Here is a 65,712-nt window from a genome sequence, read left to right on the forward strand (position 1 = left end):
CTTCTTTTTGGGCAAATAGTTGGCTATTCGGTTAAGTATCATTTTTGAATTGTAATAAGCTGTTAGTTTCTCTCTCTTTCGGGTATTTGTTTTCCTATGGGTCATCGATCCTTTTCTTGGTGCTCTTTTTTTGTGGTTAACTACTCTATCAATTTGGCGGTTTTAGGTGGATTGTTAATGATCTTGGTTAAAAGAAATTAGATCTGTGGTTGACTTGACCAATCCCATGACACCAATCCTGATACTGAAGTACCAATCAAGCACCTCTGAGGTTATTTATAATTTATTTCTTGACTGTTTTCCTCTAGCACTCAGTTTTCTTGGTGGGGTTGGGGAACGGGAGGAAACAGGATTCTGAACCATTAACTGATATATAACTGCATCGATTTCTCTATCAAAGCAATGTGTTATTCAGAAAAGGACAAAATTATACAGAGAATTCAGTAATAAAGAATAGTGACGACCACACAAAAATGTTTAGTATCTTGTCTTTTCAATTGGCGCTAGATCAATTTTGAGGGTTCAACTTGAAATTGATCACCTGTTTTCATGCAAACTACTGGTAATGGAGCTCAGAGGCGTGGATAATTGGTCCTAGTTTTCGTCAAAGTATAATCTATTATCGTGAAGTGTCTAACGCCTGAATTAGCACTTATTCAGAGAACGTACCATATACTTGCTTGTCACACCCGAATTTCTGCAGCACGTCATTTTAAATTTTGTGGGATGTGTGTCAATAAAATTACCATCAGTTTTAACTTCTCAATGAACTGAGTAAATTATTGGTTTATCATCAGTTCTTTTTAAAACATTTTTCCTTTCACTTTCTTCAGAATCTAAATGTATCTCTTTTCTTGCTTGCATTTTAAGTTGGCATGTTGTTCCAAGCTTTAGCTCTGCATATAATCAAAATTAGTATCATGTCAATGTATTCATGCTTTCACTCTGGCAGAATTTGGCTGGTGCTCTTTTCAACTTTTCATTTTAGTTTTAGAAGGATCCTTGCCTTCATTCTTGAGCGGATCATTTCATGCTTTAAATCTAATTATTGACTTCATGTCATTTCTTTCTAATTAGATAAGTATAAGGTTATGAAACAGAACTGAAGAAATAACTAATTCTGACCTAAACATTTTCGGTACTTTCATTGATGTCTGCATTCCTATTAGGAGTTAATTGTACACAAAAGAAGATAAGTAGCAACCAGGTGACTCAAGTCCGATTGTCATATCATGTCAAAAAATCGAATCCCTCTCATTTTACTACATGAAATTGTTATTAAGAACATAGCACGCGCGTAATGTGTAATAAGACGATATTTGAGTAAGTCAAAAACTTATACTTTAACAGGTCAAACGCTATCATCTGTCATCCTTGGTCTCTCTCAGTATACATATGTTGCCTTTGTCAACGTTTCTTTACCATGAGTTTTCACTTTCATTTCAATTTTGGAAAGGTTTCATCCATGCTATCTTCTCTTATGCATTTGACATGTTTCCGGCAATTTCTTTTTTGTTAGTCTTTCTTTCTAAATTTTCTTCTTGTCACCTCTTCTCATTTGGCAATGGTTTTTCCTCTGCCCCCCCCCCCCCCCCACCACAAACAAAACACAAACTCTGTAATTCAGTTGTTACAGTTCTGTTACTTTATTTACCGCCCTTAGTAGTCTTTGTCTCGTTGATATCTGTTCATCTATTTATCAATTTTCCAAGGAACATATTTTTCTGCTTTCCGTGTACTGTTATTTTACTAGTAGCATCCTCAATACTTGTGATTCTGAGGCCAACATAAGTATTGTATCAAAAATAATATTGACAACGTATACATGATGACAAACAATGATGTTGCTTAGCACTGAAGCATACATTAGATTGAAGTATCTATCTATCTGCTCTGTAGGAGCATTTATTAGTTTTTTTTTCCAAATTGGCATTTGTTACATCTATCTATTTTGAGAATATGGTTATGCATCTCTCGTAAATGATCTTTTCTTACCTTTTATTTTCTTTTTTCATGGATAGGCACGAGTCTAAATGCATCCATGAAATTGTTGAATATGTTGTGGCTAAATTGGAGAGAGTTGTCGCAATTGAAGCAAAAAACCAAGTTGGTATTGATTCTCGAGTTCATAAAGTAAATGCATTGCTGAATTTGGGGTCCGATGAGGTTCACTTCATAGGGGTTTGGGGAATGAGTGGAATTGGTAAAACAACCTTAGCAAGGGCTGTTTTTGACCGAATATCCATTCATTTTGAAGGTGCCATCTTTCTCCATGAAGTTAGAGAACAATCAAAATGTCTGGAAATTTTGCAAGAGAAGATTCTTTCAAAAATTCTTTGCTTAAAAGATTTGAGGATCAGCAGTGTTTTTGAAGGGTCAAATATGATTAGGAGAAGACTATGCTATAAAAAAGTCCTTATTGTTCTTGATGATGTTGACCACCTAGATCAATTAGAAGCTTTAGCTGGAAAACATCATTGGTTCGGTGCTGGTAGTAGAATTATCATAACCACAAAAAATAAGCATTTGCTTGTTACACATGAAGTAGATAGAATGTACAAGGTGGAGTTATTGAATGAATATGAAGCTATTCAGCTGTTTAGTTGGTATGCTTTCAAGAAGGACTATCCTGCAGAAGATTATGAGGAGCTTTCAATTGAAATAGTGCATTATGCTGGTTGCCTTCCCTTAGGTCTAAAAGTTTTAGGTAGTTTTCTGTATGGCAGAGACATGGCTGAATGGAGAAGTGAAGTGGAGAGATTAAAAAGAATTCCAGAAGATGAAATTATGGAAAAGCTCAAAGTAAGTTTTAATGGACTCAGAGAAGTTGAAAAAGAAATTTTCTTGGACATTGCATGTTTCTTTAAAGGGAAGAAGAAAGAATACATAAGAAGAGTCCTTGATAGTTTCAATTTCTATCCTGATATAGGCATAAAGGTTCTCATTGAGAAATCTCTGGTAACTGTTTCTGGAGGAAGGATTCTGATGCATTGTTTAATACAAGAAATGGGTTGGCATATTGTTCGCCAAAAGGCTCCAGATGAGCCAGGAAAACACAGCAGGCTCTGGGTAGCAGAGGAAATTTGTGATGTTTTGGCTAGAGACAAGGTAAGCGATCTTCCACTTCTAAGTTAATTTCATTCCACCTAGAAAAATATTCCAATTGTATATTTCTCGAATATTTTGTTCATGCAATTTCTCCTCTTCTCCTCCTCCTTTTATCCCATTTCCTGGCAGGTGACAGAAAATGTTGTAGGCATGTGGTTGGATCTGTGTACCCCAAAGGATGTACTAATTAATAATGAAGCCTTTGAAAAGATGAAGCAGCTAAGGCTACTCAAAATCAATAATGCTTGTGTTTCTCGTTGCCCAAATTGCATACCAAATGAGATACGGTGGCTTAACTGGCATGGATACCCTTCAAAATCCCTTCCAGAGAGTTTCCAACCTGAAAAACTCGTAGGACTCAAGCTGCAATATAGCCGCATCGTACAACTATGGAAGGGGATAAAGGTACCACCTTGAACTCTGATTTATTGTTGTTTCCTGATGAATCTTTCTTGAACCTATATGATGTCCCCCCCCCCCCTCCTCTCTCCCTCTGTGTCATTTTCTTCATTTTGCCAAAAACCTTTGACAGTTGCTGGACAAATTGAAATACATCAACCTTAGCTATTCCCAGAAGTTAATAAGGACCCCAGATTTCACAGGGATACCTAATCTTGAGAGATTGATCCTTGAAGATTGTTCAAGTCTTACTGAGATACATCCGTCAGCTGGCTATCTGAAAAGGCTCCAACTATTCAATCTGAGGAACTGCACAAGTCTTAGGAGCCTTCCAAAACAAATTATCTTAGAAAGTCTCGAAGTAATGATTCTCTCAGGATGTTCAAAAGTTGGGGAATTTCCAAAAATCTTAGGTGCTATGGATCATTTAAAAGCTGTGTATTTGGAAGCTACTGCCATAAAAGAACTACCACCATCAATTGAACACCTTACAAGCCTTGTTTTGTTGAATCTAAGCTACTGTAAAAGTCTCGCAAGTCTGCCAAGTAGCCTTTGCAGATTGAAATGTCTTAAAGTTCTTATTCTTTCTGGCTGCTCAAATCTTGACGAGTTACCAGAAGAGCTAGGACATGTTCTAAGCTTAGAAGAGCTTTATGTTGATGAAACTGCCATCTCCAAGCCACCATCCTCTGTCGTACTTTTGAAAAACCTAAAAACTTTATCTTTCAGAGGATGTAAAGCAATGGCATGTCGTACATGGAGAGCATTCTCGTCTTCTTGGTTGCTAGGTCAAAAAAGTCGAGATTCAACGGGCTTGGTTCTTCCATCTGTTTCAGGATTAAATTGCCTAGCAAAACTAGATCTTAGTGATTGCAATCTGTTAGATGGAGGATTCCCTTGTGATTTGGGGAGCTTATCCTCCCTGGTAGAATTAAATCTTGGCAAAAACAACTTTACTAGTATCTCTGCCGCAAGTATTAAGAACCTCAGTCGCCTTCAAACCCTTGAATTAGTTGGATGCAAGAGACTTGAGATACTTCCAGAGCTTCCACCGAGTATAGAGGTATTGTACGCAGATAATTGTACATCATTGCAGAGTGCAACTGATTTATTGACAAAGTATGGGAAGTTATACAGGGTTTCATTCAGCAATTGTTTCCAGCTGCTTCAGGATGAACAAACTTCCAGCATGATAGACGCAACCTGGAACCATATGCTAAAGGTATCCTTTTCACAATATACTCCTTGCATCCAAAACTGAAAACTAAAACTGTTTGAGACGAAGTGACTACTAACTTAGATGTGCTTCACAAGCTAAAACTTTTCGCTATTTTGCTGAGAAAGACCTAACTTCTTGTGATGTAGGAACTTTTACTCGTAGATGATAACTTTAGCATCTGTCTTCCTGGAGGGAGAATTCCATCCTGGTTCACCTACCAGAACTGGGGGCCTTCAATTAGAATTAAGCTTCCTTCAAATTGGTACAGTGACGAGTTCATGGGATTTGCAGTTTGTGCTGTTTCTGATTTGATAACGACCACTTTAGAGTGGCGGGATTTGCTACAGAAAATTCCCAGTGTTCGTATCCAGTTTAATCTGATAGATCAGGAGGAGAGGATCTGCAACCGCATGTTCACCATAGGTTGCGGAGGAAGTGAAAAAATAATCAACTCGGAACATACTTGTCTAGCATATCTTTCATTTCATGAGATTTGGCTTCTGTGTTTTGATAAAGTATGCAGCCCAAATGACTGGTCTTGCATTGAGGTGTATGCTGATGTTTATAGCAAGAAATATATGGTTTTCAAAGCATGGGGAATCAGTCTTGTATACAAGGATGATGTTAGGCAGAATACTGAACTTTCGATGATCCCACAAAGCTCTGAGTTGGGAGAAAGGGGATTGTCGTCCAGTGTGCTTGCCAACGGATTGAAATCCATCAGAAAGAAAAGACGAGGTCGTGAAGGTTTATCCAGGATTCCACCAAAATAAGTCCCATCATACTAGGAACAAGAGCTCAGAAGGTCGAGGAAGGATGTAGCTTGGGTACATAGTTGTCAAGCTGCTGATTTACCAGTCATTTCTACTATCATAATTTAGTAGAAACAGTTGAATCTTGCTGAAGCAGGGAATAATGAGTCAGGACAGAAGAGATCAAAGTTGGAATTCCTTCAAATGTCACGTCTCCAGAAATGGGAAAAATGTGTTATTTGTGAACCGAATTACGTAGTTTATTATGTGCATCCAAAATATGATCTCCTTCTCTTGCTATTGAAAATTGTTTTTCATACCATCACATGATATTGCATCAAAACCAAGTTTCCTCTGTATTTAGCAAAATTGACGTCAGTACTAAATTTTGAGAGTACTATTATCTTCTACGGTACAAGTGAAATGGCTCGAATTCGGGATTTATCATTTACACTCCTTTATTCAAACCACTAGATAGTGGTTGATTGCAATTTCCAAATATTCAGTTAGTTCCTTCTCTTCTGGAACCTGATTTACGCTTAAGCGTTTCTACGGTATGCTTTCAATGATTGAGAAACAACTGGAAAATCTCTGCAAGAGAAAACAGACAACTGAGTCATTCTATAGTTATTAATAAATTCTAAGTTGACAACATTTATTTGTTGCATGATGATTTAATCTTAACCAATAGTCAGATGCTGTTTACATAAGGATCTTGTCTACTTTTTGGTTCAATCTTGCTCTTGGGCCTCTAACATGTTATTCAAAATGCAAATCAAACTAAGCCTAAAAGTAATAAGAAGGTTACAGAACAGTGCTGAAATCTAAAAACCAGCACTGGTTTGAAGACAACGCCTACATGCATCATGATTTTTACGTCGGAGCCCTATTTCCAGATGTTGTCCAAAACTGCAATAATAGATCAAGTCCAAAACATTGTTGAATTGAAACTTCTTATAGGAGAAAAGTTGCAATGCTTCTTTGGAAATATGGATGAGTTTAGTGTTCCATTAATTCTTTTGATAAGTGGGAATCGCCAAAACCAATACATTATTGAGCACACAAGCAATAAAATTGTAAGGAGCCTAAATCATCTATGTATGTCCCTGATAAAATTGTTTAATGTAGTTGATAAATCTCGCATCGGTGTCAGGCCAACTATTTGAAATATGCAAAAGTCAACATATTTAATAATAAAAAAAAAGAACTAGCATGAATAGTGAGCTAAACACAAGATTTAACGTGTTCGATTTAATAACTAAACCTACATTCACAAAAAGAAAACTCAATCTTTATTATGAGAGAAAAACATTATAAGAATACAACTTGAATACCAAATCCAACCATTGTATAGTCTCACCCTCCCCTCCCCCAAAGAACTCTCTCAACCCTTTTGTTTTATATCAAGAATGTCAATCTACCTATTTATAAAAAATATTATTTTGGCTAAAAACCAAATAACAATATGAAATAACTCTTAATTCCTAAACTCATATAGGATAAGAAATAATTTCTAATTGTTAAACTTAAACAAACTAAGAAACTTGTCTAAAAAAAACTAAACCAATTTCCTAACGGATCAATCATTCACGATAAGGACGTAATCATAATTTTCAAATTCTAACTTTTAATGTAGTGTGTTTAGCCAAGTTGGTAATCAAAATAGCTTTCACCACTATCATAATGTATTATTGATATGCTCTCAGCATTTCTGGAGAAAAAACTTTAAAATGTTGCGAGTTTTACTAGTCAAGTGTAGTAACTTGATCCGAAGCTATAATTAACTATGACATAAAGGATGAAGGGATTATGTAGCTAAAGCAAGTAACAGAGAGTTGTACTATATCGGGCAATTAAATCATTTTCCTTACGGAAAAAAGAATGCGTATATCGAGTACAAGTACTAAACTGAGTTACTTTTTCAATACAGATAGTTTGAGATTCGAATAGCACTGGATAAAGTCAGATTTATAGATTTATTCTTAGTAATTACAAATTGATGTTGAAGAAAATTCGAGGCCAAAAGAAAATTCAAGATAAAATTCATCGAAAATGAATCGTGAGATATTATTGATTCCATTGCCAATATCTGGTGATCAATATAAGTGCTGAAGTCAATTGGATTATCATTATTCCAAAGCATAAGAAAAAAAAAATCTAGAATAATAACAGAAGAAAAGTAAACAAAAAATGTGCCATCTAATTTATACAAGTGACCTCTCTCCCTGGTTTATTTCTTCTCTGGTACGGCCTTGATTAAATGCACTACACCCCCCTGAAATGTACATCGAGTTGTAGTTTACCCCTTACAACTTCTTTTATAGACACTGTGCTTGCCCTGATAATATACTTGGGCAAAACTAACCTTGCCATATTAATTTTTTTATTTTGCTACTCTTTTCCATTTTTTTCTTTTTTCTCCCTTTTCTTTTTCCTTTTATTTTCTTCTTTTTTTGGTGTTCTATTGTGTCAATAGGCAATTCTTTCCTTCCATTAGTAAACTACTTAAATTTAGACCCTGTTTGATAACTCAATTTAGCACTTAAATTTAATGACTTTATATCTTAACATATTCAAACGTATTTGAAAACAAAAAATAGAACATCTAAATTAATTAAGTGGCACTAAATTTTTTAGACAAAACTTGCTCAAAAAAATAAATAATAAGCTATTCACTTATTAGTTAAATGTGATATATATTCAAATATATTACATTTAGTACTTAACAATTTATTAATTTGACGGATTTAGACCCCAAATTTCAAATTTCAAACTTCAAATTTTAGTTTTCATATTTCAATTTTATCAAATGCACACTTAATCTTTTAATTTTCTTTAACCCTTTTTTGTAATTTATTTATTTGCTAAGTTCACTCTTCATAATATGTCATAAACCTATACTACTAGAAACAATATATACCTTACATTGTAAAGATTTTTTTTAATATATAAATTCAATGAAAACTAATTAAGCTTCAAATTACTCAATTGTTTACATAAACGGTATCACATTCACATTGAATAATTCTTTATTTAATCTTTCTATTTTATTCATATATATCTAAACAATTCAACTTTTTAGATGAAATAGACTTCATAATGTAGAAAACATACATCTTGTTATGATAGGAAAGTACCATCAATCCTTTTTTTTTTTTTAAATAGGAGGTTTTGAATTTAGGATCTCTTATTTATAATTCCTCCCGCTGTACCACTCATCCCAACCCTCCCCCGATACCATCAATCTATTATGCCGAGTTAAACAAAATTAAAAATATTATTCCACACATACAAATAATCATAGCATGGGAGATAAAGAAAGAAAAAAGAAAAGAAAAATAAGTAACTAAAAAAATTGATAAGCAAAAAAGAAAAAGAAAAATAATTAAGATGGAATGGGTAGTTTCATCCAAGGATATCATGCATGAAGCAGGGCAAAGTAGCTACAAAGAAGTTGGGGGGAGGTGGGGGGTGTTGTAAACTTCAACTTAACCTTAAAGAAAAATTGAATTGAGGTCCGGTAACTAAGATAATTAGAGATTCACTAGCATATTCAATTAATCAGTGTACAAAGAAGGGTTGTTGTGTATCTTTCTTTGTCAATGTTTTTAATTTAAAGGAAAAGCACCAAAGCCACAAACGAGAAAGAAATGGTGGAAGTCATAATTGAAAAGTCAAAATTTTTTATTAATGCCAATTTAATTTTAATTGTTAACTATTATGATTATTCATTGATTATATTAAATTTGTCTAAAATCAGAAACTTTTGGGACTCTATTCGTTTTGATCAAAATATTATGAACCAGCTTGGCTTATAGGCCAAATATCAAGGACCAATATCACGTTTCTCCAAATAAGTAAACTTTTTTTTTTGGCAGTTGAGGTTTTTAACCCAAGACCTCATATTTACAATTTCTTCCACCTTACCACCCAACCCAGCTTTCCCCTTCTAAATAAGTAAACTTGAATCTTATTACAGTTGCACTTTTTATATTTGAACTTTTACTTTCTATCCTAAATGATAAAAATATTGTCGATCAAATTAGAATTTTTCTAATTGATTCCCAATAAACATTCGTTGGTACACTTAAATTATATCTAAGTTATCATGGGAATGTGTACGTCACAAATATTGCACCCTTTTATTAGACATTTCCCAAATTAACTTTCACTTTTGCCAAAAAAAATATATATTTATGACCACATTAAAAAGTGTCTACGAGGCACTTGCTGGTCAAATCCTTGAATTAAATACAAGGACTCGAATCAAGTCGAGCCGAGCTCGAGCTCGAAAAAAAATACAAAATAAATATTTTATTTAAAAATAAATAAATAAAATAATATTTTTTTCTTAATAAATAATAAAATATTAAGGACATATATGTAATTTTACTATGAAAATAAAAAATAAAAAATATATATATATATACGTAATTTTATTATTAAATAAAAATAAAAATAAAAAAAATATATATATACCCAAGCTCGCAAGCCGGCTCGCGAGCTAACGAGCTTAATATTCTGAGCTCGAGCTCGAGCTCGAGTTTGACTCAAGCCGGCTCGAGCTTGACTCGAGCCGCTCGCGAGCGGCTCGATTCGTTTGCAGCCCTACTTCCAACCTAAAGTCTCGATGTCTTCAACAAAGACGACCTAAAGTGAAGGACGTCCTCAAGCGAACTCTCCACTCCACGCGCGAGACGCTGTGAAAGAGCCCCTGTTATGTCTGCCCACCACTCCCGTCCCAAGATACCTGAATTCCTAAAGCACTACTCAGTCAAAAATTAAATTCCAGTCAATCAAAACTTGGAAACTATCAAGTTGGGATTTCCTCTGTCAATTGCAACTTGTTTAGTTAATGTCATTCAATCAGTTGAAAATCCCGGTGGTCATTATCAATTTCTCCAACATCTTTCTGGTACACTAGTCGGACACCCCATGCTTTGAATTCCATGAATCGTGGAGTATACGAGGATAGCTCAATGCAGGTCCAATCATTAGACCTCCAATTTTGCGGGATCTGGCTAAGCTTCCTACAAGGTAGGTATGCAAGACAAGTATGTTCTGAATCAACATTTGTTTCAATTGCAATAGCGCCTACAGAAATCACTGCCGGGGGGGACAACTTATCTCGGCCCTTGTACCTATATTGGACAGGAATGACTGCAGTATTCTCTCGGTTAACACTTCTAACTACCATAACGGGCGTTTTCAAGCCAAAAACAATACAAATTGCCATCCCCATGAACTCGTTGCAGTACCAATTTGGAGGAAGCTGAACTGAAATCGAATGCCCTGTATCCTGGTAGGTGAACCAGGCTGGAATATTTTGTCCAGGACTGCAGATACTGAACTCAGTATGTAGGACTGGTAATTCCTGTCACACAAAAGTTAGGCCTCTATGATCAGTAAGATTTCAAAAAGGTTTGGATTGTGCAAGCATGTATGAATCATACAAGTTAATAAGATACCTTTAGCATGTTCTTCCATGTTGCATATACCATTTTGGAAGTTTGAAGACCCTGAAGCATTTGAAAACAATTGGTGAATGAAACCGTGTTTAATTTTTGAGATTTTGTCAACAGATTAGTTTCACCCTGCAATATTGTACAATCATCTGCGTACACTTGCTCTATACTCCGTGGAAGCTCTGGAAGTATCTGAAGTCTCTTGCATCCAATCAATTCGAGGATTCTAAGGCGGCTGAGGTTTCTGATACTTGAAGCGGAGATACTGGAGAAGTTGTTTCTACCAAGATTTAACTCCTGTAGAGAGGATAAGCTCCCCAGATCACAAGGCAATCCTTCATCTAACATACTGCAGTCACTAAGATCTAGAATTGCTAATGAATTTAATCCTGACACAGATGGAAAAACAAAACCCCTTGAATCTTGACCTCTTGCATGTAGCACCAAAGAAGATAACCGTGCTCTCCATGAAAGAGCCATTGCTTGACATCCTCTGAAAGATAAAGTTCTGAGGTTCTTTAGCAATATGATAGAGGATGGTGGCTGTGAGATGGCAGTTTCATCACCATAAATTTCTTCCAAGCTCTCTATGTACCCCAGCTCTTCCGGTAATCTGCCAAGCTTTGAGCAGCCAGAAAGAATAAGTGCCTTAAGGCATTTTAGTTTAGAGATACTACTTGGCAAACTTGCAAGACTTTTACAGTAGCTTAGATTCAATACAACAAGAGCTGTTAGGTTTTCAATTGAAGGTGGTAGTTCTTTTACTGCAGTAGCTTCCCAATATACAGCTCTTAAATAATTCATGGGACCCAAGATTTCTGGGAACTCATCAACTTTTGAACAGCCAGAAAGAATAATTACCTCCAGACTTTCCAAGAGAATTTGCTTAGGAAGCCTCCTTAGACTTGTGCAGTTCCGCAGATTGAGTAATTTAAGACTTTTGAGATATCCTGCTGAAGAGTGGATCTCAATTAGACTTGAACAATTTTCAAGAACCAATCTCTCAAGAGAGGGGATCCCTGTGAAATCTGGAGTCCTTATTAACTTCTGGGAATGGCTAAGGTTGATGAATTTCAGTTTGTTCAGAAACTGTCAAAAGTCAGAAGATTGTAAGACAAAAATAAGAAAGACAATATTGTATGATCAAACAAGCTTTATTAGGTAATAATATTAAAATGTGATTTAAGATGGCACCTTTATTCCCTTCCACAGCTCAATGATTCGGCTATTTTGTAACTTGATTCCTACAAGTTTTTCAGCTTGAAAACTATCGGGAAGGGATTTTGAAGGGTAACCATGCCAGTTTAGCCACCTTATCTCATTCGGCAAGTGATTAGGGCCTCGAGAAACATAAGCATTGTGGATTTTGAGTAACCTTAGTTTAATCATTTTTTCAAAGGCTTCATTTTTAATTGCTACATATTTCGGCGTAGACAAGTGCAACCACAAGCCTTCAACATTTTCTGTAACCTGCCATGAAATGAGGCAGATTAGAAAGAAGCCAGCCCAAAAAAAGAAATCATAAACTGGATAGGCCTTAGAATTTGTAGATCACTTACCCTGTCTCTAGCCAAAACGTCACAAATATCCTCATCAACCCATAGCCTGCTGTGTTTACCTGGCTCTTCTGGAGCCTTTTCACGAACAATTTGCCAACCCATTTCTTGTATTAAAGGATGCATCAGAATCCTTCCTTTGGAAACAGTTATCAGAGATTTCTCAATGAGAACCTTGATGCCTATATGAGGGTAGAAATTGAAACTATCCAGTACTCTTGCTATGTTTTCTTTCTTCTTCCCTTTAAAGAAACATGCAATGTCTAAGAAAATTTCTTTTTCAATTCTTTTAAGGCCATCGAAACTTACCGTGAGTTTTTTCATAATATCATCTTCTGGAATTTTTTTAGTCTCTCCACTTCACTTCTCCATTCAGTCATGTCTCTGCCATACAGAAAGCTACCCAAAATCTTTAGAGCCAAGGGAAGGCCACCAGCATAATGCACTATTTGTAATGAAAGCTCCTCATAGTCTTTTGCTGGACAGTTCTTCTTAAAAGCATTCCAACTAAACAGCTGCACAGCTTCATACTTATCCAACACTTCCACCTTGTACATTCTGTCTGTGTCATGTTTAACAAGCAAATGCTTATCTTTCGTTGTTATGATAATTCTGCTACCTTTACCGAACCAATCATGCTTTCCAGCTAAAGCTTCTAACTGATCGAGATGGTCAATATCATCAAGAACAATGAGGACTTTTTTGTAGCATAGTCTTTTCTTTATCATATTTGATCCTTCAAAAACATTGTTGATCCTCAATTCTTTTAGGCGCAGAATTTCAGAAAGAATCTTCTCTTGCAAATTTTCCAGACCACATCTTTTAGAATGTTCTCTGACTTCATGAAGAAAGATAGAACCTTCAAAATGAGTGAAAATTCTGTCAAAAACAGCCCTTGCTAACGTCGTCTTACCTATTCCACTCATTCCCCAAATACCTACAGAGCGAACCTCATCAGCCACCAAATTTAGAAATGCATTTATTTTCTGCACTCGAGAATGAATACCAATGTGGTTTTCTTCATCATCTTCTACAAAATTTTTCAATTTACCCATGACATCTTCAACAATTTGCTGGATGCATTTAGACTCGTGCCTATAGAAGAAAGGAAAAACACATAGCAAGAAACTAGGTAAGAAAAAATCATGCAGGAGTTGCAGTTGTCAACAATATTCTCAAGATAGAGAGAGCTAATATACCTATGCTAAAGAACACTCTTAAGAAACCATGATTGAATTTAAAATGCTATGCGGAGAATGCTGTCTGTTCTCTATTAACTGTAGTTCTCATGAAAGTTTGATCATGAATTTCAAGTTGAAGCCCATTAACTACTGAATTTCCCATAAAATTGTTCTTTCTCTTACTGGGGATGAAGTTCCGTCGACCCACTAAGTTCATGATAGCTAAATGCTTGTAAATCTTTTTTCCTCATTTTTTTGAATTCGGGCCTAAATTCTCAATTTTCCCATTAGTCTTCTTAAAAAAAGAATAGTTAGAAAAATAAACAAGTTAAAGACATCAGTTCCCATTCTGTTTCTTCGAAATTAAGGCTAGAATGATTACGTGGGCAGAACTATATATATTGTGAAATTGAAATTAGCAACTTAGATCTAGAACTACTGCAAATAACACGGCCTAATTTAGACCACCAACTGACAACGGTTATCATTCAAGGCCTGCCTGGCCCCAGAGCTGGCACTTCAACATTAGGATTGGAAATATGTGATATGTCTATCCATTCCTAAGATCAAATTTCTTGGTCAAAATCATAAAAGTTTTCTTTGCGAATCAGAAATTAGTACTTTTGGGAAAGGATGATGGGTCTTATTACAATTGAATATGCATACGTCAAGAAGATCAATATAACAGAAAGCAAAGTTTATGCATGTTAAAAAGGAAAGGCAAGTTCAATTGTCGAAAGACCAAGGTAGCGAACCCATCAGCAGTGCTGGGAACATCCCAGCCAGAGATAGAAGCAGCTTCAGCAAGAGCTGCCCTCCACCTTCGAATCCTTTCCTTGTCCTCTATTTCATCTTCATGTTTGACAAAAGCTTGACCAAAGCTGCCTTTCTGTTTCCGGACCACAGATGGATCCACATAATAAAAAACCGGCAGAATAGTTTGTCCCAACGCTTGGTTGCAGTAAATGATCTCTGCAAGCTCATCCAAACACCATGAAGAAGCAGCATAGTTTTCTGAGAATATGATAACTGCAATTCTTGACTCTTTAATAGCTTGGCGTAATGCCGATGAAATGGATCTTCCTCTTTCGAGCTTTTCATCGTCTTTGAAGGTGTAAATTCCCTTTTGTTGCAGAGAACTACAGAGGAAGTCGACAAAGTTCTTCCGAACATCCTCACCCCTAAAGCTCAAGAAAACATCGTAAGTCCATTTAGGAGTGGAAGAAAAAGAACAAGATAAAGAAGAAGAGGCAATGTTTCTCATTTCTTGCTCAAGAAAACTTCACAAGTCCATTTAGGAGTGGAAGTGAAAGGTGGAGGAGAAGAAGAGGAAGCAGTACAAAATGGACTGTAGATGTGGGGTGGAAAGCTCAATGAAATGAACCAGAAGTCAATTCTGCTTGCAATTCTGCTTTTCTTTGTTATGAGCAGCCAAAAAGTAAGGTTTCACATGTAGTGCAAATCTGACTCATCTGTACATGGTGGGAAGAACAAATGAAATTTGGACAACACCATCATCATGGAGCCGAGTAAGATGTAGCTATTAAATGAGCTACTCAAATAAATAGTACATGATAAATTAAATAAATAGGATACTTGATATAAATATAGAAGTGGTATTAAATTATCATTGAAAAAATGACACTGAGGATCCTGTGTGCTGCTAGTGCTAGAGTACCGCATAGCAGCGTTTGCATTTGATAATGAGGGTCCCATTATATTTTCAGGAGAAATAAAATGCAAGTCTCTCAACAACTCATGGGCACTTGTTTGCACCCAAAAATTGGTATCAATTGGGGAGTAACTCCCCAGGCCAATGACAAAATTTGAAGGACAATTTTGGTAAGTTTAAAGCCCATAAATTGGCGAATAGAAAAAATTGGTCAGATGCAATAATCCATGGGGATATGCAGAATGAAGCCATGTGTACTTCAATCTTAAGTTGTAAATGCTTTCGTGACAAAAGAGTTATGACGGTTTAAATTTAATTATTAGTTGACGTAGGTGAGTAATTGTATACATATTAATTAAAAGGAATTAATTTTATATAAATTTTATTTTTCACAAAAATACATTTATTAAAATTTTATTTAAGAATCTTAGTTTATAAGGTTATAATAATTGGTAATTACAATACTTAGGGTCATTATGAGTAGTTATATTGACAAAATGTGATTAAGTAATTAGAGCAAAAATTGGTTTTCCTCTAAGGATAAAATTGAAAGTTTAGAAAACGTCATTAAAAAATTTACATTAACTGTGACCCCTCTAACTTTATATATTATATAGATAGTGCCTTTCTAACTAGAATCAAAATTATCGATGAACAACAAGAAACATAATTAATATAGTACTAGTGCTTCCAGAAACCAGAATCATGACATAATTGATGTAGTAAATTTAAATTTAAATTTAGAAATTGTAGATAAGTAATCTTATACATGGCATAGTGACTTTCAAATTGGTATTGAATTTGTAGATGAGTAATCATAAACATAATTAACATAGTACTCCAAGAAACTAGAATTGAGATTGTAGATAAAATAATCATAAACATAAATGACATAATACAAATGTTTCAAAGATTGAATGTTTCAATTATTGAAATAATTATATGTTTATCAACTTAAGTCACAACTCCGCAATTAGTTGTACTGGACATGATAGATCACGGATTTGACTAGTAAAGTTATGTCAAAATTTGAGGCTTTTTAACTATTAGCATTATGTAATGATAAGGATAACCAAATTATAGTGTATAAATCAAAATTTACTCTTAAAAGTAAGCGCTAAATTTATAAAGATTTCGATGTGATACGGATATTGATATGGATTATCTAATAATTGTAAATCCATTAAAACGAGGAAGTAACAATATCTAGATAAATGAATTACAATCAAGTAACTAAATGGTTATCAACTTAAGTCCTAATTTTGCAACTAGTTGTATTGGACATGACAGACTATAGATCACAAATATGACTAGTAAAGTAGTATCAATGTGATGCCTGAAAGAAGAAAAGAAGGAAAAATTCTGGTAAATAGTGATTTTTGGTGAATCCGGCAGCATATCAGATCAGTTCTTGGCCGGATTGCTGGCCGGATTGTGTTGGCCGTTTGAAAAACAAATTTGATCAGCTACTGCCTTGAATCCGGTCAGATCTTGACCGGATTGTGACGTGGCACCTTCGGCAGCCAAGTTTGACCGGCTGTTTTCCAACGTTCTTATCTTGCTTTTAGTTGATATTTCCCTCATTTCTTTTCTTGGCTTGACCGAACCTTTTGAGAGGAAGAACAAGAGAGAAAAACTCCATTTTGTTTCCTTTGATTTCCTTCACCAAAACTTGAGATTTCAACGTTAGTTTTGCAATCTATTCCATACAAGTGCTCACTAAGGAGGTTTAAAGCTATTGGTGGAGTTGTTTTGGAGAAGGAAGCACTAAGCTACCCATTTTTTTGAGGTTTGAAGGTATCTTGCTAAGAACTTCCTTTTACCTCAATAAATTGTGTATTAGTGGATTGGAGAGGTTAAATATGTTGTTTTGTGGATAAGTTTATGGTTTGAGATAGTATTATGGAATTTTTGATTTTATTGGCGATTTTTCTGCCTTCATGTGATGAGTAATGATTGGCCATGTTTGATAGCTTTGGTATGAGATATATTGAAGTTTTATAGACTAGTTTAACTTGCCTAAGGAAATTTTAGCTTGTGTGTTCAAATTCCAGCTTAGGGTTAGTAATCTACCCTATTTTTGCACTGAATGTTCGACCTTGAGAGAGACTGAATCAGCCCTTACTCAAAACATGAAAGTTGTAGATATATGAGTTAGCTATCTACCTACAAAATTTCAGATCGATTGGAATACTGTAGCATGTGAAATAACCAAAATACCCTTAACTGCCCATAAGCCCTGTTTCACGGACATTTTGCCATTTTCTCTAAGATTTCGATTTTTGACCATGAATATGTATGATTTGGCTTTGGAGGCCTTTATAAGAAATGTTGGTATATGTCTTAGCTTTGTAATGCCATAAGATTCGTTTCAATCCGATAAGTATAGCTTTAGTTGTGATTAAAATGCCAAAAGGTGATAGGAACTCGATGATTTTAGAATTTCCTTGACTTGACATGATATTTGTGATCTAGGGCTTGGACTTGAGCAAGACAATGATTTATGATGGATGAGGTACATGAGATGTGATTGGTGAGTGATCCCTCAACCATTTCCAATGTTACTTTTGAACTAATTCTTGCATTGGTTATTCGATTGCATATCATTTGTGTTTGTGTGTGTGTCATGACATGATTTGACTCCAATGAGTTCTTGGAAAATCTTGTGCTTAGAATCAACGTCTTCACCACTATATATTTGGAGCACGAATGGCTCCCTTGTACTATTTGACTGTTACTGGATCTGTTTGAGCGTTGGAGTTCTAAGTACGGTGATTTCACCGGCTCAAAAGAGCAATAAATGCACATTTGATCATTAATTCATGTTACCATCTACATGCATTATGGTGAAACTGGTTGATTACTGATTTCACTGGATACTTGCTGAGTTTCTAACTCACCCCAAAATAATTTTCTCCCCACAGGGCTCGAGGCAAAAGGAAGCGCTTGTGTTAAGTTCTTCGTGTGACTAGATGGATTATCTCATGTACAGTTTGATTTTTAGATTCACCTTGTGTAATTTTGGGCTTGTATGGATGTTTGGAATTGAAACGGATGTTTGTGTACGTACCATATTTGGAAATTAGTTTCCGCTTCGCTTATGATATGTAATTCTTGGAGAATTGAATATAATTTTGAGTTGTATCTTGTAATTTATTTGAGAACTGTAGTGAGCGAGTGAGTCCCGACGAGAGTTGAGCAGGCAGTCCGCCAAACCCGTTGGTTCACCTTAGGGGGAGATGGGGCTATCACAATCAATATTTGAGAATTTTTAAATATTAACATTATCTAATGATAGGAAAACCAAATTATAGTAAAAATCGACATTTACTCTTAAAAGTGAGTCCTAAATTTAAAGATTTTGTTGTTCAAATTACTCTTAAAAGTAAGTCCTAAATTTACTCGTCTACAATTGTAGTTCAATTTAGTCAATTTCGATTCCAATTTGGACATTGCAACATAGCAATTCTCGATTTCAATTTTAATTAGAACAATTTAAGATTTTAATTACATATTTGTATTACACATCTATTGGCATAACTTGCCTACAATAGTAGGTCCGCTATGAAAGCAACTTTTTGAATTTTGTTTACGATTACACAATTTAATTTACTATGGAAGGATACGATATACATAATATATTACTAATTAAGTGTATTCAAACTGTTTTATTTATTATTGTCAAGACATGTAATATTCAATCAAAGGGTATAGGGAATTGTAGTTGGCGCGTGGTCAATGAAAATTTGAAAATCTGTCCATTGAATTGAAAATTTGACGGTGAAAAAGATGGCGCCGTCAGATTAAAATTTGAATTTTAGGCTGTTGGTGCCTTTAATTTGGCTTCCACCCAATCATCATTGCATAGGCATGTGTATGTATATAATACGCAGCTTTCAATTAACATTTTTTGTATATTCCATGCAATAGGCTCTTTAAAACAAAGAGGGTTGCATTTGCCTTGTACTTTCTTATATAGTTCTTGCACACGCCATTTTTACTGTTAATGGTGTTTCCATTCCCTTCCCCTAAACTAATTGCAGTCGCTTCTTTGTCCCTATCTCTTTCTAAAATATTTTTATCTCACTAACTATTGCATCTTGCATTGCCTTCAAGGACTGTTCCATGTTGCAAATTGAATCCTGAATTTCTTTGTATTCCTCTTTCAACTCCCTCATAGAATCTTCAACTTTGTTCATCCATTTTCCAAACCTACAGTTTTGACTTTCTTCAACAGTGTACCAAATAGAATCATCTGCAATTACTTCAACCTATAATGAATTTATATAATTATCATTCATTTTTTGGTGACAAAATGAAATAAAGGAAAAAATCCAACCACTGAAATTTTGTGCAAACAAAAAAAAAATCAGATTACCTCTACTCCATCCATGACGCCAAGCTGTTTTAGTCTACTGATCCTTCTTTGCAGTCTATCATTTTCCCGGAATTGTACCCTAGATTCCACATAGATATGTAATAGGATATATGCGTCGCCATGAATTGAGAAGTGCTCCATGTAGAATTGCTGCATTTATTTAACAAGATAAACATAAAACCAAAGTTAATTTTACAATTGCAATTTAAGTGACTCCTTACCACCAAAAAGATAACACAGCCGTCCACTTACTCATCTTTCTTGATTTGGGTATTTCTAATTCCAATTACCAATTCATCAAGAATGAACTTAGCCCAATTCATTTGCTAAGTCATCCTCCAAAGCCATTGCTATGTTTTTCTCTTCATTGCGATTGGGGCCTGCAGTGCTTGTGTGGTAAAAAATTTTTTATCCCACCTTTTGTTTCCTCGGCCTCTGATGATAACAAATTCACAAAGGAAAAACTCGTCCTTTCAAGACTCATTCTTATACATTTTTCCCTTTGTTCAAATCACTCTAGACTTTTCCATTCTAACAGGATTTCTTTTCCCATCCTAATTCATTGAGACGGCATTGCATATTCGGTTATTCACTGAAACCCTACAATCTCCTGGTATTTATAGGGTCTTTTGCTCTTATTGTTATTCCAGTATAGCATCTATAGTTTCACTAATTCATTTAACGACCCAACCCAATTTATATTGGTATTTGCTCTTAACTCCTTCAGATGATAAAAGGCTTTATTGATCACATTTTCTCAACTGAGCCTTGAAAACATGGATAAAGATGGTTGTGCTTCTAACACTCTTTTTGCCTACAGTGAGAAGTTCATCCCACTTTCCACCGTAGAAGCAACCAGTAATGTCTCTTAATTTCTCTTTTCTACTTTTGATCCTTAGATGTCTTTCTCAATGGGAGTGACTAAAGTGACCTGTCAACTTTTGCAAGTAAATACACAAATATACCTCTCCTTTCCCATGAAGTGTAGTTCATACTAGATATCCTCTCATTTTCTTTTCTTTTATTTATATATTTATTTATTTTGGTTATGGGAGACATTCAGGACTTGTAGTAAATTTTACGAAAAATCACGAAAACCCCATAAGTTTTGTGGCATTTTTCACTTTACCCCTCAATATTAACTTTTTAACAATTTATCCCCTCTAACAACCTAGCTCAACAAAGAATACGTTGAAATGCTTCAGTAGACTAAAATGACCCCAATTAAAACGTTAAAATTTTCTAACGAAAATTCCCCCATCTGTTGTATATAAAGAGAAATCTTACTTCAAGAACAAATTTTTTTTTGTTATCATTTTATCATTCATCAATTTTCAAACTTCTCAATCCTATATTTGCAACAAAAAAAAAGGAATAAATGTCCCAAACTTCTTAAGATTCATTTCGTTGCTCTTAGTCGAGATGCTGTTCATCACAACATGTATAAGAACCAAGCCAAAAAACTTGAAATTAGCATCCTTAAGAAAGCCATGGACATTGAAAATCCCAAAAGGAGATGTCTTGGATGCTCAAATTATAAGGTATGATTATACGATAAATTAATTTTTTGTTAACTTTTAGAAAAAATAATTTGAGAAAAATTTTATTTTTCGTATTTTTCTAGAATCGTTAAGCATGTGATTATTTTAAGTGGGTAGACCCCTAGTTTTGCAACAAAGAAAGGGAAATTTACACTATATTACAATCAAGAATTGTGGAGAAAACAGAGAAGTTAAAATATTTACAAATAGAACATGAAGAATTGGAAGTGAAACATTCAAGACTGAAGCAAAAGTATGAAGTCGTACAAATTGAAAATGATATTTTGCAAGTTAAGAAACAAGATCTGTAGTAACAGTTGACCAATATCCAAGCCAGCCAGTCTTCTCGAAAGCCTACATGGAGAAAAGCACTAGTTCTTATGCTTTTAGTAGCTTTCACTACCTACATTTGCTCCAGTTGGCCTAAAAAAAGGATGAATAGGAACAAATTATATCTACCATAGCCTATTGTAGGGAAATGAAACCTAATATAATCGAAAATGTTCTTGAGCATTCTTGGATTAATGAGTTCTAGAACCAAGTTAACATTATCATTGTTGTCATCCATAGAGTCCTTGAATGAAAGACATACCAACATACTTAGTACATAAATTCTAATGAGTTACAACATTGAGAGCAAACCAAGTCCACTAAACAAAAAGCTGGCAAAATATCCAAAACCCAGTCCACTGAACAAAAAAGTTGACAAAATATAAGGAGTTATAGCATTAAGAGCAAACCATGCATATGAACCAGTTTCACCAAGTTCCACAAAATGCTACTAAACAACACATTCTGGTGTACAAGAAACTTGCAAGGAACTAGTCCTAGATCATTGAGTAGAGAAAACAACATCTCCAAAACTGTGCTTCTTGATCTAAACCTATGTTGTGATTAAATATCATTAGAAATAAATTGTATTTAACCACATAATGCCTATTAGGAAAATGCATAGGTTGACTAACCACTCCAGTATTAGATGAGGTTGGATTGCTCTTCCAAGTTGTAGTAGTAGCAGCACTTGAGCCTGAATTTTGTCTTTTGGATCTAGGACCAGTAATAGGAATATTCCTAGCAACTTTATCAACAATAATATTCTTCATATTTGTCCATTGTATATTATTGAAAATAATATATTAGAAATGAATAGTTAATAGTAATGTTAAGAAAATATTTCTTACCACTTGAGTTGGTGGTGGTGTATTGGTAGATACAAGAATGTGTAGTCTGATGTGCTTTATTTGGAATAAATGTCTTTGCATTTGAGTACCCCAATCTATTCCAAAGTCTTATCCCAAAAAAAAGGCCATTATTAGCAGTCTTCCCCTTGTCCCTACCTCTTTCTCTACCCCTACCATTACTGTTGATTGTTCCTCTTCCACTAACATCCCTCCCAATTCCAACAGACCCAACATTAGCCATATCCCTTCCATGTCCCATCCCGCTCGCACTTGATCTAGTAGTACTACCTTCTCTTTGATGAGAAATAGCAGGCCCCGTGCAAAATAAAAAAAAGGTATGAGTGAAATACAATTATTAAAGTCAAAGAGTGCCTAAAAGAGAAGTTGAAATTGTTAGTTCATACCTGAACATTAGCAATTTCCTCTACTTTATGAATACACAACGTTGATTTTTGTATCTTCTTACGTTCTGATCTGTAGCCATAGTGATTGCAGTAAATTGTTATACCCTTTTTGACAACTTTCCTGAAGTAAGTTTCTCATCTGGCCCTCTCCTCCTCAACTTCTTGGGTCTACCACAGGAGATTTTTATGCAAGATCGTCCCAAATGGTCAAAATTATTGTTAACCAAACATTATTGTCTAGTATAGAAATAATAACTCCCTGCTATGTCCTTTTGTAACTGTCCACTGAGTAATAGTAATCAACAAACTGGTATGGGTCCTTATTATTTTGAATGAGACCAACACATGCATGAACACAAGGTATTCCGGTCATTTCCCATTCATGGCAGGTCATGTCCTTTCATTTGCATCAACAACAAATGTTCCACTGACATTACTCACCTCATACACTAGCCTGTTAGTAATTATTGCATCAAACTCAACCACTTTCTTCTTCCTCTCTTCAAGTTTTTGAGCAATTTTTGAACAAATATGAGATTTCACCTTAGATATTCACTCTCTCTTTTTTTGAAATCTACACATCATTTGTCTTCCAATGGCTTCAAACATGGTTAGTATAGGTTCATATTTTGCATCCTTAATATACTGGTTAAAACTCTTGCATATATTGTTGATCAATAAATCACACTTGGACCTCAATGAAAATGTGTGCCTAGCCCATAGGTTCGCTGGAATGGCAGGCAGCCATCCATGCATGTGTCTTGGGTGATACTAGTTGCAACTCTCTCATTTTAGATTCAAACTGGTTGGGCACATAGGCTCTTGTAGCTACCCAATTGATATCCCTCAACTGCTTATATTTGAATTTTAGTTTAAAATTGGCATATAAATGCCTAACACAAAACTTGTGTTCACTCTAGGGCACTTATTCTCAATGCAATCAACTAGTTTTTGAAAAATAATGCATATAAAACAATGAATAAATACATTAGCAGTTAGTAAATAAATAAAAAATGCAAAAAATAAGTTAAAGTAATGCTAACCTTTTGCCTGTCCAAGAGGAATATCCAGCCTTTCTCAAATGGAGTGCCAATAGCATTAGTTGAAGTATCCAAAAACCAACTTCGACTATCTTTACATTTGGACTCTATAAGAGCTATTGCAATTGGGAGTATTTGGTTGTTACTGTCTTTTCTAATAACAGCTATCAGATAACTCCCTATTACCATCATTCTTTTTGTACATGAAATTTTATATTATTATTTATAATCGTGAGATTCTTGATTCAATCATCTGATTTAAAATTTTATATTACTTGCCTTCATTTTTTCTTGAATGTTAAAAATTTATAATTGATTTTCTCTTGAGATAAATACAAACTTTTCGTGGAAGTATGCCTTAAAAGGTTATGCAATGAGCCTTGAGGGATAACAACTGAATATAGCAATGGTAAGAAATCATCTAAAAATGGTGCAGCGACAAAGGTCCTATGGCATTTCTCCTTGAAGCCAATATTGCAAAGACTATTTATGTCATGTAAAATGGTGTCTTTTATGAGATGACACGCTTATAATCATAGAAGATGTCCTCTTCTTTGATCGGTTCCAATGATGGTCTTGACTGCTGCTATCGCTTGCCAACGAATGGGTTCCTCATTGTGTAGATCTGGTGCCCTGAACTTGAGTTCCTTCTTTTTTCAATAGCCTCGATAGAATTGTGATCGTCCACCGTTTCAATTTCGACATCTTCTCTCATGTGAGTCACGATTAAAGATTTTGAAACTTGTGATGGCGTCTTCTTTGTCAGAATCGCTGATTGTGCCTCTTTGATGGCCTGTCGAGAGTCTTTCGAAAACTTATTTTTTGTGACAATATTTTTCGAGGGACTGCTAGTAATTTTGTTCTTCTGTAAGGTGGATGTAGAAAGACCCGTTCCAATCTCTATAGCTACATTGTGATGTATTGACTCATTGACAGAGGTAACTTTACCTTTCTTTTATGGTGTCATAGTCTTTTATGGTCAATGGATGCTTCCTATACATAGGTATAGTCATCCGAGATCGCGTCTGCGTGCGAACTAAGGAATCCCATAATTGAATAGCCTCACCCAAAGTATAAGTGTGAGTGATATCTTCCAAGTTGTTTGGAATGTCCTGACAGAAGTCGAATTGTCTACTAAACCTACAAGGTTTATATTTTTCAATAATAAAAATATTGTCCTTACGTAGAGTTAAGTGGCAAGAGCGTTGACTAATAAAGTAGCTCGTGAGTTTTGAAGATAAGGATCCATCATTGATCAACGCTTTTTCTTCATTCTCGGTCCAGTACAGTTTGGATAGCATCAAGGGATTCACTTCTTTGAAGATTTCCTCAGCTTCTGATTTATCATAAAATATTGTCATTTTCTCACCACTAAATCTCGTCATACGCGCATGGTGGTTATTTACTTGGTTATTCTCATAATACACGTCAAAGTATTGGCCGATCTAAGTGTAGATATAATGGATTGAAAAAGTTATCCCATATTCTCCAAGATTAGGGGCGCAGACGATCTCCCTCAACCCATGATATATGCTCGCAAGGACGGGAATTATAAGGCAAAATTTTTTTCCTGTGGCCATTAAGCATGCAACCTTGAAGACACTTGGGCGAATGCAGTCGACCTTCTTGCTTGGCAAAAGAAACTTGCAGATCCAACACGCTATGAATGTCGCAATATAGGTTTCCTTTCTTAAAAACCCTGGGATATCCAATGTGTCAAAAGGGACGTTGAAATCCTTTGTATCAATAAGGTCATAAGGCTCTATGCTTCCAGAAGGGTTATAGGTCATTTTTGGTTTAGATGTGGTCTTTCTTCTATTCGTCCTGCTTGGAGGAGCCCTATAGCTAGCCTCTCCTTTGAACTAGAAGCGGATCCAGTCTTTCATCCACACTCCTTGGTCATTCGTCCAAAGGTAGTAGTAAGCGAAAAAAAGATGCCTGCAACTCTCAGGAAGAAATGGCTTCCCTTCTTTGTCACGAGGGAGAAGTTCCTGCGCTGAAAGAACAACTTCATTAAAGAACGAACCATCGATCGAAAGACCACCAAGTCAATAAAAGTCCCAAAGTGTGATGGACAACTCCCCAACGGGCGTATGGAGTGTGTTTGTCGAGGGACACCAATATTTGAAGAAAGCTCACAAGATATTTTCACAGCGGTCATAGGAGAATCTCGACGCGTAGAGGGCTTCAAATATGCCGGCACGTGTGAGGACTTCTTTATATCTTCCAAGTATGTCCTCGATCCATTCCTAATAATGAGAGATGAAGCACGTCTCGCCAAAGAAGGATGAAGGAATCTTCCATATAGTTTTGTCAACATTGAATCCCACGAATGGAAGTGTGAATTTGGCTATTTCTGGTTCTCCATTATGAAGTGACGAGTTTAATATGATCGCTTCTTCTTCCTTCAACGTAGTAGAGAAAGTCAATGGTGCTACAACTTTCTTAGTCCACTTGCTAGTCCAATCTTCATGATAAAAGCATCTTTCAAGGGGTATAAAAGGCTCAGCAAAGATGTCGATTGTTAGCTTGTTCACATACAATGACAAACTTTTTGATTGAGGCCCTTCCCTCTCATCCATCAATGAAATATGGGCAACGGCGTGGTGTAGTCCTTCATTTGCATGATTATTGAAATTTTGTGAAAATATCAGATGATGAAGAGGAATTCTTACAAAATTTTGGTAATTAAATTACCTATTTGGTTGCATTTTTCTCAAGTTCCTGAAATTGTTTCAAACTACTCTTCAAGCACGTTTTTTGGTTTTCTACGAATAAGCAAGTTAATAAAGTTGAGATTGAAATCATGTATGATAGTAACATTGGGGACGCAAAACGACTGGTAAGAAAATTGAGATCAAATTTTCAGTCATAAGGAATAGCTCAGAAATCATGCTTGGCATTATTTTAGAGGATAAATCAAAGGACCAAACTACCTTATAATATGTCGCAGATACAAGTCTAAAGCACATGTTGAGTAGACAAACAAATTCCAAGTACCGATCATATTCAAAGTATCTAATGATGAAACATGCAAAAACCTTGACCGAAGCTTCTTGTAACAATTAAATATTGCGAGTAAAAAAAAAAGAATAAAGCTTCAAGTACCCAGTGAGCGAAGAAAAAATTTTATTGGAGTGTGACCAATGGATGATGATTGACTCTTGCGGCAACGGCAACTTGATGGTGCAGCTAAAGAAAGAAATAAAACTTGTCCAAGAATTTGTGGCCTAGACTTGGTTATTTATAGGAGAAGGTTTGATTTGAGTTTGAGTTGGAAGGAAGTCTTTTTCATACGAATTTGAAAGAAAGTGGATTTGCCTTCCGAAACCAAAACTGGTTTATCAAGGTCTTAGGGATTGCGTTGGTAATAGCAGAATTTGTAATGGCAAGGAATTTTAAATCAATCTGGAGTTGAGCAAGTGAGCAAGCGTGACTTGTTATGTCATTGGCTGTGGTTATGTCTCAACAAAATAATAATACAATTTAGATGGAACTTCTCTTTGAGTTGTCGAATTTAATTCAACAATTTACCAAGGATGCAATTCCTAGCCTTAACAGGTTATCCGAATCTTACAAAGGAAAGAATTCTTATACACATGATGTTTGAATTCTTATGTTTCAACAAAATGATAATACAATTTATATGGAACTTCTCTTTAAATTTCAATAATTTACCAAGGATGCAATTCCTAGCTTTAAGAGGTTATCCGAATCTTACAAAGGAAAAAATTCTTATACACATGATATTTGAATTCCTGAAAGTAAAAGAAAAAAAAAAGTATCTATAGCCAAGGCCGTGGACTTGAGGCAATTGCATGATATGATTTGGTCTTGGAAATTGAGATCACAAATTCACCAAGCTTTGCATGCATTCGGTGACTACCGTGGCATCTTGCATGGCCATCTTATATGATTGAGTCATTGCCATGCAATTTGTAAAAGCCTTGAGTTTGGTCCACTTATGGGCTTTGTTGGAAAGTTAATATTTTAATGGTGTTGAGACCGAAGAAAAAAAAAAGGGGTCGAAACTTGTTTGTCCAATCTTGCTTCAAGCCTTCAACGTTCACAAACAAGTTTCGAGGGGGCATTTGTAGACAATGAAATTCTAATTAAATTCTAAAAATTACCATTGGTCTATAAATTATTTTTTATGGCTTATTTTTATTCAATTGAATATGGCCATATGCCATGCACACTTGGAAATTTGGCTATTCGTCAGTCAATTATGTCTCTCCACATGTCAAGATGAAGTGTTGCAGTCAATTAAAATTGTCGAGACATCTCTATCAATCAAATTATGCCATGTCACATGTCTTTATGGCTTGACAAGATTATGGATAAATATCTAAATATTTATTTCTTGTCAAAGAAATAATATTTAGGGTTACTTAATCCATATAGATGCCTTATATACTGCAATAGCTTATCCAATCAAATGGCGCCGTGTCATAAGTCCCTACAAGTCTGGCCAATCAAGTGAATATTCCTTAAGTATTATCTCTTTGTTAAAAAATACAAAATGTTCTCCCTGAAGTAGCTCCAGCAGATCCAATACAAAATACAACAGTTTCAAGCATTCAACAATTTGCTTCTGGAGCTGTTCAAATTATCTCTTTGTTAAAAAAATACAAAATAAAGAGATAATATTTAAACTGGCACAGTTCTAATATGATTGCACGTCTTGCATGACAAGTAGAGTGGTACACATGTTTTCAATCTCTACCTCTTACATTAGCTATAAATAGGGGTCTCTCTACCAAATCAAGGGGATATCAAGAGGCATCTCATACATTCAAGTATTGAATCTCCAAGTTACAAAAGTCGGGATCATCAAGCTATTCAAGTCTTCCATATATCAAGACTTGAGTTTTCAAATATTTTCTAAATTCTTCAAATCTTCTATATCAAGATTTGAAAGAATCAGCGGTGGATCTAAGAGTAAGTTGAGAAACTCTTGGATTAGCGTTCGAAGGGAAGAATCGAAGGAAACTCTCTACAAGTTTGAGAGAACCCCGGAGATTGTACTCACATATTTTCTTAAATTTATATATTTTTATATTTATTGGGTATTTTTCTTGTTTTTTGCAGACTTGAAATTTTAATCGCGTACACTATCTTCGATAGATCGCAACTTCTTTTCAAGACTCTGCAGATGACAAGTTAGTTCTTCCTCCTTTGCCTTCGCTCTCCCGAGTTGTGCGGTCACTTTGGAGAGAAGCTCCGCATGTGTCTCTTTACTCATCTTTTTCCAAAATGAAGATCCCAAAATATCATATGTCTCTGTCTTGGCGAGCAACTTTATCGAGGAGTCTTTTAAAGGAAGATCATTTGTAGGATCCGTCCTTGTGATATCTACAATAATTTCTTCTATGCACTCTTTTAAAGAAGAAATTTGCTCGATAGAAGTGTCAAGGATTTGCCCGCGAAATTTCATTCACAAACTTTACAAGTATTTCCTTCGATGCATTTGGATCAATTTTGTCCATGAAAATCTGAAATCAATGCTACCTTAGGCCTTTTTCAGATCTCATGCGAACTAGTCAGCTCCTTCTTATGCATTGATGAGGTACATCTATTGGTGCCAAATTATTTTGAAATGCTGATGACGACTTCGTCATCTTTCTTGTTTGAAATTACACCATCACTCCAAATTCAATTGGTGAATTGTTGCCAACATCTTCTTGACGAAGTTCGAGAAAAGGGGGCTGGACAAAAAATAAAAAAAAGTTACACACAAAAAAAAAGAAATTACATAAAAAAGGAAAACAAAGAGAGAGATGATATAAACTTAATTACCTTAAGTGGTGACACTCTAGCTAATGATGATGTAAAGAAAATCTCCTCCAAATCAGAAGATGTCCTTTTCTTTGATCGATTCCAATGACAGTCTTTACTACTACCTTGATAGCCCCACTTTCCCCAAAGGCGAACCAGAGGGGTCAGCGAACTGCATGCCCAACTCTCACCGGGGCTTACTACAATTTATAATTCAAAAGTTAGAAATGTTTCAAATATTTTCAATATGCATTTAAAGTACTCAAAAACATTTCATACTTAATATTAGTTAACCTTGAAGTTTAAATACAACTCAAAAGAATATGTACTACAGTTATTTGCTATTATACAACTTAAAGTCTTCAAAAGAAAATAACTTAGTACTATTCGTGGGCACTTTCAGTCTTGAACCCTGTTGAGGAAAATAAAGGTGTGGAATGAGCTAAACAACCCAGTGAGATTCCAAAATACACAAGCAATTCTAATAAATTAAGTAAATTAAGCATAACGCACAAATGGTTTAAGATTTCACATTGGCACATTAAAATGAGACATTTATCATTTTACAGGATTAAACACACATAAAAAGAATACGGTGTTCACGTGAAACTATTTCGATCAGCTTCACCTTATAATTTCAATAATTTCCTCGGTTTGTCTGGCCATCGCCTTATTCCTCCAGTGGTAATACTTGAGTATACCGAAACGGCGGCCCACGATTTCAACCTACCCGACCGAGTCTAATCCTAGCTCGAGAAGGTTAGCAACCAAGGGCAGGGCCTAGTTCAATTAAGAGCTTACAACATATGCAAATAATTAAATAAACCGGTAAATAGTAAAAATTTGCGGTTAAACGGTAGAAATTTGTTATTTTAGTAGGTCGAGTGTGATAAAGTATACACTCGCCTTAAAACGGTGGAAAATTACATAGGAGCAGTTATAGGGAGCACTTAACACTTAAACACACAATAAATATGAAGTAAACATGTAGCAAAACTATTGAAGTCACACACATATCCAAGGAACACTTACTATTACGTGCAATATTTCTCGATTCCTGGATAACACCCTTGATTACCCTCGAGTCCTGAGGTAAGAACCAACAAGTTTATATGAAAGTGAAAAACAAAACCTTAGGGTTTTCGCACTTAAGAAGTAATGAAATAAGAGGTTGGTATATAATTCTCAAACGTACACTAAAGAATAAAGCGAGTCGTTTAGCATTGAATCAAACCTTTTCAAATTCAAAGTTCAAAAGTAAGAATGGAACCATGAGAAATCAAGTTCTAGGTCAAGAATTAAGCATAATAAAGAATATTAAGGTTTCTCATTTAAATCCAAGGAAACATCAAGTAAAATGGTTTGAGTGTAATATGGAGTACAAATGTTAATTTGAACTAAGAAAAATGAATGGAATCAAGAAAAGTGAAGAAAAGAAATACTAAAGAGAAAATGTATAGGTGACAACTTTGTCATATGTTGGTGTTCTGATCATAACTGAGGCTATACAAATCAGATTGAGATCGTTTCTATATCATTTCGAAGCTAATACATAGGGCTACATTTCTTATAAAGACGGGTTCAAAATCAGACGTCTTCAGGGTCAAAAATGAACATTTCAGAAGTATAAGGAAAACGATTACAGCAAATCAGGGTTTTCACTGCAGGCAAGGTGTTCTGGTCATTTCAGAGGCTACGATGATTTGATTGAGCTGAACCTTTGCAGGTAGAAAGCTAGCTCAATACTCTACAACTTTCATGTTTTGAAGAAGAGCTGGTTTGGCCTAAACGATGGACAAATTCGCTGCTCAAATGGCTTTTAAAACCTCTCTGAACAGAAAATTTTCAACTCCAGCAACCAACTTTGGAAAAATCAAAACAGGGATTTTGTAAGTCCAAAAATCACCAAATTTTGACACAAGAAAGTAGATTTGAAGAGCTACATATATCTAGAAGGTCACTTTACAAGATTCGGACCACAAACCAGTCAGATTTTAACTATACAATACAACAACTACAAAACTAAGGCAGAACAATCTCGAAATTTATCAAATTTTACAAAATCACCATAAATCACACAGATAGAACCAGGGTGTGAAATTTTCACGGTTTATAGCCCTATGAATCTAGTTTCAAACGCATTAAACAGAACTCAATTTTGACCTTCCTACACCAAGATCCAACAGATTTTCCAACACTGCTCTAGCTACCCTGTTTTGTACCAGCTTTGGTCACATTACACAACTTCATGCAAAACAACAAGAAATCACCTACTAAAGCCTCACTAATCATCATCAACTTCATACCACAGCTTAAACACAACATATCAAAGTTAATCATGGCCATAACTCTGAAGTCAAGTCTTGCAAATTAACACTATAAAGCTGAAATTTTCATAATCAAGCACAACCAATAGATAGTACTCTAAGTGAGTTGCATAAACATGTTTTAAATCCTCCCAATAACAAGATAAAAGAAAGAGGATTTCTTGACCAAAGTTACCTCAAAACCCTAGAAGAATTGTGCAAGAACAAGAGCTTTTCCTTCTAATTCCTTCCACCACAAGCTTGAGGATCACCCTAATATCACTTCTTATGGAGTGATTTGCAAAATCTATGGTTAGAACTCAAGATTTAAGCAAGAAATTGGTGGTTGAAGATAAAGTTTCCTTTCGCACAAGCTAGGAGCAAAATAGAAGGAATTATGGTCAAATTTTGATTTTATTAAAGAGGTAAGAAAGTCCTTGGTCAAGGTCAAAAGTTCAATAATTTTAAGACAAATGTTTAACCAATATTATCCCTTATCTTATTGCCTTCCAAATGCTAAATATCTAGCTAATCTCTAATTATCCATTAGCACCTTATAAACAATATCCCTTCATGCAAAATTCCACCTAGTCATCAAAAATTTAACGCACTTACCGCCCTTGGGTCCCACGTCCATAATGCACTTCAGACTTAACGTGTACTAACTTATACCAAGAAAATGATTTAAAAGCTTGATCACTTATAAAAATATCTAAAAAATTAAGGCAATAATTTAAAGTAAAGAAAATGCATTTAAAGAAATAAATAAATATCACCTAATTTTCTGAGTTCTCACAGCTACTACTGCTTGTCAATGAATGGATTCCTTGGGTAGATCCGATGCTCTGGACTTGAGATCCTTCCTTTTAAATAGTCTTGATAAAATCGTGATCATCCAATATTTCAATTTCGACATCTTCTCCCATAGGAGTCATGGTTAAAGATTTTAAAATTATTGATGGCGTCTTCTTTATTGGAATCGCTAGTTTTGTCTCTTTGATGGTTTGTTGAGAGTCTTTTGAAAAATGATTCTTCGTGACAATACTTTTCAAGCAGGTGTTAGTAATTTTGTTCTTCTCCAAGGTTGATGTAGTAAGATCCGTTCCAGTCTCTATAGCTCTATTGTGATGCATTGACTCATTGACATAGGTAACCTCATCCTTCTTTGATGATTGCTGAGGGATTTTAACGGTGAATTTAAATGAAGTTGAAGAGATGCTATTTGATCGTGTTGATCACCAGGTATCATAATCTTTTGTGATCAATGGCTACTTCCTATGCGTAGATATAATCATCCAAGATTGTGTCTGCGTGCGAATTAAGGAATCCCATAATTGAATAGTCTCATCCAAAGTATAAGTGTGAGTGATCTCTTTCAAGTTGTTTGGAATATCTTGATAGAAGCCGAATTGTTTACTAAATCTACAAGGATTATATTTTTCAATAATAAAAATATTGTCCTTACGTAGAGTTAGGTGACAAGAGCGTTGACTGATAAAGTAATTCGCAAGTCTTGATGATAAGGGCCCATTTTCGATCAATACTTTTTCTTCATTCTCAGTCCAGCACAATTTGGAAAGCATTAAGGGATTCACTTGTTTGAAAATTTCCTCAACTTCTGATTTACCATAAATATTGTCATTTTCTCATCACTAAATCTTGTCATACGCCCGTGGTGGCTATTCACTTGGTTATTCTTGTAATATACGTCAAAGTATTGGCCAATCCAAGCATAGATGTAATGGATTGCAAAAGCTACCTCATATTCTCCAGGGTTAGAGGCGTAGACGATCTCCCTCAACCCATGATATGTACTCGCAAGGACGGCAATTGCAAGGTAAAATTTTTTTCCTGTGGCCATTAAGCATGCAACCTTGAAGATATTTGGGCAAATGCAATCGACCTTTTTGCTTGGGAAAAGAAACTTGCAAATCCAACATGCTATGAATGCCGCAATATAGGTTTCTTTTCTCAAAGATCTTGGGATATCCAATGTGTCAAAAGGGATGTTGAAATCCTTTGTATCAGCAAGGTCATGAGGCTCTACGCTTTCGGAAGAGTTATAGGTCATTTTTGATTTAGAAGTGGTTTTTTTTCTATTCGCCTTGTTTGGAGGAGCCCTATATCTAGCCTCTCATTTGAACTAGAAGCGGATCCAGTCTTTCATCCACACTCCTTGGTCATGCGTTCAAAGGTGATAGTAAGTGAAAAAGAGATGCCTGCAACTCTTAGGGAGAAGTGGCTTCCCTTCTTTGTCACAAGTGAGAAGTTCCTACGCTGAAGGAATAACTTCATCAAAGAACGAGTCATCGATTGAAAAGCCACCAAGTCGATAAAGATCCCAATGTGTGATGGACATCACCCTAATGGGCTAATAGAGTGTATTTGTCGAGGGATACCATTATTTGAAGAAAGCTCGCAAGATATTTTCACAGCGGTCATAGGAGAAACCCGATGCATAGACAGCTTCAAATATGCCGGCACGTGTGAGCACTTCTTTATACCTTCAAAGAATGTCCTCGACCCATTCCCAATAATGAGAAGTAAAGCACACCTCGCCAAAGAAGGACGAAGGAATCTTCCATGTAGTTTTATCAATATTGAATCCTACGAACGGAAGCTTGAATTTGGCTATGTCTAGATCTCTATTATGAAGCGACGAGTTTACGGTGTGGCATAATCTTTAATTTGCATGGTTGCTAAAATTTGGTTTAAAAAAAAGAGAAGGGTTAAGTTGATAATTTTTTTCTTTCTTTTTCCTGCAAAACTTTGGTAATCAAGTTACCTAGTGGTTGAGGTTCAAATTCCTCGAGTGGGATGCTGATTTCCTATTAAAGTTGGACCTGACAATAAAATACAAGCAAAAGAGAGATGAGATGGTTACAAACAAATCAATCATGTATCAAGGCACATTTGAGTATTAGACTTCGAATGGCAAGTAGATCAGCAACATGGATTGGTGGAGTCTTAATTGTAAGGAGTCGTGTAAGCAATTATAGTGGCTAATGTATTATTTAGTTTTGTGGTGAAACTCTAAAAAGTCACTTTGATTTGTTTGACAGTTATGAAGTGCCGAGATTCCAACGTGCAAGGATTCATATACTAATTACCCACAAGTTTCGGGGATCTAGAAAGCATGTTATCTTATAATATGTTGATGGTTCAAGTTCACAAGTTTGAGATATGGCAGCTTAACATGCAAATTTCAAGTATTAGTCATGGTCAAGACAAATTAAAATAAGTATGGGAATCATTGATACAGGAAGGTACGAATATTTATGAACAAAATTGGAGGTAGTTACCTTCAAAATTGTCATAGAAGCAGCAACTAGATTTTGTAGCGGCTTGCGCAACGACTTAAGGTCAATGTGATGGAAACAATTTACAAGGAACAAGTAGTAGCGTGGTAACACTAGCGGAAAAAAAAACGAGGGAGAGTTTGCCTTTTTTTTGGATTATTGGTAAACTAATGCCTCGACCATCGAGTATTTATAACAGATATGCGTCCTATATTCAAGAAGGATTCTGGTCAGAGATGTTTCAATTTGAGACAACGAAGGATTCATTATTGATTGAAGTATTTGTGACTTAGTAGGCTAATTTATCAAGCCAAGGAAGTTTACTTGTAAAAGGAATTGGTTTCTTCCTGTTTAGTATAATGGGACGAAGAGGAAAAAAATGTGAAGTTCTGACTCAAGGTGGGTTTGGAAAAGAATTGTTCTCGCAATTGACTTCCTTTACGAGTTGGGTTCTCAAAATTTGTGTCAGACTGCTCCTTGAGTTTCGAATATGATCAGTGAAGAAGTTAATTGTTTAGTTCATCAATGATGCAAATCCTAACTTCAAGAGATTGAATACCACAAAGAATGGAGTTAATTCGAAATAGTGGGCATGAAGCTACTACATGAAATAATTCGGGTCGGAAATTGAGATTACTAAGTTATGAATGAATTGGTGGTATTCCATGTAGCCATCTTATATGATCAAGTCATTACTATGAAATTTGCAAAGCTTTAGTCCGCTTTTGGGCTTTATTTGAAAACTAATATATCGACGGTGTTCAAATTGAAGCAAAAAAAATGTGTCAAAACTTGTTTGTCCAAATTTTGCTTCAAGCCTTCAGCGTTCGCAAACAAGTTTCGAGGGGGCATTTGTAGACAATGAAATTTTAATTTATTCTTAAAATTATCATTGGTTTATAAATTATTTCTATGACTTATTTTTAACCAATTGGATATTGCCATATGTCATGCACGCTTGGAAGTTGTGCTATTCGGCAGCCATTCATGTTTCTCCACATGTCAAGATGAGGAGTCGTGGCTAATTAAAATTGCCATGATATATTATGCTATGTCACATGTCTATATGATTTGGCAAAATTATGGATAAATATCTAAATAATTATTTCTTTATAAAATAATAATATTTAGAGTTATTTAATCCATGTAAATGTCCTGTATACTACAATAGTTTGTCCAATCAAATGGCATCATGTCATATGTTCCTATAAGTCTGGCCAATCAAGTGAATATTCCTTAGTATTATCTCTTTATTAATAAATACAAAATGAAGAGATAACATTTAAGTTGGCACAATCCTAATATGACTGTATAAATTGCAAGATAAGTAGAGTGGCATACATGTCTTCAACCTCTACCGCATACTATAGCCATAAATAGGGGTCTATCTACCAGATCAAAGGACAAAAAAAAAAAAACACATCTCATACGCTCAAGTCTTTTAAAGCTCTAAGCTACAAAGGCCGGTATCTTCAAATTCTTCAAGTCTTTCATATATTAAGACTTGAATCTTCAAGTATCTTCCAAGTTCTTCAAATCTTCCATATCAAGATTTGACGGAATCAGTGGTTAATCCAAGAACAAGCTGTGAAGCCCTTGAATTGGCGTTCGAAGAGAAGAATCAAAGAAAACTCTCTATAAGTTTGAGAAAATCCTGGAGACTGTACTCAAGTATTTTTTTAAATTATATATTGCATATTTGTCATATATTTTTCTTGTGATTTTGCAGACTTGAAATTTTATCGCGTACACATATCACTAGTAACAATATACTAAGTCAAAGCCAAAATAAATGCAAATAGAGATGATGTAAAAGTTACAAAAATAGCCATATCTTAACTGGTGCAATCACAAAAGATGAATCACCATTCTTATCATTAGGGAAGCAAATATCAAACATCTTGTACCTTATTGGAGGGCAACCCAATTCTTTTTCCTTCACATGGAAAAAGTTAGTCTGGTAACAAATTCCCATTCTTACATGTGAAATTTTAAAAAAATAATGTAGATGAAATATAAATTAGTTTACCTTCTCATAATCAATTTGAGCATACTCGTTTTATGAGTCATTATTCTTTTCTTCTTTTTCTCTGAATTTCTATTACTTACAACCCAAAAAATCAAGTCTTAGCCAATTTACTTTTGAAATTAGACAAAAATGTTTGCCATGCTAGAAAATCTATAGAATGTCTCATTTTTCTGTCTTTTTACACTAACTTAGAAATTTCCCTATTTTTATACTAACTTGAATAGCAAATTTCTTGATAATAGAAGTCGAACTAGTCTCTTGCACAAAACATGAAATTTGTAGCCATTTGAGTTGACTGTCCAATGCATCATGAATTGTCTCATGTGGAGCTCTATTGACCGAAAAATTATATAAATACGTTCTACTAGTCAAAACTCTATTTTAGAGATAATAAAAATTGATGCCCGTATTTCAAATTTTTGATTATGAAAACGTATGAACTAGATTTTGATATCTTATAAGAAATGTAGCCCTAAGTCTTAATTTCAAAGTGGTTGAAGTATCATCTGTATCGAATACTTATAGTTTGAATTATAATCGAAATACCACAAGGTGTTAGTGCGGCAAATGCTTTTCTTCTTGCCACTTGATTGGATTTCACATTTTTGAGTATTTTGCACTTCATGTTCACTTGAAATCATTTCAAACCATCAAGAATCATTCAAATATCTTCTTAATTCAGTCCAATTGATTATTTAGTCATCAAAAACTACAAAAACATGAACCTTTTATGACTCAAAATCCATAGAAATGCACTTTTTTTTTTTACTTAAACCACAAAATAAAAATTTCACTAGAAAACTAGTTAATTCGCTATAAAAATAAATAAAATATACTAAGCTATAAAACACACTAAAAAATGCAAAATAAACATTTATAAAAGAAATTGACAGTCTTCGTTTTAGGGGTCATTAGAAACAAATGGCAATGTATGCCTGTCAAATTTTTTATGCGATATGGAATCTGCTATGTTCCATCATTGAGACACTAACCAATTGAATCACTATTTTGCTCGGAAAACTGGGTCGGATGTCAACGGAAACGAAGTACCGCCAATACCCTTTAAACTAGACGACTTGAAGAGTCCACGTATGTGAGACCCCGGTCAGTTCTTAAGTTTGATATTAGGTGATATTTATTATTTGTGCGGTAAAATTTGGGGTTTTAGGGTTAATTAGAAAACCCTGAGTTGGGGCGAGGATTGAAACCCTAATTTTTGTATTAATCATAAGTTCGAGTGGTGGTTAAAGTTAGTTATGCTAGTGTGTGTTTTCGTGCGGGTAAGTATAGGATTTGATCCATTTTATATAGGTTATGTGAGTTTGGAAGTTAGGAAAACCCTAAACTAGAAAAAAGTTTCTAGTGTTATGATTTGTTAGAATTCTAAGTTGGGTTTAAAACCCTAATTTTGCCTATGACAAAAATATTGTTGTTTAGTTGCTTTTATGTGAGTTAAGGTATGATTAAGTATAGGTGATTAAGAAAGGAAGGTGATTAGTGAAGCAATTAAGTGTGATTACATGTTTTGGACTAGATTAAGTTTATAACCTATGGAATAAATTGAAAGAGTTCCAAATGTTTAAGGGCAAGAGTTGATCAAATGCAACGTTGAAGGTGTAAGGGCTTGAAAGCAAATTGGGAGTTTTTATGTGATTGGTGGTAGTAGAAAATATCTTCCATAAGCTTTAACTATATTATACCATAGGATTTGTAAGATAATCATAAGGCAAAAAACAAAACAAACCAAAGGAAAAGAAAGAGAGAGAGAGCCGAGAGGGAGAGAAAGAAAAAGAGGGAGAAAAGCTTTTGTTTCTTGCATTTGTTTCATCAACCTTGAGTTTGGATCTTGGAGGAGCAACTTGGGACTTGAGTTTTGGAAGATCAACCTAAGAAACTTGCAACTAGAAGGTAAGTCATATCTCTTGGAAGTTAAAGTTTGGAGCTTAAGTCTTGAATCCATGAAAAGTGATGCTTTTGTTGTTTTTATGATCTTATATGATATAGATGGTGATTATATAGAGTTTAATGGTTCATCTTGGTGATATTTTACTGCTGAAATTTCGGTCAAACCAAGAGAAATTAGGGCTTCTTGTTATAGGTTTTCTTAGTTGATTGGGTTGGTGATTAAACTTGATAATGGAACTTTTGGTGTGATTATCTCATTTGAATGGTGAGTTCTTAATAAAATTAGGTTTGGTTATGAAACCCTAATGTAAAGAGGAAATTTGTGTGGTTTAGTTAGAACTTGAAAGGTTGGGTTTGATTGGCTAGAGTTTTGAAGTTGGTAAAGAACTAGTAGAACTAGAATCTAGATTATGGGTGGTATTTGGTAATTTGGGGAAGAAATTTTGGACCATTGGTGGGTCTTTTAGAATCTAGTATAGGCGTGCGAAACCGGCAAAACTGGAAACAGGGTAGTCCACAAATTTGAATATGCTGCGTGCTGATTCAGAAGTTTCTCAAAACATGAAAGTTGTAGCTTCTTAAGTTCTTAATGTGCCTGCAAAATTTCAGGTCAAACGGATCAGTGTAGCCCGAGTTATAGCCAAAACACTCACTCCTATTTTGAACACTGGATTGTGTTACGTTATTGAATTTTGCTTCTGACCATGCTCTGTTCGTCTTGATAACGTGCGAACTGGGTATTGATCCCTTCATAAGAAATGTAGATCTTGGTCTTAGCTTCGAAACATATGAAGTGCATCCAAATCTGAGTTCCGTAGCTTCAGTTATGACCAAAACAAGAACGGTTGTCAGAACTGCCTTTGAATTTGGACAGTTCTGACAGGAATTTTGGACCTGTTTTTCCCTATGCTCTGTCCTGATTCAGCTTTTGGTCAAAACATAAAAGTCATAGCCTTATAAATGAGCTTTCCAACGCCTCTAGAATTTCTTGATTCTGATCTCTGATTCGTGAGTTATGGTCTTTCAAACAGGGCCTGTTCGGTACCCTGAATTGAAACGGCTGGGACTGTCTTGTGCATTTTTGCCTTAGTTTCGTTGAGATCTGGTTTAAGGGGTCTTCATGAAAGTTGTACCCTTTCTTCTTAGCTTCGCAACGGTACCTCTTCACTTCGATCTGATAACCATAGCCTAAAATTTGATCAAAACAGTTCTAGGTACCAAATCTGTCCGTTTCCGTTTGCCGGCCGTTTCCGCGCGTGCATGTGCCAATTTTGCCGTTTTGCTTAATTTATGCATTCTAGTAGCCGTTTGTGGAATAATGTGGTACAATCTTTTATTTCAGATGGTGACGGGCTAATTGTGCCAGTGGGGCCTACTAGCTGGAATACGTGACTTGATCTTCACATTTTTGCTATACTTGATCTTTGTGTAAGTATTTAGGCCATTTGTTTGAACAAGTTGCTTATGTGTTTTACATGAATGCAAGGGTACTTAGGTGAAGGTGTACTTTATCACACTCGACCTAAACCCTAATTTGCGCGTATATTTGTACATGATATGTGTATATGAGTTGTGTTGGAGCTGAACCCCTTGAGCTAGTAGCTCGGGGTAACTTTTGTGAATTTGTGAAATATGATGAAGTTGTGGGCCCGATCTCAAGACCTAGACGGACTATTCGAGCCGGCTGGGGTTTGGTCGAAGCCAGTCCAACCTAGTCTTAAGGTCACCAAGTTTGTGGTTCTGTGAACCAAGTTTGTGAACCGAACTTGTAAACCAAGTTCAAGTTTGTGATTTCGTTTGCTCGATCCCTTTTGTGAGGTGACTGGCCAGTGAGGGTGATAAGGTGTACGGTGGGAGTACAAGTGGAGTTCTACGGACCATTATTTGTGGTCGACGGAGTGTCGACAGGAGGTCACACGTGGCACATGATTTGGCTTTGGAACCAACCTGTATCCTTAACTTGTGTTGTTACTTTTGTACTTTTAATTTGACATCTTTGTGATATAGTTGTTCATTAATGTGAAATTCACGCTTTTACTCCTGTTTACTTACTAAACATATAGCTTACTCCTTTCCCTTTGTTTTCCTTAGCAGGGGCCGACGCGGGGAACTCCTTGGCACATTCACTAGTATAGTTAGGATTGCTTGTAATAGTTGGATAGTTAAGATGGTTATCCTTATTTTAGTGATCTGTGTAAGGACCCTTCTTCGGGTCTATTTTCTGACTTTGGGCATTATCATAAGGTGATGTAGTAGTTGGATAGCTCCTTTTGAGGATGTAAATAGAACTTTTGGGGGTTGTATATATTGTAAATAGTACTCTTTTGGTTTATCTAGCTTTTATTGTTTTGCATTTTCGAGTCCTGGCGTGAGTTAGGCAGGCGTCCCGCCGATACCCTCGGGTTCGCCCTTGGGAGAAGTGGAGGCGTCACAACGTACATGCGTGATATTTTTGTATGGCAAGTGAAGTGCATGAACATTTGGGCTCAACTTGGAATCTTGAAGTCAACTTCTAAAGCTCGACGGTTGACTTTGGTGAGGCTTTCAACTAAAAAAAAGAAGGTGGGATTTTAAAATTCTGCATGCATATTCCTCAAAATTACATTGTAACTTTTTTGGTGCCAATGAACTTTTGGAACTCATGTGAACATTTTTTTTTGTTGGAATTCATTAGGGACTGAGTTGAAGTTCTAGGTTTTGTTTGCTTTTCTTTTTTCCTTTTGGCTCTTGTTTTGCCGTTGCTAAAGCCTAAAGGTATTGTATTATGAATTCTGGATTGGAAACCAAACTTCACAGTTTGACCCGTTTATAATGGATAAATGGCCTTATTCACTCTAATACACTGAATGCTAATGTAATTCAATAAAGGGAAACCAATAAACAAGCATTCTACTCTAGGCAAAACCCTCAACTGATTGGTTAAAGAAACATGTGAATTGCCTCGTAGTTAGGATTAACCTTCAATACGTAATTGCAAGGCTACTTCCTTAAGGTTGTAAGTTGTAACCATGTGACTTAGAGCCAAGTTGTTCCCTTCTAATCCCTATAAATTACAGGAAAAAACTTCACGTAGCATGCTCACCATACAGAATTGTCAATCTTATCCGCTACAACTAGCAAATGAAGTCTTCTTCTTCCTTTTCAGTATTATTAGTTCCTTTGTTGTTCATCCTAGTTGGCCTTGCTTCCAATTGCAATGCCACTAGCCGAGTGTTGTTCAGGCGTATGTGCCCATTAAAGCATTCAACAATGTATGTTGGGGGAGATGGTTGCCCTGACCCCGACCGTTTTCCAAGGAGTCTACCACCACGGCCACCACTGCCACCGCCGCCGCCACCGCCACCGCCACCACCACCTCGAGTTGCACCTGTGCCAAGTAACCCTGGTCGGATCCCTGTGAACCCATGTCCACGGACTGGAAAACCACCTCGAAAGTCCGGTTTAGGAGTTGCTCGAATACCGTGTGATTAGAAATTGTTGTTATGTAGTCTTAAAACAAGTTGGCCAGACTAGAAGGTTTGCCTAGCCTGTTGAATCACGTGGTTTCCTTACATCCTATATCAATTTCCGCTTCCGAAATGCAAGAGTGAAGAATAATAAAAACTTGGCACGTATGCAGCCAAATGTTAGGCAAGAAAAAAAATAAAGTCATGATTCTGTAGCCTTCAGTTTCATTTGTTGATTCTGTGATAAATGTCGTGATTATCCTTTAGTTTATGTACTACATGTGTTGAAATAGCTCGTTCTTTAAGTGAAATACATTCAATACATCGTGGTCTAAGTTCAAACCTTGAAATGCTTTTTATGTCAAATTCCAATTTTCAAAAATCACATTATACAGCGCCTTGTTTTTTTTTTTTTTTGGTGCACTAGACACAAAGTTGATTATTAATTAATTTTATGACGGCCAAAGCATTTGTAATTAACTAGTAAATGTTTAAAAAGTCCCAATTCCTGAGTGATTTCATGTCAAACAAATTCTAATTTGATTTGGTCCACCTCACTTAGAAATGATAAACGATTATACTGCTTTCAGCCCCTAATTAAAAACATATATATATATATATATATATATATATATATTTCTAGTCACCGTTTCATTTTGTTAATCAATGTGCAGATTGCGGCAAAATGTCCTTGTTGTAAAAATTGCTTCTTTTATAGGTGATCGTAACCCACATGATTGAATCTATGATGATTGATATCCTAATTAATTACTTGACATTTTATCAATGATTGATTATCTGCTATTATTGATGTTTGATTCGTATCTTCCGTTAATTGATATTTCAATCAGTTAAATAATCAATCAAATCAATCAATTAGTCAGATATATTATTCACTGTTATGATTTATGGTAATATTTTTCTTGATTGGACGAAATTTTAGGGATTTGAAATTTGCTAGTAAAAGATCCTCATCTAACCTATAGGTAGTCTATGATACTCCATCTATTCTATGGTGTTGTATTTTTTTGTTTAAGCATAGGATATGAGTTTCTTTACACAAAGTTAATATTTCTTATATGGTTGCAGCATATAGCGCAATTGTACATGATTCAAAAATTACTTGAGGACAATAGTTAAAGGCAATTCTTTTAATATTCCATTGCTTGAGTGTATTTTTCTGTACATTTTGCTTAACATGTGGCATCAGAGCCATTCCCTAACTATGCAATTGGCCATAACTTCATGATTTATTAGGTATCTGATAAAAGTTGCAAAGATTTATATAAAATTCAGACGAATTGAATCTAGTTTGTCACGGGGTATGTGGCTCCATTGTCTCAATAATTGAGAACCTATGATTAATCATGTGCACATGTTTTATGATAATTTTAACACCACTTGAACCTTGCTTGGTTCAAGACTAATGCTTTTGTGCCTTTATATTATCATGAACCACACTGTACATTAATTCTCTGGCATGGTAGCAACTCTCACAGTATATATATGTCTTAATACAATATTAAGATCCATGTAAAGAATTTTTGTAAGCACCGATGCTTTATTAAATTGGATTTATGCAAGATATATGTCGTCTTATATGCAATTTAGTATACTATCATTTTGTTAGTAATATTTATCACCTAATATGACTATTGAATATTCAAATTCTTATTAGAATCCTTACTAGCATGGTTTTACTCATTGAAGATTACACATGATATTCAGATGTTCTAAGTCATACATATGAGAAGATTACAACTTAAGAGGCATTTTTCTTATAATTATTGATTGCTTTCAACATCTAGTTTCTTTTGCCTCTTGATATATTCCAGTTTTCATGTGGGATTATGTAGTATATTTGCACACTACTATTATGGTTGCTTGTCTCAAATTGTGATTCAAATGTTTAGTTGGGTTGCTTTTGTTAGATTGGACCAAGTGTTTAAATTTTACTCAAAAGCTCATTGCTAAATGGTCTTTCTGTTTACCTTGCCTTTGGATCCAATGTTTAACTAATGTGTCAAAAGGGGCCCAATATTAAATTTTCAACTTTAATGCTAACTTTTAAAATGCCACGTTTGTGTTTTGTAATGGAATCGGTGTTTCTTAAGGCCTTTCTTGTACAAAGAATGAATTTATGTCCTCAGGAATTTCATATTTCAAACCATGTTGATTGTGGATTTATTTTGTAAACCCTAACATGAAAATTTAATTCCAGATTTACATTGCAAAAGACCACTTAAAATGACTAAACCCAAGTTTATACAAAAACTCACTTTCAGAAAACAAAGCCTAAATTTTATAGATTAAGTTATATTCAAGTAAAAACCATGTGTCTAAATTTCTCAAATATTCATAAGCCAAAATCCTTCATTAGTGTAGATCTTCTTATGAATAAAATGATGATTTCTGTCCAAAAAAAAAAATTGTCACACCCTAGCTCATTATGCTAGTTAACATAGCATGCCATGAATTCAAGAATAATTTCTCAAATTCATTGAGCGTTTTGCTTTAACTAATAACCGTTTATGAAATATACCAACAAAATTTAAAACTTTAAAAACTATACATAGAACTCTTGTGCGGAAATAACACTAAACATCCTTAATATGGTGGCCTTAGTTGCCATTAATTACAACATAAGTAATAAAATCAAAGTGTACAATGAAGATCATCCTTACTTTTGGACTGTCCAAAATGTCCTTGTAATCTTGTCCTTAACTTTTGTTGTTACTTTTATAACTAACTCGTACTATTTCTTTAAATCTGCAAAAATGATAAATATCATAAAGTGAGTGAGAACTCACTCAGCAAGCTCAAGTTTCCTTGTCGAACCACATGAATTACGTATAGTACTTTTCATTAATCATTTTATACACACATTCACATATACTATCATTATCAAATTCTTTTAATATAAAAGCAACATTTTGTAGGTGTCACATAATGTTGTAGAATCATAAAAATCATAGTTCATGGTATATTATAATTGTATCATATCATATAGTATCATCCATTCATTTTTCAATAACAAGTAATGCTATTATCGGTTTCTTTGTACACAATCTAATAATTAATCTTACAAGAGGGGCAACCAAGTGAGTCCACGAAACCTCAAGCGCATGTTGTGAAATTATAATCCATAAAATCATGAGCACTAATCCACCGAGCATATTCATGATCATAAATGAGCCATCGTGATTCTTTGTCATTTACCTGTACAATCATGCAATCCGAGGGCCATAAAGAAGAGAAGAGAGGAAGAAAGGGATGGCAAGAGAAAGCTGAGAGCAATGAGGGGAAAGGAGAGGAAGCAAAAATGATGAAGTGACGGGAAAATGTAAGGCGGTAGGAGAAGCAGGAGGGGGAAACTAGAGGTAGTGGGAGAAGGACGGAGGAGAGAAGTGCCGAAGAGGATGAGGAAAGAGGAAAGAAAAGGAAATGGGTGAAAGGTGGCAGCAAGGGTAAGATGGTGGTGGTAGAGAAAGAAAAGGGCGGTGATGTTTTTTTTTTCCTATACTTATTTCTTGGTATTTTTGTCAAGCATATTTTGAGTGTTTTTTGGAATGTATTATTGTAGACTTATATTTAAAACTAGTTTTTTAAATTCCTTCCAATACTCGAGTAGATCTTGGTTTAGTGATTAAGATTGAGGTCTCAGAGCGTGGTTAAGGTTGAGACCTCAGGACCTAATGGTCCTTAGTTCTAATCCCCCTTCCCCATCTCCCCTTTCTTAGATTGCACTCTTATGTTGTTAAAAAAATTAAAAAGAAACTAGGGTTCTGCAATTTGAAGTTTCTAAATTTTGTTTTGCTTTAATTTGTCCCATGTGACAAATATTATTCTTATTCATTTATTTCTAAGTATATGATTCTGATCATAACTTTTTGGCCAAAAGTAACTGATTTACATAATATTCAAATGATGTATTTGTTAATTAGGTTAAAATCTGCTTCCGAACCAAGTTTTGCTGCGAATTTATTTGGATAGGGTATGCTCGTCCAAGCGAGCAACGGTTTTGAGATTTTACAGGAACTTGCTCCTTTATCATCTCCAAGGATGAAATTGAAAGCAAAGGATCTTTTCATACGGGATCTTGAAAGAGGGATGGTGACAGTTCAACGGACTAAAACCTGACAGGGTTGAAGCCTCCAACGAGACAAAATTACTATCCAAGTTTTTATTGCCTTTATCTACTTCATGCCGCTTCTCCTTTCTAATATCTAAACTAGACACCTTCACACTTTTCCCAGCGAAGTTGTTTGGAACTGATTGTACTGATAGAAATTAGACAACGATAGTTCTTATACCATTTTACGATTGCAATAAAATGGAGCATTTGGCAAGATTAGAGTATTTGTTGTGCATTGGTGCATAAAAATACTTTTTTTTTTTAAGTGAGAGGACTTGACCTAAAATCTCTTACTTGCCCAACCCAACCCAACTCTCCCCACATTTTATAAATTTACTCAAAATGCATTTTTTAGGCATTTGTTTATAATTTTACCAGAAACCAGAAAAAGAACATAAAGAAAGAGCCTTTGACACAATGAAAAAGCTAAGGAGCGTCTTAACCCAATTGTCAAAGCTTAAAAGGCCAATTCTTACCTAAAACTACCAAGATAAGTTTTCTACTTCAAATCAGAAATGCTTACCAGCGACCATTAGTTGATATCCATTTCCTGACAAAACCAAAGCCGAATTCTTGTTAGTTTTCAGCTGCAACTACGTAATAGGTACTTTCTTCTATATTGAATGGCTGTTTCCTTCTTATACTTTTGGCCCAAACGATTGCCTATTATTCTACAATAATAATCATTAATATATTCTTGTAATTTTTTTTATGGTACTCTGTTTTGGAGTAAACCTTTCCTGGAATTAACAGAGAATCATGAGCTATTCGTGGTTAATTCCAAGATATAGCTATTGTTGTCTCATATTATGTTCTAGGGTAGCTTTACAGCTATCAACAAGGCCACACAACATGCTCTATAATTTGCAGGTCACTCTAGAGAGTATAGCACTCCTAAAAATAGACTGATAACACTAATGACTTGAAATTTTCCTTTTTCTTCTTTGAAGCTAAAATAATTTTTAGTCATTTACCCTTTAAGTTATTCGCGTGGAAGTGAGGCCCAAGATTGCTGAATACAACCATTCATAAAACTCACACAGAAGCCACAGTAAACCTCCTATGGCAAATGTGGAAGGCAAGGAATGCTTGGAACTTCAGCAATGACAGGTTCACTGGCAAGCAAATTTCTAATAAGGCTGTGGAGGAATGGCTCGAGTATAAAAATCTGCTGAACAATGGAATGATGGAAAGGGAACAGCCCGAATAAAAAACACAGTGGAAGGCCACCATTAAAGAGAATTCTAGAACCAACATGCAACACTTATCTTTACTGATGCAGCAATGGATGAGAAAAGGAACAGAGGGGGCTTAGGCATTGCTTTCAAAGACAATAATGGCAGCCTTGTCTCTACTTGGGCCATCCCAACAAAAATGAGAACAGATGCTGCATACTAGAAGCAAAGACAATCAGGACAGCAATGATAAAGGCTCTGGAGGAACGTTGGACATCTCTCCTTATTCACTCTGACTGTAAAGTCTTAGTGGATAGAATTAATAACAAAGGGACTGGTTCTCTCAATTAGATGTAATGATAGATGATGTTATACATTTGAGTAAATCCTTTTGGCGATGTTCCTTCATATTTATTGGAAGGAAATACAATCGCACTCTCGATGAAGGTCAATTAAGATTGCCACAAATTGTGACAAATTTGTGGGAAGTAGGGATTGAACCCCTGACCTCCAGCATCACCTTTAATAGTGATGACCACTGGACCAAATGGCCAGTGGCTCAATCGCACTCGTCATGGCTCGGCAAAATTTGCCACTAACCTAATATAGTTGATAGATACTAGGTGGGAGCTTGTCTTCCCTGTGTGGCTTAGGAATGATTCGAATGAAGCCCACAATGATGTTTTGGCCTTTGCCAGTGATATGTAAAGGACAGTTTAAATGTATCTAGTCATCCTATATATAAAATGATGACCTTTTGACAAAAAAAAAAAGGCTCACAAAATTCATAGGTTATAGGAAATTATTATCTATTGCAAGCCATACTAGTATTATACTAAGATCTATTTCAAACTGACAAGATTGGATGAGCAAGCGATAGGTAATTAAGATTGTCCACTGCCAGAGTTTTCAGCGAAGCATCACTTCCTAATTTTGGCTTCTTCCATTTTTCTAAGATGACCATTCTGCTCCGAATCATATAAGACAAACAGCGATTCGCGGTAAATTTGTTGGCAAGCGATCAATCATTAAGTGTAATATTTTTGTTTATCAATCCCAAGACTGTAAAGATTGAAATTAAAACGATGTATAGCATAAGAGCAACTACAACGGACATTGAAATTAAAACGGTCATTTTCTGGCCATTTTACAACAGACATTTTAGTTTTCTCCCTATAAGTACACAAGCGTTATGGTAATGAAACTGTTTTTACCAGATATAACAGGTAAAAACATTTTTAGCGACCATTTGATTACCTGTTGTACTGGTCATCTAAATAAAATAGTACCTAAAAATATGGTTAGTAAGTTTTATATTAAAAGTAGTAAGTTAACTCAAGAAATTAGTAACTTTTATGTCTCAAAAAGTAAATTTGAATAAATATGGAACTTACTTTTTTTTTTGAAGCAAATAACTACTCTATATCTGAAACTTACTTTTTGGAGAGTAAGTTTAGTTCAAATAATAGTAAGTTTTTATAGATTAATAGTAAATATTGTTGATAGAATAGTAAATATGGTTAATCATCAAAACTTACTAGTTTGTGGCATAAATTTACTATTTTACTTAAAGAAACTTATATGAAACAAGTATTAGGAAGTTTATTTGAAATAATGCTAAGATTTTTTATTAATAATTGTAGCTTAGTATTATAGTTAGTAATTACTCGTAATGTAAATGTATGATACACAATTGTACATATCATTTATAAATGTTATATGTTTTAAGCATTTTAGATATACTATGAAAACTTTTTTGGTTGCATATCACCTTATAAAATATGTAAGAATAATTTGTCATATTATAAATTTTGAATTATTTTTGAATTTGTGAAAGGTTAGAAAGTTTGGATGACAGTAACAACAAATCTTTCGAGTTATATATAGAATTGCACTTATCTATACATCACAATTTCCATATATGGACACCTATGAATATAATAAAATAGTACGCAATTTTCATATATTAATGCCTATGAATTTAATAAAATGGTAAAATCTTAATAAATTTATTTTCTGGGTCACAAGTATAAAAATTAAAGTTGTATTAACATAGCATAATCTTTGAAAATTATAGTAAAATTACCCATATGTTAAGTTCTGTGACTTTCAAACATACTTTGTATCATTTACATTATGGATTTGTATCCATATGTTTTCTATCAAACTCTTTTTTTATTGGCAAATGGTAAGTAAATTATTATAAAAGGTCATTTTATAATAATCATAATTTTTTATAGATGAATTTTATGTAAACTGTTAAAATTATGAATTCACAAACGACTAAATCTGACTACTTTATGGCATATATTAGTCTAAATGACTAAAAAATTACTGTAATCATGTGCACGTTGATTGTTGAATTGAAATTTCCTTTATTACTAGTACAAGTTCTTCTAATCAAAGCAAAATAAAATCAAATATCTTTTCCTTTTGTATACAGTAGTTATGCTTAATAGAAAATTATTAAACCATTTTTACAATACATAATTTCTCCTAAAATTAGTAACATTTTCCATGACCTCTAACCTTGTCAATAATACTAACCACCGACATGTAGATAATCTTAAAAGCAAAAGCCATCAATATGACAAAAAAAGAATGTTTTCATGCTGAACGAAAAAAATTGCGATTCTATATAGAATCGAAGAAATTCATCATGAATGAGAATGAATTGTAAAGTTATCACATTTCTAATTTCATATGCATCCAGAATAGAATCGAAGAAATTCATCATGAATGAGAATGAATTGTAAAGTTATCACATTTCTAATTTCATATGCATCCAGAATTTTATGTAGCATTAGTTTAGAAGAACTTTTCATTTTCACACTAAGGAATCAATCCAGTCTCTACGTCTCTTTTATTTTTTGTTTAACCATTAAATGGGGTCAAAGTTGTTAGCAGTAAAATACTAAATGAATTTAATTCCATTTCAAACTCTAGTTAATTGTATACTAATATTTTACACCACAATCAATTGTACACCAATTTCCTTTTTTTTTAAGTAGCTATTATTTATTTTATTACTTAGGTTAAATATTTACATATAAAATAATAGCAATAAAATGCCCATCCTCGGATCAATGGAACTTCAATGATTGTTAATAAAACCAATATTGCATTGATAAAAATTAGTCTACAGAATGAAAAGTCAATGGCAACAATTGCTAAAATGTAGCAATTTTTAATTATGGGAAAATAAACAACTAAGTTCCCAAAATATTTCACTTTTATTGTTTAAAAAATCTCAACTTGTTGACTAAATTCAAAATAATTCTATTGTCAAAAATATTTTTTCTCAAATTAACTTTCATGATTAGATGTGAGATACAAATACGGTAAAATATTCCTCATACGTATGTCATGGATATTTCAGACTTTTAGTAAAAAAAAAATTTTGTTGTTAAAATAACATTGTATCATAGTGTACTAATTATACTTTATACTTTAGGAATTAAAGGGTCCTATCTAAAAATTCAAAAATCAAAGTGGAAACTTGGTTCATAGTTGAAGGATGCATCCATAGGTTTAAATAATTTATTTAATAGTTTTATCATCTGATTTTTTCATTTAGTCTTGAAGAAATAGAAATTACCAAACAAATTAGTGCAGTCAACTTGTCCTCTTAAATTATGCATAAAATCAAACTTTTGTATGCCTAATGAAAACACTGCATAGTTTGAAGTTAAAATGCTTGTTGCATTTGACAAATAAATTACTTTGTTTGGGTCGGTGGATTTGAATTCAATAAATCATTCAGTTGAATGGATTTGGAACTATGATCAATTGAAATACATTGTTTGGCTGGTTTTTCAAACCAGGGAAATTCCAAAGTTCCCAAATATAGTTCACGCTCTAATTTATTGTATACTAATTTATTCTCACACACATACCAAATATTAAATTGATCAAAGGCAAAGCTTAATTGATGAAGCCTTCATCTTGTACAACGTTGCTTCTTTGTGTACAGAATGGATTCTTACAAACGATTACAGTACAGCCATTCAAGCAATAAAAATATGTAAGACATGTGATTTAACTACAAGAACATAACTTTAAAAAACCATTCCATTTTGGAACAGGTACGGGCAGAGAAAAGATTGAAACCACTTCAAATCATAGCAACTGCAGTTTCAAGTAGAGCAAATAACATTTCCAACTGCTAAATAAGCTTCCTAAGTAATCACCACGTAAAGAGAACTCCATAACATTTGATTATGTGGATTTATTCTTTCTGATCTAAATCATGCAAGCAAAAAGTTGCGGAGCACAAGACTGAAACTGAGTTATTAAAAAATAAAAAAAATAAAAGAATAAAAAGAAGGAGCGGTTAATACTTTTGGGGTTTAATTACATTAACCTCATTTATAGGTTAACCAAACTTATTGTAAAATTAAAGTATCAATTCTTACCAATAAATGATGAAGTGCATTTGACATTTTTGTTTCCTAGTACAAGTTGGCTGGCGTAACTCAAATTCGTCAATTGTGGTTTTAATCAAGTTGTTCGGTGCTTTCTAACCCCGTACAGGCATCAATCATATCATACAAATTTCTTTTGGACATTTCACCAAACACCTTATATGCATTCCCAAATTAACCACTTTTCACATGAACAACGACATACTACTACCATCATTTTGTTTGCAACTATACCTTGCTGGAAGGGCCTTTAAACGGCATCCAGTGGGAGTCATTGCCAGAAGATGTATAAAACTTAAATAAGAAGGAACAGAAGATGCACAAAATTCGAAGGGTACAATTTTCAATTCACTGGCAAATGCCTCTCCTTTATTGTCATCTAAAACTACGATGAATTCAAAACAAAAACAAAAAGGAATAATGAATATGCAAAAGAATATTCAATTTTCAGTGGAATAACAAAAACACAAATCATTTTGTTTGCAACTATACCTTGCTGGAAGGGCCTTTAAACGGCATCCAGTGAGAGTCAAAATCTTCGTTCTTGAATCCGTCCGGCGATTCTCGATCAGAACTGTTGTAATCTTGCCAGGAAAAAATTTCTATTCCATCATATCATGAGGTGAGAAGAAAATAAAAGGAATGCAAGCAACTTTAGAGAGATGTGATAACCCAAAATCGTTTTAAAAAACCGGTGATTTTCTTACTTAAATATGTAAATTTTTTAATTTTAGTATTAGTAAGTTTAATTTTAAAAAAAGTAAATTTTGTCAAATAATAAGTAAATTAAATTACTCAAAGTGTAAATTTCTGTTTCTGACTAAAACTTATCTTTCAGGCATATACTTACTAGTTTTAATTAAAAACTTACTAAAGTTAATATTAATTATTTTAATATAATATTTAAAAGGTCGCTAAAAATTTTGATATGTCACTAAAGGTAATAGAAACCTATAATAGCAGGTTTTCCTAATATCGTTACCATAACTATAGGCACTATAGGATTGTCCTTTTGTTTATCAATCCCAAGACTGTAAAGATTGAAATTAAAACGATGTATAGCATAAGAGCAACTACAACGGACATTGAAATTAAAACGGTCATTTTCTGGCCATTTTACAACAGACATTTTAGTTTTCTCCCTATAAGTACACAAGACATTTTTTTTTATTTCACGTCACAATCTCCTACTCCATTATTTCTCCTACTCCCCTATTCATTGTCTTCAACCTCTTTACATAATTTTTTAAAATTTCAATATTTTGTCATTATGGACGAGAATTTTAGTAATTTCAGAAATATGTTAAATGCTCCAAATATAGAAATTTCATTCTCTTCAAAAATCAAAACCACCAAAATTTTCAAAATTACCCAAATTTCCCAAATTTTCCAATTCCAATTCCAATGTATAATTTTTAGAAAATACCAATGTATTATTTTTCAGAGACAAAAAATATATATTATTAAAAGTCACAAATTAATAATATTATCTTTTAGCAAATACAAAATCTAAAAAGTAAAAAAATTCTAATGAAATTGAATAATTTATTTTTAAATTATTAAAATACATATTTGATATGTTTGTGGATTCATGCTATTATACTGTGTAGAGTTTAACTCATTGTGAATGAGAGTATAATAAAAGAGAGAATAGTGAAATGTTGATGTGATATATAGATTACACTCTAGAGAGTGTAATCCAAATTGTAATCCACTGCGGATAAGGAATTATTGAGGCGACCCCCACAACATCCCATTATTGAACAAGTTTTATATATGTGGTATTGTTGGATTCAACAAATCCTGCCTTGCTGATATCCATCCACTTTACTTTTCCATGGAAGAAACTCCAATACTCCGTCCTTCATCCTCAACCAAAGTTGTAGAGGATATGGATGAATTTCAAGAATTGCTACAAACAATTCCTAAAGAAGTAAACTGGGATGGCCGGTGGCTATACTACTACAACAATTTTTGGTGTCCAGGAGCAGTGCTTAAATCCACAATTTTCTTTCAAAGAAACTTCAAAGCTAAGGATTCCGACATTATCTTAGCATCCATCCCTAAATCAGGCACCACTTGGCTAAAATCACTAAGCTTTAGCATCATCAACCGCAAGAAGTGCACAATACCAGAGAGCCCTCTCCTCATCACCAATCCTCATGATCTTGTAAGATCCATGGAGTTTGGCTTATTTCTGAATTCCGAAAATCCTGATCTTGAGGCCTTCTCATGTCCAAGAGTTTTCTCAACGCATCTACCCTACCATGCCCTTCCTCAATCAATTTTGAATACCAAATGTCGCATAATTTATATATGTAGAAACCCTTTGGATCAGTTCATGTCTCTCTGGCACTTTTTGCTTGAAAATAGTAGTGAAGATCAGCAAAAAGCACTTCCTATTGATGAAGCTGTTGAATTATTTTGCAAAGGCTTATACCCTTTTGGTCCCGTTTGGGATCATGCTGAGGGGTACTGGAATGCAAGCCTAAATGATGTTCAAAAGGTGGTGTTTCTCAAGTACGAGGATCTCAAAATAGATGCAACTTCTCACGTAAAGATGCTAGCAGAGTTCTTGGGATTTCCTTTTTCTGCAGAGGAAGTTGAAAATGGTGTAGTCGAAGAAATAGTTAAGCTTTGTAGCTTAGAGAATCTCAAGAATTTGGAGGTGAACAAGAATGGTGTTGTTAAATCTTCAACTGTTAAGGTTAAGGCTCGCTCCTTTTTCAGAAAGGGAGAAGTTGGAGATTGGAAAAATTTTCTCAATAATTCCATGGCAGAACGTTACAAGAAGATTATGGAAGAAAAGTTGGGAAAATCTGGTTTGGTATTTGAACTGTTCTAAATGTTAAGCATCCCATGGATGTATTATTTTTCACTTTTTTGCTTTTTGGTTCAATGCATTTGGTCAAATCCTCCTTCGAGACCGACACATGAAGCCCTATTTGTGTTTGAATGCCTTGGATCATTTTATTTGTTCTGTCATTTTGTCTTGATGACAAACATAACCATTTCTAGTTTGAATGTGATTTGAGAAGTACTCTTATGATTGTTCACAGGGTTAATAGCATTAAACTCCGTTAACTTTCTTCCTGGTTAACTTCCTTTTTTTTTTCACCCTTTCGGCAAAACTCTATAGAGGATAACCAACTTTAAATTTTACAAAAATAACTAAAAGTGATGAAGGGGAACAAACATGATGACCTTCACTGTAAGAGTAAATTATACTCCCTCCATCCTAATTATTTAGTCATGTTTTAGGAATTCAACTTTTTAAAAATAATGGTTTGATTGTGATATTTGTGCTTTTTTTTCTAATTTTACTCTCACAAATTCAAAATTTAAATTTGAATGGTAATATGTATATGATTAAAAAGAATGACTATATTGAAAAGGGAGATTAAAAGTGTTTTGATTTTTTTAAAATAACAAATATTTTAAAATATTTTAAAATAAAAAGTATAATAATTTCAATAGAACGGAGCGAGTAATAAAATATCTCAAATAAGGTATGTTATGGCCATTTAAGGTTAGAAGACTTTTGAATCAATTTCAGAAGGCCTTCAGCTGAGATAAAGATCTGCTGGGTAGGGTCTTTTTGTATTTTCTTTTCTTTCTTTTATTGCTTTTATCTCCAACCATTTCAACCACGTGTTCTTTGAGTCCACTGAAGCGGTGTCGGTTTCAAGCATGTATCCTGTCGCTTTTATGTGAATTTGGAATCTTTGTCCTCGGGGCGGGTTGCCGTCAGCCTTCAACTCTGCCACTTGCTTTTCTTCATCCATCTATTCTCAAGGTAAATTCTGTAGTGTATTCACATATTTCAAAGACAGGTGTGGAAAGTAAATTATATGGCAAAGAAGCTGGCACGTAGCAACCTGACATGTACGGAGATGAAGGGAATGTTTCTAAAAAAGTAAGTGGTGACCTATAACCGCGGTGAATGTAGCGTACGGCAAATGTTGGAAATGTATTGGGGTGAAACGGAATTAACATAAATATAATGGGGTAAGGAGTAAAAAAAAACCCGTTAACTTTATTAAAACAACCCCAATTTTCAACTCTTTCGTCCATAATAACAACGCAGTACCCATATTGGAATGCATTTTAGAATAAATAGCCAACTCTTTATGGCTTTCCTGCACTACAACTAAAGATTAAATCCATTTTGGATTGGTCAATCTTATATTCAAACGGGTGTCCCAGTTTAAAAGTTTCAGCTCCCCTTGGCTCTCTTCCATTACAACAACATAATACCGAAGGTGGCATAAAGACAGACTGATTTATCGGATAAAAAGAAATTAAACCCGTTGGTGAGTAAAAGACCAGCTCTTTGTGCCTTTCAACCATTACAGTGACAGAGTACCCAACGTGCCTTAAATACAAATGTTGGGTAATGGGATAAAATTTAGTTAAAACGGTTGTCTTATAAACGACCTGCTGTTTACGGCTTTCGTCCATCAGACGTTCAAGAGAACCCAATTTCGTAGAATACAAAATTTTTGATCGGAAAGCATAAAAATTAACAGCCGGTGTCGGTTCTGTTGTATAAAACATCGAAGAAAAAGAGAAAGCAGTACTAACCAAAGCCATGCTGGGGCCACCGAAGAGGAAGCATATTAGGTACTAAACACACAGCCATGTTGGGGCCCGCAGTGATGCGTGTGTTTGAAGACAGGTGGTGACGTCGGAATCGAAGGCAAAAATTTGGTAAAGAAGAAGTCAAGGCGGAATAGACAGAGGTGGTGTCTACTGGCGTAAATTTAGGCGCAGGCGGTGACGGTAGATATATCTGAGGAAGGCCCTTGCGAAGCTGTGGTGACAGAATGCAGCGGCGTGGAACAGAAGCAGAGAAATCAAAGGTGAGTACTTTTTTGAGTTTTTCCATAACTTTGAAAAATGGAGTAAAATAACGAGTAAAACACATGTACGTCTACTAGGGTGATTTCTACAGTTCTTGTAAGAGGTAATGATAGAGGAATAAGGAATACGAAGTACGGGGTGTAAGACCCTGCGTCTTCGAACGAAGATGTAACGAAACCGGGAAATTATCGCAGTTTATTTGTGCACGGAGCTTTGTGTACGTACGTAGGAAATGTTGGTCCTCTAATTTGTATTAAATAGTGTAAAGGAAATTAAGCAGAAATGAGTGAAGACGTGAAGAAGACGTTGTAACAGGACTAAAGTCTTAAAATAGAGTGATTTGGATGGCCGTGTGGACATCGATAATGGCCCCCATACTGCATTGCGCATGGTTATGTGAAAAGAATTAAAGAAACACACAGTAGAGGTTGAGTTTGTTGGTGTTAATGAAAATGCATGTCGATAGTGGTATTTTGTGCTAAAGGTTGATATAATTGCATCAGCCACACTTATAAAAACTGTGTATATGAATGTTAGAGTAATGTTTATCGTCTGCATTTTGTGAAAGTTGTGAGGTAAAGTATGGTTTGTTAAGTGAAATGATCGTGTATATATGTTTTGTTCCATTAGTAGACGATCAGTATTTATGTTACAAACGAAAGCATATGGGGAGGCTGAAAAAAAAATGTTAAGCGACCATGGTTAGAAAAAGCATTGAACAACCACACAGGGGTTGTAAGTATGGGGCAGGATGGGGTGCTTAAAACTCATGACATGGTGCAGGAAACAGAGAAGGGAAAAATGGGGATGGATGGTTGCGGCAGGTTAATGTCATTTGACCTTAACCAAGAACCTGAGTGTGACCGAGACACATGCAGTGAAGAAAGCGGTGGTTCAATAGGAGGACACGAAGATGAGGAGGCAGATGAATTGGTGGGCGCAATAGGCGTGGATGACGTAATGAAATTAACATTTGACACGGAAGAAGCTGGGGAATTTTATAATTTGTATGCGAAACTAAGCGGATTTGGGATTCGTAAAAGTAATGCCAAACGAGATGAAGATGGCATTTCAAGATTTAGAAAATGGGTATGTTGCTGTGAAGGTTATAGGAATGAAAAGTGGTTTAATTATGAAGACCGGAAAAGAAAAGCAAAAGCAATCAGAAGGACCGGGTGTGGGGCTTGCTTTCGCGTGAAATATGACACAGAATCGGTAAAGTATGTGGTGACACGTTTCATTATGGAGCACAATCACCCGCTGGCATCAGAGGCAAGTGTGCAACACCTTAGGTCATATAGAAAAGTGAGCGATGCAGAATATGCGCAGGCAAAAAGTCTAAAGTTGGTTGGGGCCAGAATATGCCAGATAATGAAACATTTTGTTATCAAAGCCGGAGGGTATAGTAACGTGGGATTTTGCATTAAGGATCTGTATAACCGAATGGACGAGGAACGTAGAAAAGATATTTTTAATGGCGATGCAGAAGGGGCACTTGGGTTCTTGGCAGCGAAGAAGGATGCCGATGACATGTTCTTTTATAAATATCATGTAGATAACGAAGGAAAATTGGCAAGGTTGTTTTGGGCAGATTCTAAATCTCGTGTGGACTTCAGTGTATTTGGAGATGTATTGGTGTTTGATACAACATACAAAACAAATAAATACCGCAAGCCACTAGTTGTACTTGCAGGGGTAAACAACCATTTGAACAGTACTATTTTCGGCTGTGCACTGTTATCAGATGAGAGGATTGAAACATATGAATGGGTGCTAAGTACATTTGTAGAGGCTATGAAAGGTAGAAAGCCAGTAGCAGTGATGACAGATGGGGACAGTGCAATGCGAAGAGCGATAAAGAATCTTCTCCCGGATGCTTGTCACAGGCTATGTTCGTGGCACTTGCATAGGAATGCACGGAGTAATATTCGCTGCGAGGAGTTTAATAACAGGTTGTATGACCTGATGGCGAGAAAGTTTAGCACTCTTGAGTTTGAGGATCGCTGGGCTAGGTTAGTTAATGAATGTGGGGTGGTAGAGAATGAGTGGGTGAAGAAGTTGTACCGTAGGAGAAGGTTATGGGCAGAGGCCTATTTACGCGGTCATTTTTTTGCAGGTATGAGAAGCACTCAAAGGTGTGAGAAAATGAATGCTTTTTTGAATGAGTACTTGAATGAAAAAATGCGACTATATGAATTCGTTAGAAGTTTTGATTTGGCAATAGCATGGCTTCGACATACTGAGAGCAAAGCAGTTCACACAAGCGAAAACACAAAACCAGTCTTAACCACAATCCTGCCCGAATTAGAGGGGAGCGCAGCGGTGGTGTTTACAAGGAATGTGTTCTTCATGGTGAGGAAGCATTTGAACAGGCAGGGACTTCTAATTTCTGAGGGCTGGAGCGAGGATGGAGGGAGTCGTACATATTATTACTCGAAATATGGTGGACACGAAATTAGTTGGAGGGTGGTTTATGATAGGTCAATGGAGAAGCTAATCTGCTCTTGCATGAAATTCGAGTCAAAGGGGATTCCTTGTGCTCACATGTTTCGCGTGATGGTGGTAGAAGGAATGAACAGGATCCCAGAAGCATGCATTTCGAAGCGGTTGACAAAGGGAGTTTACAGTACTAATAATGGAATGAAAGCATTTGTTGCAGACGAACAGCTGACACAAATGGCCAGATATGGCACTTTAAAGTCGAGCTGTAATAGTATGTGTTACTATGCGTCCTACATGGATGATGCGTTTAATGACCTGCAGCAGATGTTTGACAAGCATTCTGTGGACCTAAAGGAGAAGTGGATTGAAAGTGGATATGGGGGAGACGGATTTGCAATGGATTCAAGAGTGATGAACGATAGAAGTAGAAGAACATTCGGGCTGTTAGATCCCAGGGTGTCCCGGTGTAAAGGTGATCACAAGCATGGAGAAACAAAGAAGAAAAGAAAGTGTGGTTATTGCAGGTACTATCGAAAATGCATACGTAGTTATAAGCAATTTGTTAATTGATAAAATACATGAAGTGGACAGTGAAGGTAATAATTATTATGTGGGTATTTTTGAACAGTAGCAAATAAACACATAATTGAAAGTGCATACAAAGTATACAAAGTTATTGGCAGTGCAAGAAAGTTGAAGTGGTGTAATGTTAGCAATGTGCTTAGTTGACGTGGTTACTTGCAGTCACAAATGATTTGACATGTGATATATGGGTTGAAGATTGCAGGCAGGCCACAACCAACGAACATGCCCATACAAAAAGAATTCGCACAACACAGCAGTTCATGATGATCATATGGAAAATTGTTTGGATGAATCGCTGGAAAAATCAATTGAAATTGGTACGGGGTGGAGCGACTCAGGCGAATGGAGAGGACAAGCATTTGCACCACAAGCATGCGGTAGCGGTGGAAGGGACACAGGTGACCAACAAAGAAGTCCAGGAGAAAGATGAGGCACAACTGCTGTGATGGTTCGGTTTGCAGTTACGCAATAAATAAGGCAGGTTTTGGTGAGTAGAGGTGCAAGAGTATTGAAGGTTGCTAGCTAGGTCTAGATGGGTAAGTCACTGTAGTTCCACCGAAGGCGTCATGCACAGAAGGATCACAAGATGCATGACTGTCATGGTTGCGTCGTAAGCACTGTTGTAGCAAATAGTGCTGCTGCACTTGGTTAATAGGAGAGAGTAAGTAGTTGACAAATTGTGTATTACGGTCCTTTTTTGTAAATAGGAAATTAAGTGGAAGCGTATGTTGCGCAAAATCTCTTCGTGGAATAGACGTTTTCCGAAGTGGCTACTTGGGAATCATCTTCAGTTGCCCAGGTTTTGTAAACTGGTGCCTTACGCTGCTGCTATAAACTGCTTTTACGATATGGGCTGTTTGTTCGTCTCCTTGCTATCCTAACCAATGACCGTAAGGCCCAACGCCTTTTGTTTTGCCCATCGTTCCATTCTGGTGTAGGAACAGTAACTTTTGTTTCTCCCCATCTATTTTCATTGCTCACAATGCTTATGCGTCTCTTCAGTGCACCAATGACAATGGTATTATATATGTATTATATATGTATATTAATTTATGCAATATAATTAATATTATGAATTATACATATCTACTAATAGAAATTATTAATTAGTTCGAATAAGTTTAAGAATACATTTGTACTAATATATTTAATTAGCCAATAACTATCAGTTACGATTAATATTTTTTACATCATTTGTACATTTCCATTGGAGTTTACTATTTTACGTAACTTGTTGGCACACGATTAATGAATTTCTTATTATAACAATTATGCAATGTCCGCGTCATGTCCGTAATCTAAATTGCTATTAACATGTAGAAAAAATTCCACATGTTTACTGACACTCCATCCGAACAACTTTGATACCTCTGATGCTTTTTTGGTGACATAGTTAAACAAAAATTGGTATACCCTGTTGGAACAATCCACTTAGGTAGCAATGCTTCGTCAGCCTCCCTTACACTAATTACTGTACAACTGTGTGGAAGCTGGAACACACTAATTACTGTACAACTGTGTGGAAACTTGAACTCATGATATAATGTTGGAGTTGCATTCATACAAAAGGCTTTTCTGTCATGATATAAATAAGTCCGAAAAATGTAATGCAGTAAGTATGATAGATTTATAGTAACAACAACTAGCATTTAAATTGTTTTGTTGTAAATATTTCACTGCAAACTTCAATTGCAGGTGAAGAACAATCTTGGACAGACAAAAATTAAGAACAGGACTATAAATTAGTTGTGGGAAATTGACGGTGACAAATTTTCTATCGAAGCAGTGAAACGGTACAAATTTAGAGAAACAAGTTCAACGTTACCAATTATCTGTGAACTGTTAACATTTTCCGTGCTGGGTGTTCAAATTTTAAATTGTATTAGAAGTACATAACAGACGTGGCGATTGCTCACAGCTCGGCTTTGTTGCTGGGGATTCCCAACTAGTTTGCATGCTCATTCCTCCAGCTACACAACCTTGTTTGCGGTTATGGGCCATGGGTGCTCAGTCTTTGGCATTATGAATTCCCTGACATTCGTGAGCTTTGCCTCTACCAAGGTCTTCCGTAAATGTCTCCGTCCCAGCACTTGTGTTCGGACGCTTAGAAAGACAGGATTTCCAGCCATCAATTCCACCGCGAAGGCAGCGTTTCCCTGCCCCCTTTTGGAGCTTCAATGCACTTTCCAAAATTACCTGTATTTGATGTAGCCTTTGGTCCACCACTTGTGAATTGGCCGACACATTGGATGCCAAACGAAATATTTCTGCACTTTTTTCTAAGACTTTCTTTCTGAGACCCATGCACTGAACAAGCAGGTCCTCGTACCAGTGTCTAGGCACCTAAGCGGAAACAAGACAGATGGCTGTATTAATTTTACACAAATTGCTAAAATTAAATGCCGAGTGAAGTACAGGGCGAAGAATGCCATACCACATCACCAACAGCACATGGAAGAGGCAACCCTATTACATCGCCACCAACTCTGTGAATGCCCTCCTGCTGCAGTGATCCATCAGTTTGTATGCACAACACAGACCAGGGAGGGTAATTAATTGGATGTTTCAGTGACGGTGTTGTAGCCTCACTTAGTGGCAACTGGTCACATATATGAATTACGCACTCCTTCCCACTGGGTGGCAACGTGGAGGAAGTCATTGGTTTCATTAGCCTGCTGCGCACAAACTCGTCATACGTAGCATATGGAGGGGGATCTGGGTATAGGCTTGCAATTGGCAGTCCATCAAGCACATCATGTAGCGTGTTTTCCGAAATTGTATCAGCGCTGTACATATCTGATGGCTGATGGGGAGGTTGCTTTGCACATACACCTGCATACATCTGTCTAATAACCCTCTCGCCCAGGTAGTAAAATCGTCCCATGGGGCCATCCAAAAGCAATCTCGTTGCAGTTAGTTCCTTGGATTTGAGATACCGACTAGGCAATGACATTGCAGGGAAGGGTAGCCAGTTGACCTATGACACACAATTAACAAGCGATGTAACATTGGTTTGTTGAACAGGCGGAACAAATTCATAACAACTGTTAACACGTAGGCGGTAGAAAATGTAAGATGTCGTAAGTACGGGAACTAACGTTGTCCGGGTTAATGGTGTCAATTGCACGGCGAAAATGTTCGATCGTAGACGGTGATTGTCGGCTGGCTCTATTACACGAGCGCCATCGCCACATTCTGGGCAATACGTCCCTCTCGTCCTGTTTCAGTTTATACGGACTTAACTGAAGAATTTCATAAGCCCACACCTACATGTGGTTGTACAAATTATATCCAGCGTTGGAGATGAACACTAACTGCCTGAAAAGTTTATTTAACGGAACAGGGTAATGTCGAATTGACACAGAGTGAAGGCAATTCTGGACTTACCTCCCAAACGAAGCTGTAGCCGCCAAGGCTTTTCGTCCGGCGTCGGGAGACGGCGGACATAAATCTATACAAGGTTGCCATCCCCGCCCCTCCCCAGTTATAATCCCCTATACGATCTACGTCCTCCAGCGCAGGCAGACAGCACAGGTGAATTGTTTCGGCCGTGTTGCTAAGTAAAGTGCGGCCAAGCATGTAGAGAAAGAAAGCTCTAGTTAGATGTGCCAGCTGGACGTCGTCGTTGTCGTCAATGGCCTTGTCTTTGTAGAATGACAATATATCGGTAACTCTGATGGCACCGGCAGAAGCAAAAGGTGGCACCCAACCCAATTGCTCGTTGATGTAATTGGCATTTTCCCTAACATTGTAATCCCACGGAATGGCCAACCCGCCCACTGCAACACCGGTTATACAGGTGAAGTCCAAGGGTGTCAGTGTCATCTCTCCGAAAGGCAAGTGGAACGAGTTTGTTGAGTCCCACCATCGCTCCGCAAGTGCGACAGGCAACTTCCTATCTCTATCAGCCACGGGCAAGTGGCTCAGAAAATCCCCAAACCCAGCAGTAACAACTTTCGCGGCCACCTTACGAGGCAGCCTCTTCCACCACTCCATAACTTCGACTGACGACCCTCTAGGATAAATTGAATAGACTTCCTGTGCATTAATGTAGAACCAATTCAGGCAGTTATATATGAGTATAAACCAAATGAGGGCTTAGGGCAAAATAAGCATAAGTAATTGTCGACATTGATTCTGCAACATGTACCCCCTGTGCAAGGAAAATGTGTGATATGTGGGTTTTCCGATCAAGCAGCAGTTCTTGCGAGTGTTCTTCATCAGCCGGTGGCCGGTACCGATGGAGCCTGCCAATCGCACGACTTTTTTGGAGTTGGATTTAATTCCGAATATTGTGATAGCGCAGCTCTAGTTATCACAAAATCCCTGTCGCCCCACCCGCGATTATGAACAGCTTTGCCGTTAAGTGTTGCGGCCTTGTAGGTGCGTAGGCGTCTTTCTTCGCGAGAAATTTGAATTGTTAGACATTTTGGACGGCTGTCGTCAGGTTGGGCGTGCAATGGGCTTGTACCTGGTAATTAGGGTTGCAAATTGGATAAAATATGTTACAGTGACGGTCGGCGCGTGTGCTATGCATGATTTCATTGGCCTTGACATACATACCCTTCTCAGTTTTACTTGGACGACTAAGGAAACAGTGTTGTGGCCAACCTGCGCGTCGTAAGCAATGAAATGTCTCCGAACGTTTCATTATAGCGAGGGGGAAATTTGGATCAGATTGCCATGAAATAATTTGAATTTATAAACAGAAACCGCAACCCCAAGACATTAACAGCTAAAATTGAAAAGCACCCGTAATGGATGGTCCGGACGATAAACGAATACGGGTTGCCAGAACTGCAATGACACTATGTGGACACGGGCTATGCAACGCACAGGCACGGCCCTCTAGAACATTAGTTAAATACATACCACCGGCAGTTTTAGTGCACAATGAATAGAAATATAGGAAAAATATTAAGTATAAAAACAATTAAAATTTGCTGTGAAAAGAACTTTCAGACGGTAATGTTAACCCCAATTTATTGTGATTTGGAAAAAGGATTTGTAACCAACATTATGTGTACGTAATGATACCAAAAAAGAAAACAAAGCAAATCCATTATGAGTGCATGATCGGTTTAAGAACAGCATAGTTTTAATTGTAATTAAATAAACAGTTGTCATAATGTTTCAGAAATTTTAATAATTAGAAAAAATATAGAAAGGCACAAAAACCTGTGACCAGCTTCAACATCAATCAAAAAAATACAAACTTGCATATTTTTCTTTCTTTTTTGAGAGAAATAGCGAGTTAATCTATCCATTTAAATCATGTCTAATAGCATTACAAATAGATGAAAACATTATCTAACCAAATAGTTATAGAATATGTATAGCAAGTTTAAATAAAAACATGAATTGCCATATTTGTAAATCTACATATGCAAATTCAAATTCAACAATTTGTTTGATTGCAATTATGTCTT

General features: G+C 35.5%; 3 protein-coding genes and 1 pseudogene across 3 annotated transcripts in view; 3 read left to right on the forward strand and 1 right to left on the reverse strand.

Moving 5' to 3' along the window:
- LOC113780474 (TMV resistance protein N-like) overlaps window positions 1-5,886 on the forward strand; it is a 6,468-nt gene extending 582 nt beyond the window's left edge. Inside the window, exons 2-5 of the mRNA XM_027326272.1 lie at window positions 2,022-3,108; window positions 3,238-3,513; window positions 3,641-4,729; window positions 4,873-5,886. Coding sequence (XP_027182073.1) covers window positions 2,022-3,108; window positions 3,238-3,513; window positions 3,641-4,729; window positions 4,873-5,499 — 3,079 coding nt within the window. The 3' untranslated portion in view covers window positions 5,500-5,886. The remainder of the gene's footprint in view (window positions 1-2,021; window positions 3,109-3,237; window positions 3,514-3,640; window positions 4,730-4,872) is intronic.
- A 4,254-nt stretch (window positions 5,887-10,140) lies between these two features.
- LOC113779261 lies at window positions 10,141-14,963 on the reverse strand (annotated as a pseudogene).
- A 39,321-nt stretch (window positions 14,964-54,284) lies between these two features.
- On the forward strand, window positions 54,285-55,238 carry LOC113780475 (cytosolic sulfotransferase 15-like). Its single transcript, XM_027326273.1, has one exon. It carries the CDS (start codon window positions 54,285-54,287, stop codon window positions 55,236-55,238), a length of 954 nt encoding a protein of 317 aa, XP_027182074.1.
- A 2,759-nt stretch (window positions 55,239-57,997) lies between these two features.
- LOC113780476 (protein FAR1-RELATED SEQUENCE 5-like) lies at window positions 57,998-60,729 on the forward strand. The gene is made up of 2 exons (XM_027326274.1): window positions 57,998-60,222; window positions 60,486-60,729. The coding sequence occupies exons 1-2, from the start codon at window positions 57,998-58,000 to the stop codon at window positions 60,727-60,729; spliced, it is 2,469 nt and encodes an 822-aa protein (XP_027182075.1).
- Window positions 60,730-65,712: the final 4,983 nt, after the last annotated feature.

This window comes from Coffea eugenioides, chromosome 8, assembly GCF_003713205.1.
Source record: "Coffea eugenioides isolate CCC68of chromosome 8, Ceug_1.0, whole genome shotgun sequence".
NCBI classification, from domain to species: domain Eukaryota; kingdom Viridiplantae; phylum Streptophyta; class Magnoliopsida; order Gentianales; family Rubiaceae; genus Coffea; species Coffea eugenioides.

Bases quoted from the DNA above. Each gene is read 5' to 3' on its own strand.
- LOC113780475 (XM_027326273.1), top strand. From the start codon at position 54,285: ATGGATGAATTTCAAGAATTGCTACAAACAATTCCTAAAGAAGTAAAC.
- LOC113780476 (XM_027326274.1), top strand. From the start codon at position 57,998: ATGGGGCAGGATGGGGTGCTTAAAACTCATGACATGGTGCAGGAAACA. The intron at 60,223-60,485 runs GTACTATCGAAA...TGAAGATTGCAG, and splicing joins AGAAAGTGTGGTTATTGCAG to GCAGGCCACAACCAACGAAC.